The sequence below is a fragment of the Nothoprocta perdicaria genome, unplaced genomic scaffold, assembly GCF_003342845.1.
Source record: "Nothoprocta perdicaria isolate Ctin4 unplaced genomic scaffold, notPer1 scaffold_128, whole genome shotgun sequence".
Classification (NCBI taxonomy): domain Eukaryota; kingdom Metazoa; phylum Chordata; class Aves; order Tinamiformes; family Tinamidae; genus Nothoprocta; species Nothoprocta perdicaria.
The window spans coordinates 1,079,498-1,151,586 of NW_020454405.1; the positions used below are offsets into that span (position 1 = coordinate 1,079,498).

Genomic DNA, 72,089 nt, shown 5'->3' on the forward strand with positions numbered 1-72,089 from the left:
TTACAACAATGAAGGGAATAAAGCAAATGCAGAGAACAAAGTACTCAGAGTGAGTGGTGAGTTCAGGGTCTGGTTGAATGCAGAGGTGCCTTTCTCTGAAAGGAAGAGCCCGGTGTTAGACCAGGAATTCACCCGAGTGCAGCTACGTAGCCTGCACAGAGATCCTGTCAAAGGCCCATAACCTGCCGAGGGGAGAGCATACAATGGCTTGAAATAAACGTCTAAATTCATGGTTCCTTTGAGCAGTAAGTATTCCASTTGGAAATGTGCAGTGCAAAATCCTGATTTTCAGCTTGTTTTGAAAAGAAACGAATTTTCAGGTAATGTGAATGCTGGTTTATATGGTGTTGCTGCTGCTTGGTTTTGCTTTGATTTAAAATTACAGAAGCAGAAGTAAAAATATTGGATATCTCTTACATATCAATAAAATGCACGAATTACAAATAAAAAAGTGCCTAAAACAACAAACTCAGAAATATTCACACAAATRTTCTTCTTTAAACAAACTAGCTCCCTGAACTATATATATGTATATATGTATAGACTTAGAGGAGAATAACAGCAGAAAACAATGAACCTTCATTCCCTTTAGAAACCAAAGTGGATAAATAGGTTTAGTCATCTCTGTCCCAAGAGAGCCTCATAGCATGCATTTTTTTCAATGTAAAGTGCAAAGAATTGCATTGCATTTTGAATTCCATTTTAAAACTAATTAAAGGCCTGATTGTGTCACTCTCTCTGTGTTGGAATGTACTTCCATATGTACTCCGCTTAAGGCATGTGCACAAGGAGAACTGCTAGAGCACTTAACTTCATTAACTGTGATTTTATATGCTTTGCTGGATCTGGGCCTAAATGTATAGAGCTTATTACTGATCTGGGCCTAAATGYATAGAGCTTATTACTAATCTTGCAAGTGAATGACAAAAATAATGTCATCTATACAATTAATGAAATGATTTACTCCAAATGTAGGTCACTGAATCTCAAAGTAGGAAGATTCCTGTACATTTAATTTAAACGTTAAGGTTTTAAGTCAGATATATAGAGGATTGCAGATATTGTTTACGAAGTCAATCAGAATTCCAACTACTATAAAGGGTTCGGGTTAAGTAATGGGGATATTTAAAATCTGTTTTGATCCTTGTTCCTGTGCATGCTATATTTATGTCWATTATTTTATTTTAAGCTATTATATTCGTCATAGTTATTTGCTAAGTATTCTTGATCACAAGAAGAGAGCTAAAGAGTAAGGGACAATTCAGATCCGGTAAGGTTTCCCAGCTTCAAATATTCACCAATCATGCTGTAAAAAATTCTCTTAGCTAAGTATCTCATGCCCCCGTGTGGTACACCTGAGGGAATGCAGAACAGATCCTTTAGAGCTGCTTGGTTTTACTTGCATACAGTTTATCTACACCGCTGTGTGCCCAAGGAAAGAATGATCACCAWACTGCATAATGGCCAAGCTTAGATACTCTACCACTTAACTAGAATGTACACCAGAATGTGTACATTTAACTCGAATGCAGAAAATGTTGTAGGCTGCACAAAAGCACAGCAAAAATATCTTGGGTGAAATTGCAGTACACACTGGCACAGTGTTTAGAAGGACACTAGCTAAAATTTGCCTGTTAATGTCCATCYTTCTTATGCTTTTGGATACAATGTAAGCAAGTGTATCCAATTTAGGATCTAAATCAGCTGATTTATCTTGAAGGAGATGGGGACAGTTTTTGAGATTTTTTTTTTCATAAACAAATGTCCAATCTTTGGTGTTTTGGCAAATCACAGATTCATCAACATAGACTTCTTAGTGTATTTATTCACAATCCAGACTGAAGAATAAGGCAGACTTATTATGATACTTCAAATCCAGCATCATGTCAATGAAAATAAAACAAACAAACAAAAATATCCTGCAACTAATCCTATGATTCTGCAATGGTAATTTTCTGGATCAAAAGTGGAGATAATTTAGTGTCCATRATACAAGTCCATTCCTAAAATCTGTGTTCATCTAAAACCACAGTCCTGCAGACAAGTCTATTATACACTCATTAGCCTGCATGCAGAGAGAGGGCTTCAGTTCCTCTCAGCATCAGACAAACATTTTGCCCTCTAATTAGAGCACTGAAATTTGTACTTAAGGACCCAAGCAGGGACAATGTGAGTTTTTTTAAAAAAATGCCAAGGTCAGTTGCATTGACAGAGACCAAAAGCCTCTGGACATGGCCCACCTCTCCTCTCAACCCCTTTTCACCCTCCTAAGCAGCTCCCCGTCGTTGCTGCCAGGTTGGTTTGCCTCTTCTCTCAGTGCTTAGGGCACAGCAGGTGGACAGGCTGACTGAGGTTTGCGTGAGATGCGACTTATTTATTTGCATTAAATAATTGGCATGATTACCTGTGGAGCAGAATACAGCTATGATGCTACAGCAGCCTAGAGCATGGCACTGAAATTAGCTACCTACCGTGCTCTTCCCCCTGTTGCTGTGATTACCTCCCTGCCACGCTCACAACTAATCAAATTAACTGTTATGTCCATCTGCTCTGAACCCAAATCCCTGGGACTGCTTTAGAGTGGGATCAAGCCCAAGACCTATTTCTTGCTCAGGCCTGGCGTYTGCCTTCGTTGCACCACGCTGACCTCCCCTCGGCTTCCCATTAAGGTGACATCCCTTACAAGAGACTGGTGAGATGAACCTTAATTGAGAAATTAATATACAGCAGGGGGCAAGAAAGAGAAAAGAAAATATGTGGAAAGGGGAAGCATACAGCTGTTTGTCACACAGTGATGTGAAATTGGTAGTCATTATGSCCTCCTGCGTCTGGACAATTAGTTACTAAATTAAACAGTCTTTAAGGAGACAAAGAGGGGCAGCCAAAGCAGCTTCCTCCCTCTATCCACCTCCTCTGACAGCTTGATCCTAAAGAATCACTTTAATTTTTTTCTAGAAGAGCAAACGTGAGAGGAGAGGCAACTATACGATACAGCTAGGTGACTGTTATCAGTATCTCTTGTGATGTACTGTAGTAAATAGGAAAATAAATAGCTCACTACTGTAAAAAATTACAGGGCTGTAAATCCACCGGGGGATTGTGGTGATATCGTAAACTACAGAGGCAAAGCTCAAGTGGCCTTATACAGTCACCACGATCCAGTGAAGGAATTATAGCCCTATAACTCAAAATTTACTTAGTTCTTACACTTTATAAAGTAAGGATCTGAGCTTGGATGAACGCCCTGCAGAGACTCTCCAGGTTTGCCATTTATTTCCTCCAGCCCTTTCTGCTTCTGCCTCTTTCCCTCTCTGCCTTCACAAGCGTCACACAAAGCTCTCCTTGCTCCCAGCATTTCCATTAGCATGGAAAAATTGCCATTATTGCCTGGCTTTGCCAGCAGGATGTAAGACTCCTTGATTTCATCTCTAAGAGAATCTGTGCAAGATTCAGGGAACCAAGTGGCAAATGAACTGACTTGGCATTTGTGATAAGGATTCTGATGGACAGCACGGTATTAAAACTTTCTCCAGCACATGGTTATCAGATGTCCAAGCCAATACATCAAGAATTACAATTTGTCTCTTTCAGGCCATTGCCAGCCCAATCCTAGAAACGTTGGGCAATTCTGGTAACATCACACAGGATCAATAATGTTCTTTACTCACAAATTTGAGGCAATCTGTACAACGGTTTTTAAATCTTCTCTTCCAAAACAAGATTGAGGACCCACATATCTKTTTTACACTATGTGGGAGCCAAACCATCAAAGCAACCAAATACCCTCTAACTCCAGGCATGTGAGTAATCCTATTTATTTGCATTTATTTAACTTTAAAATGGCCTGTGGTGTCCTGTGAGTCAGGTGGTAGATTTGTGCTCTCAGCAATTTTTATGTATTTTTTGGGGGTCATTTCAGCTAGCCTGAGATATCACCGAGGAGCTGCAGGACAACCTCTGTGAACAACCTAGAGGTGAGATGGAGACTTCTTGGCCTTGCAGTCAGGGTGGYGAATGGCTGTACCTTATGAGGAAAGCCAAGGCTCCCCGCTGTGGATGACGGAGCCAGCGCAGTGGCCGTGCTGCTCCACACTCCCTGCCATTCCTCCGCAACATGAAGAGATGGCACGGGCCTCGTGGCTGAGGTGGAACGATGATGCCGTCACCTCCTCCACTGCGACGTGCCAAGTTCAGCGCTTCCTGGGGAAATGCTACTTACCCTGCCAGGGTACTGCCTAATATCACTGTCGTCAAACAGCAAGGGTGAAAGAACAGATTTTTCTCTCCTCTTTTCTCTTTAACAAGCTACATTAAAAAAACAAAAACAAAAACAAAAAAAACTTTATTTCAAGTAAGCTGGAGCAGCAGATGTCAGGGAGTTGTTTTCATGTTCTTTCTCATTTTCTTTCTCCCTTCAGGAAATGTAACTTTTGCTTTATTTTTTTCTCTCTCTTGTACTGTCTACTTATTTCTCCTAAAGTGAAAATCAGACCCTGCAGCCCACAACTCAGCTAATAAATAGACTAATCTTCACATTCCTTGGTGTTTTATAAAAGACACAGGAGAGCTATTAAACAAGCAGAGGATGTCTAGAAAAAAATCACTGGAAAAAGGRAAGAACACAGAAACAAAGTCAGCAATATCTGTAAGTAACACAGTTTCCAAACAGAAAAGTGGAAGGGGTCCATGGAACRATGGAAGTATTAAAAGTCCCTTGGTTAATGGTTAGCTTGAATAAAAGCTACTAATGATTTTCTAAAGTCCTGAAAGAGTCTTCAGGACATAATTTATTTTTTTTCCTCATATATTTTCCATTGCTGCCTGTGGACCCTTGATTTAATCAGATTTTGCTTTCATCCCTTGTAAGACTTTATGAAGTCTTTCTTGATTTGCAGCCAACTGAAGCACTTTTAATAATGTATGGTAAAAAGGTTTAATTTTTAATGGACAAGAATAGGTTAGAGCTGCTACACATAGTAGTAGACTTGTAAGTACAGTATTACACTCTACAGAGTTGTTAGTAACAAAGAAGAATGTATTTATAGCCCAAATGTTATTGAAAAGATGTTTATTTTATTACTAACATGAATGTATAATTGAGGAGCCTGTCTAACCTGGAATTATTGGCCAGACCTTGTTTACCAAGAGGATTAAGTTGTTTTCAGGCTGTTGCCATAATAACTCAAGCTTCTTATTGTTTTCTGTCTCTCATGCTGTTCCACTGCTCCAAATCTCAAGAAAAATAAAAACAAAATGTGAAGTTACACATTTATATCCTGGATTTAGCAAATCGAGGGGGAAAGTATTTTCTGACACCGGCGACTGATTTATAAGGGCTACCCTTCAAATAAGATTATTTGTAGCTTGATGTTTGTGCACATTTTTCCTTTGTTTATAAGCACCAACCTAACAGGAAAGCTCAGAGACACATCTAGATGAAAAACTTGCTTTAAAATCAAAAGTCTGATTCGGAAAGTCGGGAAGGGCAGTTCCACAGGGGTTGTTTTTCCTTAGCAAGCTACAGTACATCAAGAAAGGGCTTTCATAGTAAATTCCTCTATTCTCCCRCCCAATCCCAAAGAACTGCTAGGCCTCATTAACAAGGACAGAAATKATCGCCATGCCCAACAATAATGGTACAGATTTAGAGGCTTTATACCTGTGGTGCTTCAGTGGAGTCGCTGCTTTTTGAATGAAATGAGGCAAATCTGTTCCTCTGTGCACGCGTACCTGTCAGTCACACCTAACAACTATCAAATCCAGAAGCCAAGATCAGTGGAAATTTGGCAGCAGGAGAGAGGTGTCAGTGAAATTGTATCTCATGATAACAACCAAAGCAAGAGAGGACAGTCATGCAACTCACACAGGAATTCCACAGTAAGGTTAAGCCTTCCTGCACCTCAGAGAAGCCACGTTAGCATCTACTTTTCAGCCAGAAAGTCACGGGACACCACATTTCATCAGAGTCTTTGCTCACTGAACTAGTTATTGGCAGGAGAGGAACATCAGGCCTGCAGATGCACACACCACCAGGACACTGCCTGCAACGGAGGGGTAACTGTCTGCTTTTAGACCTGTATGCACCCCAGGCCGACAAATGCAAGCTGGTTTGTGTCCCAGAGCTCAGGCACATCACAGCAAACCCAGCACAACCCCTTGAGTGACATAAGAATGGGTGGAAATATACGGGATTGTTTGCCAATGAAAAAAAAAAAAGTATATATTTTTAAATCCTCTTATTTCAAAATGAGCCATCAAATAGGTTTTATAACACATAATGGCAAAATGAATGCATTATGAATGATTTATCATTCTGGAAATGCTTATTGGTGACATGAGTCTTATAAAATGCAATTTTCACACAATATGCTGTTAATAATGGATAAGGATTTATCAGTATATTATTATATGAAACAGAAGGAGCAATATTAAAACTTGTTCTTTCACCGGAATCAAATAACTTATTATGCATTGACTTGCTTATGAAATTGAGCTACTCATGCCATTGCTACTAATTACATTTTAATGTCCWTTTTTAAAGGCAGATATACATCAAGCCACTGCAGTAGCTCATTGCAGATCAGATGGAATGCTTTCCCTCAGCCCACCTACACCACGTGGAGAGAAAATAAAAGAAGAAGGGGAAAAAAAAAGAAGGAAAAAAGAACTACCTTGTGCTAATTTATAGCATGCACCTGTAGGGACTCTTAAAAGTGTCCCTGCCTGGGAGGGCTGTTCACACTCAATGGGAAGACTCATTCCTATGTATTTCTTCAGGAATTTTCTGAGCAGTAATGGTCAAGTCCTCTGAATAGTTTGGCTGATGAGTGATATAAGACAGCAGGACAAAACAAGTCTGKGACAAGGGGCTAGGAACTCAAAAGCTGTTTCCAACAGTGCTTAGATCCTCCCACATACATTAATCGGGCATTCTGTGGATTGAGCAATCTAAGAGGACACAGCCCTCTGCTCCAACACTGTTTGTTGCCACCATTCTGCTAACGCCCAGCTTAATGCGTCTCCCTTCCTTAAATCAAACACTTCAAAAGACTCCTCTTCTGCCTCAGTTCCAAGACAGCAGCTTATGCTGCTATGGAAGGTGGTCTAAGCTTTTGCAGCTGACTTTGCAGTCACGGTGATGAGGGGGATCCATTCTGATACTTGAGCTCCGGATGTGACAAGCCCCACATTAGGAAACACAATGAGCAATTGTGGTAATMTCTTGACTCATAGTTTCCAAAGATTTCCTGCTGTAGCACCACCACAGGCAGGGCTGAAGAGACAACAACAAGCACAGACCCTCTGCAACTCTCTGACAGTCTGGCATACAGCATATCTGAAAACTTCATGATAGCATTAAAAAAATCAACATATATAGGAGACAATAGACAGAAGGCAAACTTAATATCAGGAAAGTCTGGTACAGCTTACAGCAAGACATTTTCTGTCCTATCTTGGGAAAAGAGAATCTGTACTTGTGCCATATAATGCAAGAGTTTTCTGGAAATTGCCAATTGCCTTTAACAGAGAGCAAACACCTCCATCGAGTTGACTGGAAGACCACTGAGCAAGAGAGGCTCACAGTCCAGCAGCAATGTAACTGGAAAGCCCAATGGTAAATGACCACACATTAGAAAGATATTAGCACATGAATTGCATTCATTATCTTCTTTATGGTAATCATAAAAAAAATACATTTGGAAAAATCCATCTGTTCCCACAGATGGAAGGCCATGACATGATGTTCCAGCGAGCCCCAATTCAAAGACTTTGGTGAAAACAGACAACTCCTGCCCCAACTTGCCAGGGCTCCACGAGGACACAGGGCTTCACTCCAAGGGGACACCTCCTTCTGTGGTTTTCTCAATTGACACCTTGCTTTAACCCACTCTTTTCTAAAGAACTAGATCCAGATTTGCAAAAACTTTTGGTATCCAAAAAACTTTGTGACCCCAACAAGTCTTATTTTGAGGGGAAAAAAGTCCTCCATTCTAAGACCAGGGCTATTCCCAGGACACTCAGGACAGATACTGGTTTCCTTCTTCCTACACACATCCTAGTGCAGCCATTCCTAGTGAGTCAATATGGATCTGCACAGCTTTTTTCATATGATTTCCCTCCCCACYCAGCACATCCCCCTGTGAAACAACGTCATGCAAAAAGGGCTCAGAGGATGAAAAGGGAAGCATTGCCTGTTCAGACTGTGCTGGGTTGTGCTTAGTTTTCCATCATTCTTTTTTTTCTGTCGTTTTTTGAAGAAGTCCCAGTTCTTTGAATGCAGCCTTTTCAGTTGTGAGAGCCATTAGGATTACACAAAGCAAAGAAATGAAGAAGAAATATGTAAATAATGCCTACAAGAATATGAGAAAGCTGCACCCAAAAGTCAGTGCTTGATTAAAACTCATCCTTTTCACACAGAGGCTCCTAATTAGGTTACTAACAGCATTCCTGTCTGTTTTAATAATGTAATGGTCTCTTGTCACATACAACAAATGGACAGAGTCTTTCACATCTTCTCTACCGGGAAAAATCTACGGAAAAATCTACCTGAAACTTTTCCCTTTCTGCTTCCAGCTCTGTTCCAGTGGGATTTCCGATTTCTTCTGGGAGGGTGTGAAACCTCTCCCCTCAAATACAGTCAGGCAGATTCACCCCCATGCCATCTGGTCTGAATGTCCTGCTGTCCTTATCTCCAGGACGGAGGTGGGGTTTCACCCAACTCATCCCTAAGAGTTGTGAGAGCTTGCGGGAGAAAACCCATCACCCCTCCAAGGCGGGCACACCGTCCACGTGCAAGGAAAATGGGGAATGACTGCAGGTGGGATGGCGCTGGAACCAGGCTAAAAGATGAATATTTCACAAGACTTACCAACCACATCAGGCACAGAGGCTACCTAGCCCGCTGTTTATCACCGTCTCACAGCAGCCTGCCAGGAGCTCCACGAGGAAAGAAAAGGTCCCTAACTGGCATCATGCAACACATCCCCAGTCCCTCCCCTCACCTGGTCCCTTTAGGGAAGTCCCTCTCCAGCTGCTTACCCATATCATCTTCCAGAAGACACCCTGATACACTGTGCTCCTACCCTACAGAATCCCCCTAGTAATTGGAAGTGTTGGAGGAGAAAGAGCCCATTTGTCCATGGGGAACAGGGACATGGCAATCCAAAGGAGAAGAAGGAAGTGCTGCTCCTGGTGCTACTAGATAAGGAATAAACTGTGGGAGAGAAAGGAAAAGTCATTATTCCCCCCTAGGCAGATAATTATTTAAAATTCCTTTTTTTTTTTTTTTTTTTTTTTCTCTTTCAGGTAAACAGTCCATATTATCTGGGCTGCCTAAAGCATAAAATATGTCCTCTTGGGACACCTTGGTTGGTGCTGTGATGGAGTGGACATCTTACATGCCTAGTGCTGAACTGCAAAATTACCTGTCTCAAGTCCATGTTTCCAGTAGGGGTATTTACCATGAATACTCTTGTACTTACGCAGCTGACTTTAAATACTCATATATTAATTTTAGGCAACCTTTCTAAGAATTTAAGAATAATAAATGGAAGAACAAAACAATACGCCTTTTTTAATGACATCCCAGCTCTCCAGTCTAACTAGCATCTGATTCCATATGTCCTCTAAGGGCACATTCGTGACATGAGTCACCTTCCAGAGCAGAACACACACAGCTTGTCCCTTGCATGAAGCAAGGTGGCAGATGCCTTCTTTAAAACTGTCATTAGGAATGTGACCTTAAGGATATCTAACCAGCATGACCTTTTGAAACTTATAAAAACTTTAATATGGGCATGTTTTAAAAGTATAATTCAGTCTGAGTACAAATTAATATGTACATTAATAGTTCTCATAGATGCATAATGTCTTTCAGGACTTGATCAACAACTTCAGTAGGCAGCACTTGATTTCAATGTGGCAAATGTCCCTAGCTGCAGGTATTGAAGAAATAAACATCACAAGGTCCAAAAAGAATAGTTACAGGAAGAAAGTTTCCTTTCACAGTCTTTTTGAAGGGGCTGATACAAAAAGCACAAAACAAGGTGTTTTGTGTCCATGTAATAACAGAACATTGTGACTGCTGCAAATCCCCACTGTGATGGCTCTCAAACCTGGCTAATTAAGAGATGTTTCATTACAGGAAAATATTTGCAAAGTCAGTGTGTCCCTAACAAGAAGCTATGTCGGTTAAAAGTGTTCACAAAAGAAATTCCCAACATTGTTCAAATATATTCAAATTACTTCCCTAATTAACATTAAGAATAGAGCTTTGGAGACTGATGTCACAGGAAACAAAATCTCTTTTTGTTTTCTGATCATATAAAATGATGGTAGTTTCCTTTTCTCTACAGATTGTGAACTCTTGAAGTAAGCTTAATTTGAGAAAAAAAAAAATGAAAGTCTTTTTAATCAAGAAATTTATTCTATTTGCTTTAGCTACAGTGGTCTTCATAACATCAAACAGCATGTGCCTCGCTGAACTGATGAAGTCTAGTCTGCAGAGCAGAGAAGACTACGATGACAGATACTATGAGGTAAGATTTGTATTATTATTATGACTTTAGCTGGAAGAACTGTGGGTCGGATGCTGTGTGCTGTGAAGTTTTTGGCGAAGGTTCCCCTAACCTCATTGCACAGGACTGGATGTTACCACACCAACAGTATGAAAAAGACTTGTTGAGACAGTTTTCCAGAGATTTATTTGCTCTGACACACAAACTATATAAATCAATTCAGGTTTCAATTTTCTTGCAGTACAGCTTTGCGATCAGGCTGCGACTTTTCCTGGTAGGTTCCTTATTTTCACAGTGGGGCCACAATTAACATTCCTGCCAGGCATTTTATACGCATAATATAAAAAATACATTATTAATCCAAAATTAATAAAGGCATGCTTGTAATGCTCAAAGAATAACGATAAACAGGGAACATGATAAATCTAATGTAGTTAATGGTCTTAAAATTCTACCCTGGAAATTGACTATAAAAATATCTTTGCAGGGTTCCACATTTATTATGTCTCAATAGATGACAAATAAAATCYGTACAGTTCATCTGTAACATTTTCTTTTCTTGTCTGCCCTGCACATACCCCCTGGGAAAAGAGAACCAACCTCTCTTTTTGTCTCAGGCATCACTGCTGGTGTAATAAAGATTCTTCAAGCCAAACTATAGCTGTAATTACGCCAGTGAAACTCCCCAGTCCTCCTACCTTACTCTTTCATATACATTGGAGGGAATGTGCAGGTGAAAGGCTGAGTTATTTACCATTTCACTTACGGARTATGAATTAGAATGGTTCATATCCTTCCTCTCCCCATAGACGGGGAAGCTTTCAGGATATCACCAAGCTGGGGAAATGAACTGAAATTAGCGGTATTGGCACTTATGTCTTTAACTGAAATCAAAAATCATATTTTTACATGTTTGCTTTTAAGGCTGAAAAAACGTTTGTCACAAAACAAAGAAGGTGTGCCTTTCAGTATGCCCAGGGAACACTACTGCATTGGATAGTGTCATTTTGATATACATATTTTTCAGGCAAAAGCTGCGCTTTACATCATGAGACAGGTAATATGCCAGGCTCAGTCCTACTCTATAGTCCAGCCTGGCCATAGGAGGGCAGATTTTGTGCTGGTTGCCTCTGACCTCCCAGGGGCTCATAAGGCAGCCTATGTGCTAGTGAAGCAGTGAAATGACTCATAACTCAGGACAACCTCTGTGCCGTAAGGCTGGAACAGGCTTGAAGTGGATTTGGCCTGAATGAATCCCTCTCATTTCCCTGCCTCTTAGCCCAGCAGTATGTTGGGTCAAGAGCATCCATCCAGGCTTAGGAAGAAAGAGGCTACCCCTCCAGGTGCCTCATCCTCCCCACCCCTGCTCATCCACATCACAGGAACGAGAACTCAGGTCTATATCAAGCCATTAAATATCACCCTTCCCCTCTAAAGAGCTTCAGTTGGCAACAGTAAAAAATGTGGACCTGACAATGACTCGTATCCACACTTACCTCATGGCCCTGYTACCTACACCTATGTCTGGGAATATTTCCAAATGACCTCATTTGGACAGCTGCAGAAGCTGATCCATAGACAGATGCTCTCGAGGTCAGTGAAGAGAGAAAGTCTGCAGGACAATGTCTCTGTGTGAAGTAATCCACACTAGGGRAGAGCTTAGCAAATATAGGTACTAAAAACATTAGATAACAGAAAAAGGTACTAAAAATATTAGATAACAGAAAAGTGTTCCCCACTATCTTTTTAAGGAGATATGAAAATGAATACCTTAAGTGACTGGCCTGTAGCTGGAATAACACTCTATTAAAATTATGTCATCAATTTTTACTTTTCTTTTAGATTATAGATAATATCCTGGAAGAAARGCAGAGAAGTCTCAATTCTGAAGAAAAGAAAGACTGGGGATCAAGAAACATTGTTAAAATGAATGCTCCTGCAGTAAACAAGATGCCAAATTCAGTTGCTAATTTACCTCTTAGATTTGGAAGAAATGACCCWGAAGAAAGAAGCATTAAGCCCATTGCTAATTTTCCTCTGAGATTTGGGAGAGCTTTTGGAGAGAGTCTACCTAGACATGCCCCAGATTTATCATACAGGTTTGGGAGAGCCCCGTTTGTTAGAGGTTCCATTCAATCGCTTCTAAATTTGCCACAGAGATTTGGGAAGTCACTGTCTGTCAATCTGTCTCAAGATGTACAGGAATCTGAGCCAGGTAATGCTATGTAAGTGTTGATGTATTCAATTGTAAATTAAATAGCAGTTTAGCAATGATCAAATACAACAAACTTTCCTCCCRAGATATTCCCTGAGCAGGAATCAAATTTATCAAAAGAAAGCTTCAGAGCTAACAATATTAAAAAGCATCGTCACAAGTGCTAGTTGAGAATCTCTTTATGAAATATTTTCTAATGAGAAGATGCCAAATGGTCAAAGCTGGAAAAGTTTATATGACAAGATTAGGTTTAACACTACTTTTTGAGATCAGGTTTCATTTTGATAAGTTTAAAGCTTCAGGAGAAATTTTTAGAATCATTAATAGATAACATTTCTGTGTTTTAAAGTGACCAACACAAAATGCTATAAATGATTTTTCATTTTCTAAATCTATGCTAATTACATTAAATGGCAGAATTTAAAACTGAATTGCAGCATTCTGAAATGATCAGAAAAACTTTCTTTTTTCTCAGACTAACCTATTTGTTTCAGACTGTAATACGGAGGGTTTTTTGCAATTCTGAATTTTCATTCCAAGTTAAGATGAGTCAGTTCAGTCACTTTCAGGTGCCAGCACCAACTTTGCATCTGACACGTGCATAAAGCATAGTTTTGAATAAGGCAAGATAAGTTATATTTTGGAAGACAACATTTCTTTCTGATTTAGTTTGATTTATTTTATTTCCCGGTCACTGTCTCATTTGATAATAACACTTTTTATTCTGTGATATTTTCTGTTATTTTAGAGATATGAATTTTAACAACTAAGTTAAAATTGGAAGCGAATGATGAAGACTGAAATCGAAACACTTGGAAAAAATGCAGTCTATACTCAATTCTAAAGATCACGGGAAGGAAACATATGAGAATTTAAATGCAGACTTATCTTCATATCATGAATRACATTGCATTTATTCTGTACAAACCCTTAATGTGTAAAGCAATGATAGTTATAGTGATTGTTGTACTAGTTTACTTCAGTGACAGTAATATATAAATTCTAATTACATCTTGTAAGCTGATGTCCTGTTGATTGTAAAAACTATTTTCAGAAGAAAAGAGAAAATAGCTGTATTACTGAAGAATGCAATGTAATACTTCTTTTAAGCAAAATTAAAGAAGTAGAGCATAYGTAAGGAGCAATGGTATGAATGAAGAGAATCTCACTGTCTGAATAACAAAATGAAGCAGGACTGAAACCATCGGTACCTTTGTGTCACATGTAGCTGGAAAAAAATAAAATAAAATGTAGAGAAAGCATTTTTTTCTGTTTTTATGAGTCTTCTGGATATAAATCTGCAGGCAGACTAGTCAGGAATTTTTCAGAAATAAAAACTAGTTTCTTGGACCCCCTCAGAGGAATAACATCTAACGAAAGTCATTTTATAATGCAACTATCCTGATGTTTTACGTCTGAAATAATGTCCTCTTTAATGTCCTAATGCCCTGCGGGCATCCTGATCCTTCTGTTAATGTGAATGGCATTACAGCCACACAGTAAGGGCTGCAAATGAACCAGCATTTTCATTCTGTATTTCTTATGAAAACTGGTGTCTTTTAAGTAGGATCGTTTGTGCCTACATTTCTTCCAAAATTCAATTGCCAGTAGGTTTTGAATAGAAGCTGAAGTTTTCACTGCCTAAGGGAAGTCAAGCCTGGTGGGCTGCAGGAGCCAGGGACGGCTGCAGCGCCTGCTGGGGTCCCTTCATCCTTGGTCCAGCCAGCAGGGAGGTTGTGTGTCCCCAACACACACACACACACACACACACACACACACTATAGAGTGTATATATATATTATAAATATATATATATAGGGAAACACACACACACACACACACTATGGAGTCAAAGCTGACTACAGGTAACAAGGCAACATCTTCACAGGCACCACACACACAGAAGACTCTCATAAGCACCAACCACATAACGGCCAGATCCTGGTCTTACTTGCTGGTTCTCAGATGATCCAGTAGCTGGTTCTCAGATTCCCAGTCCTTCCAGCTCATAGTCCTCAGACCTACGGAGTCCTTTGACGGGAGGTCTCTGTCTCTGGTTGCTGGCACTCAGGTTGCTCTACCACTGGACCAGCTTGGTTAGTCTGGTTCGAGATTGGCTACTGGATCATGCAGTGACACACGCACAGAGAACAGAGAGTTCACTCACATAGGAAAATAGCCAGGAGTTTACCATGAAGACAGGACAGGCTGTGATGATCAGGCACAGGCACACTGACAGCTGCTTGTCTGCATGCAGTTTAGTCCTCTAATCCCTCTCCTTTCCATTTTCCCATGCTTGTTCCTCCCTCATGCACCTTGCTCCCTCCCTTTTGGCTAAATATCCCAAAATAAGTTTAGCACTTTCCCCAAATCCCCTTAAAACATCCCATTGTAAGTTACAGAATCCCACAGGCTTCATCAGATAAGTAAATTTACTCTTTCTCATGATAGCCATGATCATCAGTTACGAAGTTCTGGCTGATGCTCTAGGCTTTCAGTGGCCCATCAATCACTGATTTTGGAGTCCTGTGTTTTATGCTTGTCTTGTACTCTCCTGTTCCTCAGGATCTGGGCTTCTGAGTGTTGTCTTTAATGCTGGATAACCAATACCCAGATATCCTTACAATCCATGTATCCTTAGAGGAACCTGAAGAAATCCACAATCAAATCAATCCTTTAGCAGTTAAGCTCATGGGTGTGACAGAGACTGCATCGCCATTAATTGCCAGTCCTCTACTCCTCTACAGAATTAATGAGGGCACCAGAAACAGCCCTATTCAATGTAAGACTGATGAATTTAACTCTAGGCAAAGCAGTGTGACTCTACAGTCCTGAAAATATTGAGTCTCTCTATTCACTCAGACTCAAAATGTCAGAGAGATAGGCAGATCTTAAACAAATTAAGTTTTTCAAGAGACTGTACCTTTTAAAAGTGAGAGTCCTAAATCAATCTTTGAGCTTTTCGCAGAGTCTCTGTGCTGGTACCTAAAACCTAATATACCAGCTTTGCCCCGACACAGCACTGTCTTTGTATTCACAGGAACTTATCTGTCAGGTGGAAAGAATTAGACCCTGTGAACACCACCAGAGCCTGAAAGTTGCAGACAAAGAATGACTTTACCTGGAGAAATACAGGATCATTTCACTCTTTGCAGCACGACACTTAGGAATCATAGCACATCAGGTCCATGCTGAAGGATTCTGGTCAACAAATTGTCCACCTGAGGTAGAGTCCAGGCTTTGGCCTATGCAGTGAAAGTTTTACTGCTGCCCACCACCAGAAGAGGATGCCATTCTTTCTGTAACCAGGAAAACTGCGGGATATTTTAGTGATTTATAGTCAAATGAATAACAGAAGGAACTTTTATGAACTTCGAGTTGTGTCCTGGTCCGGCACGCCTCACTGTACATCATGTGAATGGACAGCTAACAAGATTTGTGGGAATCCCTGAGCAGCCATAGGAACTTTTTTTTCAGGGACATATCACCTTGCAACAGGGCAAGGGAACACACCAATTGCCATTACTGATGGCTGCTGTGGGAGGAAAGCAGAAGCCTGAACACTGGCCCAGCGGCACGTACGATTAGGTTGCAGTCTTACTGCAAGCTCCACCACATGCACACAGGACAGGACTGCTGATTTATTTTCCCTCAGCAGAGGAAGGGCTAGGCAAGACGTACATAAAGGAGCAATTGTGCTATGCTGTGCAAAATTTCTGTTTGCTTTGAGAGTATGTGAGCCAAGAAAACAATCACTGGATAGTGCAACAGGAAGAGAAGGGACACAACAGGCAACATACATTGCTATAGCTGTTACTCACCAGATTATTTATCATCCCTACACAGATATTATTCATGAGTAGTGAAAAAGCAAGGAAAGGGCTAGAGTAAATCAAGTGACAGACAATCAAGGCTCACTGGCATGAATTCTAGTAGGGTTCAGGAGCTCCCAGCCCTCCCCGCCATACACATAATATTTATGTCTATCATTAAAGCCTCCATGCAAAAACAACACCAASCTTATTTTAAATTCTGACTTAAGCTCATAAAGAGGACAGCTGACAATCTGCTGATTAATTTAAAAGTGTGAAGGCTCATCATGTAGTTGATTGCAAYGTACCACAGAAATTCAAAAGAATATAAAGAGACAGTGTTGTTTTACCTTCAGAAAGCGCCATAGACTTGGGCTTTTGAAAATTCCTATTGCTGTGTCAATTTTCCTTTGCAGAGGCAGGAGATCAACCTCTCTCAGTTCCAAATATGGAGGGAGCCATACTGAGCTGGACAGTGAACTCAGAATATTTCTGTGTTCATATGAAGAACCTGGCATGCAGGTGCACAACAAGCATCTGCTGACCTGACTGCAGTCGCTTGGCCATAGTCCTGCTTTCCTCAACCCCCAACCAAAACATCCTGTCACTTCTCTAGTTCCAGCATTACCCATCATGAAACTGCATGTGTGGAAACTAAAACCTGAATCTATCAAAATCTTAATGATTTGGATCAAAATCTTAATGATTTGCTGCGTCAGCTAGCATATGAGCACTAGTGCCACTGTAAAGAAAGCAGAAGGCCAGCACAGGTGAGCACGGGTAATCTTTCAATCTTAGATTTGTTTAAACTGCTTTTGCAACCATCCTCTTTATTTTCTTCAAAAGATGGCAACTGAGCTAGCTTTGGTCCAAGTGCTTAGAAAATGTGAGAGCAATAGGACTTTTGAACCCTGAASAACACGCTTGAAACACTGCCGCCTCCTGAAGAGCACCCAGTAGCAAGAGTTGGAAACGGCAGCCTGAAATTGCCGGCAGAGCTGCGTAGCCAGCACTTCTCAGGTGGGCACAGAACCGACCGACCGACAGGGGGAAAGTAAAGAGGGATAAAATAAGGACCTGTATAGAGGAGGAGGACAGAAAATGATTATACCTTATTTTTGACAACACTAAGGGTATCGAAAGAAAGTACAAGTGAGACGTTTAACGCTAAACTAAAGGGAATGCTTTTTTATACGAAACACTAACGATGGAGCTCACTGCCATGGGATGCTGTGGAGATGATACATAGCAACTCAGCTCACAAAACAGCTGCACAAGTTCCTGAGAGAAAGGGCTATTAAGCACAACAGTGCAGACGCACTCTCTGCTTCAGAGAGTCTCTAACCCCAGTGTGCCAGAAGTTGGGAAGGTAGCCTGGAGAAATATCACCCAGCACAGAAAAGCTGTTGTTCTATTCTTCCAGTACCTGCTACGGGCCTCTGCCAGAACTGGGGTGCTTGTCTCAAAGGAACTTGTCTGAGCAAGAAAGACCATTTTCATGTTTAGAGGYAGTCTGAGATCTGCTGGAAGGAGCTTTCTCTTGAGCTGGAAACCCAACTTACCAATATTGTATCTTGTTCTGATGAAATCAGCCATRCTTTTTGGCAGGCTCTGGGCTTAAATTCTTTCTTTCAAGAGCCACCGTTAGGCAAGGTTCTGGGTCTCCTAAGCATTCTTGCCCTGTCTGGGTTTTGTACATCTGCCTTCTGCAACACCCAGATTTTAAATCACACACAGTGTGATAGAAAAATATTGAAAGATGGAGATATTGATTGCTATGGCAGAGTGATCCTTCCTGTAAAATAAATATAAGAGGAGCCGTTACAAAAAATAGTCGAAGCGGCATTTGACTTGAGATTCTGAATTTCAGTTGTCCTCTTGGTTTGAGAAGCATACAAGTAAATTCCGTTTCAAGTGGTAAGCAATGGTTTGGTCAAGAGAAAGTTGGTTTAATTGGCATTCCCATTATAATTTGTGCATATACAGGTAACTAGTAAGAGATGAGCAATAGTTCAAAAACAGAAGCAACTATTAGCCATATTCTAGTTTTGAGAATAAAATGCAATAAGAAAATCAGACAGTCACCCAGGCAAATGGAATACATACATTAAATCTCATGCTTTTATACTGCAAGAGATTTTTACAGTTTAGTGAAAGGGAAAGCAGAAGTGGAATAGGAGAAGGGAACTACTAGGCCCTCTGCTTCTAAGGCGGTGTCTAGAGGAAGAACACAGCCACCTAGCAGAGAAACCTAGGGACAGTCACTGAAAGAGACTGAAACAAATCATATATAATATAAAGCTGATTAAATTGAAGGGAATGGAGGAAGAAAGCTATGCACATATAAATGGAGGTTGAGACATGGCAGGACCAGTCAAGGGGCATTTTAAAGAATGACAGCAAAGAGACATTTCTCAAAACCCTGCTTGGATTTTGACCCTTAGTTCCCAAAGCCACCCTGCCTCAATGACAGCATGTTGCATCAATTAGCATCACACTACTTCGATTCAAAGTATACAAAGGTTATCTTGCATCTCAGAGGAACTTCAGACTAAATATTCCAGCTGAAAACAAATAGATTTAAAATTTGTGGAAATGCTGAACAGAGCCAGAAAGGTCTGATGAGCTCCATGTGTTCTCATTCACAGAAGGGCTCAGCTGGCCCCTCTGCTTGAATCTGTGAGGGAGAACAGAGATGAACTTTGCAAATCAGCTTATTCTGTGAGCTGCTCAATTCTCCGGGTATTCATAATACATCTGTACCATAAGGCAATAAAAATGTTTAGAATTAACTGTGTTATATGACTAATACGAATAACTGTATTTGTAAGAGAGCTGAGACAAACTTTCTCTGAACTTTGCTGTTAGAGAGGCTCAAAGAACAAATAACAACATATGCTGGAGGTGTCGAACTCATCTTTGAATGCAGCTACATTTTTAACCAAATACCTACTTTCCCTTTATAGACCATCATCGATTCTGAGAGCTGCAAATTTGCCCTCTCTGAAGAGACATTTTAAATGAAATGGTGCATCCTAATTCAGTAATGGATTTTCACTGGCAGCTAGGAAAGAGAAGRTATCAGTTTAATTTAGAAATTTCATGCCTGTGAAAAGATTAAATACCTGTGAAGCTACASCAGGGTACCTATAAAGTTGTTATACTGGGATCACATATGGCTTATGAAGGYTTGAAATGGGGAAGTGTGAACACAGGTGATTCTGAACTGCTCTTGGGTTARAAATGTCACTTTTGTGTGGGAAAAAAATAAGGGGAATAGAAAGCAGCAAACCGTTGGAAGAATGTACCTCCTGCACTAGTTAAGCAGCTACCCTGTGCTTCTCAATGCCCCAGGTTTCACGACATTTCCTAACAAATAAATACTTGCCCAGATTTATACCGCACATGAATTTATGAATCTCCAGGGGCAGCCCGGAGGATTGCAGGGCCCACCCCCGCCTGAACTTTACAACCAGCAATAAATTTGTTCTGAGTCTTACGCAGCTCTTGTGCTGAGCACAGATGGTGCCCGTGTTGGCGCTGGCGCAAGGCCCCAGTGCCCACGGACCTACCTACCCCAGAAGCCAGAAGGCTGAGGACATGGYAGCTGGGTCTGACTGGGAGCACACGAGAAATTAATGACTATTTCTGTTTTTTAACACATAACAACAAACTATTCTTGTGTTGTTGATATTAGCTTGCAGGTGAATCTATGATATTCCTATTTTGTACACTGTTCTCTGAAACAGCCATGACATTACATGTATGCATACRTATCTGCTACAAAATTGCCTGTTCAGATCCCCATCAGCCAAAAAGCATTAGAGCTGCTACCGGGTATGTATATACACATATTCCATCTCTATACACTTGATCTTAAGATGACAAGCAGTGGYAAATCACTTTCACCTTAACTAAAATTATACATCCCTCCATAATCCTGTATTTGATGGCATTATTCSCTTATACTGATTGATGGACATGACATTGAAACTTTGAGAGAAATTTTTATTAATAAACTAAAGAATCACTGAAGAATTGAAGCTGCTGTGTGCAATTACGCAAAGCAATTATGCAATGTCTTGCATAAGGACAGAACTAAAATTACGTTAATGGCTAAAAAATAAAATAAAGTATCTTTATCTGTTTCCTCTAATATGTAAATCACATCTTATTTAGGATTATATGTTAAAACTAAGAAAATGTTATGTAATTAATTTGACAATCTGATTTGACAGTCAATTTGACAGTCAAATGCCCTACTCAAATGAAAGACAGACACAAAAATAATGTATACAGAGAAAGTGGCTTCAGGATATGATTTTTTTTCCCTAAAGCAAACGAAGGCATTTGTAATTACAGAAACACAATTCAAGTTATTCGAAATTCAAATAATCTGTAAAACTGCAAAACTGATGTGTGGCCGCAAGAGGGCAGAAAAGATATTCATTTAAAAGCATGTTTCTGTGGGAGAGTAACTCTGATTTCAAAGAAAAAATACTCTTTCAAAAGTGTGCTTTGGATTGCCGTAAGAGGCTACTGAAGGAGTTAGGGGAATATCTCACCCKGCCTTGTGAGAGAAACTACAGAACAAAAATGCTCTTTCAAACACACCAACTGACACCAATTTGACTCAAATAAAAACAAATTGAGAGAAAGRTCAGCAGAAGAAAGCAAAACAGATCAAAATCTATCACTACGTCTGTCAAACACAAACAGACTGAAACCTCCAGGAAGCCAACTAACCAGCAGCCAAATCCTGGTAATGAGTGCAGCTATCGCAAYGGATGGTGCGGAACGCCCCCCACAAAACATAAGCAAAAGACTCTGACCCCTGAGAACAGGCGCAGCAGCTCCTGGAGGTCCTGCTGCTGTGCTGCCTGTCTTACTGAGATATCTGATGCTCATCCAGTGTGTGAGGAATTGAATTGACACCCAAACTACTTCACTGAGTTCTTCTCAGACCCATTCAAACACGGTCATTTTTTTGTAGAGACCTCACCTAGAAGTCAGCTACTTCTCCCTCACATCCCAGTTCCCAAGTTGCCTTCATGCACCATGGAGCCATGTGTCTGACATCACTGGCTATCATATTCTACATATGATCTCTAAAGATACTTATCTTTGCCCTCTTGCTGTGTTGTCACCAACTACAAGACAGGCCAAAGTACATTCTCGCTGGACTACGTTGACCCAGAAGGTAGGCTTAGTTCCTAGTTTTGTTCCATTCATTTTCCTGTTTACTAYTGATCTTGGAAGAAGCCACTCCCCAAACATTTCTCTCCACTCCAGAGTAGTATTTCTCTGGGGTTGAGAAAACACAATATTGGAAAGCCTATCACATTTAGAAATTATTTTTTACTTCGGTAAAATTCCCCAGGACATCAAATTGAGTCAGAGTAATTTCTCTTACTGTAAGRTCTTCTTAGCTTAGAGTGGGATAATTCATTCTCTTAGCGGAGGATTTCAGAAAGCCACGGGATTGAAATGGGAAAAATGGCAATTCCCTCTTTGGAGTATGTCATTGGAAATTTGTGATTTCCTTTGGGGCTGGACTTTGTGAGTGATTTCTCCAGAGACAGGAAGGATTTCAGACTTTGTTCCCGCAACGCGGCTTATCACTTCATCATCTCTTTCCTAGAGTTTTCCTCAGCTCGCCATTACTAGCCCTCTAAGGCCTCAGCAGTAGCCTTGCTAAGCTGTATCCTCACTGCTTGCGGGAAGCAGTAGCACCAGTTTCCCAGGAAACAGAACTAGAAGGAGAGCGGAGGTTCCTTTTGCACRTGGGATTGTGCCAGAAGAGCCGAGTCTCATGAGGATGCCTTGACCCTTGTTTAGGATCTCCTCCTAAAGGTAGTAGTCAAGGGCCAGGCAATTACCTGTGGTTCCCATCCCGGTCCCCTGGAAGTGCTGGGCAAGGAATTGCATGTGTGGATCTGGAGGCAGCCTTTAGGATTCAGCAGAGGGTTTGGAGAAGAGCAGCTGCAGGGACAGTGTAGTTAGACCTCCCTGGATCGGGGGATATGGACCGTGATGGAGTGATGGGTCAGCCGGCAGGTGGGCCTAGGGGGATTCAGAGCTRCACGCACTGAGATTCTGACCTGGCCGCTAGGGACTGTGACTGAAATGCCAGAGCGTGAGGAAGCAAAACGGGTGGTGTGGATCCCTGCCTCGGGAGCACGGAGGATGTGGAGCACTCCTGTGGGGCCACAAGGGACAGCCTGAGTACAGCAGGACCCGCCTGCACAGCAGACATGGGCAAGAAAGCCACCAGCTTGCCCCCACACACCTGAGCCCCAGAGCAGAGCCTGCCTGTACAGATASGGACAGCGCGAGGGGGTTCTACAAAGCGAGGGCTCTAAGGCCCATCTTTCACCTTTCCTCACAAGCTGTTGCGAGCACGAGCCTGCGTCACCAGCGCCAAAACACRGCTTCCCTCAGGTGAAAGGAGGAAGAAAGCACAAAGGTGGAAGGAAAGAGAAATCATGGCAATTAAGAGAAAAATATGGGAACTGTTGAGAGAATGTCCCTTCCAGAGTGAGACTTGAGCTTAAAGCTGAATCCAAATGATCAAAAGATGCTTTCTAAGAGCAGCTTGAAACTTGCTCCTGCTATTCCTTGAAAGTTTTTTTTTTCCTAGCTCTTGTATACAAAAAACACAAAGCAAAAATGCCACTATCTCTATATAGTATCTTTTTCTTTTCATCTTATTCTGTAATCTGATACAAATTATTGGTAGCAGTAGTAAAAGCAAGCATTGTTTCTATACTCAACCAGAGCCAGGCAAAAAAAAAAAAAATATATATATATATATATATGTGTGTGTGTGTGTGTATATATATATATATGTATATATATATGTATGTATATGTTTCCTCCTCATGATGCACTGGYGGAACCTCTGATTATTTGATATTTCATCCCTATATTATCCCCCAGAAGCTCAAATATGAAACTCGACGACACTGCATGACTTGGCCCATTACTATAAGGAAATGGAGGGAACTGATGTTCTGTCAAGGACCTATGAGTCTAATGAGGTACTAACACCACTTCAAATTCCTTCACGTCCAACTGTCTCACAAGACAGGTAAGACTTGAACTTGTAGAGAAAAATAAGTTTGTTAAAAGTATTTGGTATTCATTTGCTATTGCTAGAAGTGTTTTCTAACAATYACATTTTTTCTAGCCTGGCAGAAATTTTGTAACATTTTCTTTCTTCCTCAACCACATGCAGTAGTCTGTCAGTTCCCTGGGAAATATATTAATTACAGTTGAAAAGCTCAGTAGTGATATATGATATATTATAAATTTAGTGCTCAAAATCTCCCAAACAATTTTCAAAAAGAACAGAAAGAACATGTATACTGTATTTCCTCCTTTGGAAAAAATGAGCACATTCCAAAAAATGCTAACAACTTTAGCCATCTTTTTCTTTGACCTACTCCTGTTTTGAAACTTTTTATTTTTCCTGGATTATTGGTTGACCTAGAATTGCTGAGACAGACTATAAATAAAAATTTAAAATGTCATGAAGCCTGCATTTGCGTCAGYAGTCAACGATGTATAGTTAGAAAGTTTCATAATCCATATATTTTATTATATTTTACTGAAGCTATTATACTAATAGCTATAGGGCAGGATATCACTGAATTCCTCTAGTCTTAATAGYTGTGGAAAGCTGAACCTCCTTCTTGCTCAAGACTTACAACAAATAATTTTGGGGCTTAAACTTCTATTTTTTACATACAAGCAGACTTGAGTTAGTCTCAGGTCCTCCACTGTTCTTTGACATSAGATTTTATCTCTGTTGTTAGGAAACTAAACTGTAAATTCAAATCTTACTTAGAGCCCTCTGTTTAACTACTGTACATTCATGGAAACTAGGCTCTGTGGAGTTTTGGAGATGTGTTTTAGTTAAAGGCAAATTACCAAGCATAATRCGTAAATAATAAGTAAAGGTGAATTTTAATATAAATACATGATACAAAAGTATGTGAATTTTAATGACTTCTCACATACAGGAGAGACTAGAATATTCAACAGATCCTTAAGTATTATGAATTTAATACTGAGTTCTGTTCTCTCCATAAGAGAAGACCAATGCATCACATTCCTTTTAAATCACTGGTACTGCATTTCATACAAAGAAAAGGGAAAATATTATAAAATGCTACATCAGACTGTAATTGCAAAAATAAATGACTTGCCTTTTTACCATTTCATGGACTGCTATGAAGAGAGCTTCCTATAATTGATCTGTTTACAGAGTGTTCAAACTTGAGTTGTTACATTTTAAATAAAAGATTTCACCAAATTTCACCAGGCTGCATAAAAAAATAACCTCTATCATTTCAAAATCTCCATACATATTTCATTTGGGTTTTGCAAAGTCATTCTTCAAATGGGTCTCAACAACCAGCAAAGCATCTTTCAGTTGACAAGTAATTAGGCCCAATAATGAAACGCAGATAAGAACAAGCATGGCTAGGTCATAAAACATCTTTTCTCCATGGAAAGGAAAATATCAATTGCAATATAGACAGTGAGATACATTTTCTGATAAAGTAAACAAACACTTCAGTGAACTCACCTGTTTATAGCTCAAAATAAGGTTTATAGTAATAAAATAAGGTAATATGTTTTAGAATATCATGCATGTTCTTTTCTTAAATGGTACTTTTTTTTTGTCTAGCCATGTGTTTACAAGCAGATTAAATGAATGGAACATTGTCTCAGTTGTCTGACAGCTCAGACAAGTTGTCTCAGTTATTTAAAATACTGCATGACATTTATTACCTTATCATCTTGGACGAGATTATTTGTTATCAGCATTACCACTGATAAACCATACCCTGAAAAAATGAAGCACGTTTGGGTGTTTGTTTCCACCTGCAGGCCAGGTGCTCTAGGCATTTCCCTCAGTAATCAAATGACCATTTTCAGTATTGATATCAGAAGCACTTGGTAGCAAATTCAGTCATGTGATACTGAATCTGTGAGTTAGAGGAACACAGGGCAGGGAAAGCTCTTTGTATAGGAAAAGCTGGAAATAATCCTGGCAGAGTAAAGGTTGCCTGGCATTTCTGATATTTCTATGGCAAATTGTCTACCTCAAGACACCATATGTAGTTATTGGTAAAAATTAATTAAAAAAAGGTTCAGCTGCTTCAAAAAAAAAAGAGTAAATATATATATACATGTTTATTCTGTCTACTAATTCATTGAACAACTCACAAATCATCATGCCCCAAAGAAAAATGTACCAAAGCTGGCAAACAGTTTTGCAAAGGTAATGCTACATTCTGTATTTCACATGCATATAGCAAGTTTCTAATTTATCTKAGTATGTTCATATTTCATATTATCTCAGTATGTTCATAATTCTGCCCTTCAAGGTGACTCCTACATATCAAATCAGACTAATTCTCTAAGGCTTATACTTATGAAAACTGAATGTAGAAGATGCCATTTTTAGAAACTGGTACAGGCACCCAGTGCTGAGCACTGACTGATATTCCCTGAATCCCAAATCAGGATGTTACATAGTGACTAGGGCTACATTAGCAAGTAATGTGGACTGCTGGAGAAGATCTGCAGAGTGAAATAGTGGTTGCTGACAATCTGAGGTGCAGATAAAATGCATTTCAGACGTCTTTAACTTCAGTTTACCTCTAGCATGACTGTTGGGACTGAATGCCCATCTGTCGCTGCAGGGCCCTCCTGCTGCATCCGCAGTGCACCTCTTCCAGGTTATTTAATCCAGGAGGAATCCAGTTCATCTGCTCCATGACCAAAGCACTGCAGGTGGCAGAGACCGCTGGGAGATTCATGTCAAAAGTGCATTCCTGATCCAGTTAAAGCACCAGTGTAAATGCATCCTATGTGAACTCATGCAGGGTCAGCTCCTACCTACTCCTCTCAAAATTCAGTCTCCACAGACTTTATGGAAGCTCTTGGATATTCCTAAGCTGCATTAGCTTCATGTGCTGATCAAATCAGATACCGGATCCCTTTACAAGTTCACGTTCTCTGATGCTGCATTCACTTGGTTTGAGGCTCCCCGACTGAGACAAAGTTGAAAGCAAAAATGTAACTTTACTTAAATAAAGGGACCATTAGAAGATTCGCAAATTCATGTGATACCAGAATGTTAGCATATTTTTCTGCTCTTTATTTGAACAGGAGTCCAATGCTAGAAGTTGACTGTCAGAATTCAAAGTAAATCTAGAAACATGGAAATTAGAAATGGAAAGTCTTTATCCAGTTACTGACTATAACCCCGAGACAGTGAAAGATTACTCGCTATATAGTCTTTAACACTCTTTCCTCTCCAGCCTTCCTTTAGTATTCTCTGGGCAGAGACTTTTTCTTTTTTTCCTTTTTTTCTTTTTTTTTTTTCTGCGTCCTTGAGATCTTTAATATCACTGGATCGATATTAGCTATAAATGTTTCTTTGTGAAACAGGGCCTGGAAGCATTTTAAGCTTAGCAAAGCCCTGTTTGGCCTGAATGGCTGATGAGACCCTGCTACTTTTCTGCACAATGTTTGTCTATTCTGTCCAAGGCAAAGTGGTTGTTCTGCAGCTAAGTAATCTGTAGACAGGAGYCAACAGGAATGATTTATTAATGTTTCCAGCGGGAGCCAGCTAAAGGAATACAAATACCACCGTCATGCAGGTGATGGGCATCAGTCTTCCTACTTTAGAAAGGAGAATCAAGGCTTTAACCAGGACTTTCTCAAGACGGAGATGCTTGGGTTCTTCAGCAACTTAAAGACAGCAAAGCTCTCCGATAGTCCACAGTGCCCCGGGGGTTTAGTGTGGTTCATCTTACATTAACTTTCGTGCCGTGGCAAAAAGMAAGAGTACTGGGCAGCAGCAGAGTGAAAAACAGTATAAGAACAAGTAACAAACTAGCTGCTCAGATGCATCTCCATTGCCAAGAAAGTACAAAGAGCAAAACGGGGTGCAGCGCTGTGCCTGCCTTGTGGATCAGGATTTCTCATGGAGATTTTCTTAGTGTCTGTTTGGGTACTTGATACAGTTGAGTTTGRGTGATTCTTCTTTGAGCTAAATGTACTCTGAGATTTTTATTGCACTTATCTGTTCCCAAAAGACTTATAAATACTTGTGACCAAGACCAGGATTGTAATAAATGGAGATACGGTGAATTAGTTTATTTCTTGTCACAGTTTAGGAAATGTGGATTCAGAGATGTTATTTTGCCTTCATAGGAAAACAAGATCAAGTCATAGGGGAATCTTGTATTGGAAAAACATCGTAAAACTGAATCCAGTTAGGACCTGCAGAGTGGCACTTTTTCTGGATAGCTTAATCCAGATATCCTATTACTCATTCCCCAAAGTGTGAGTTACCCTTTAAAGGTGTTCCTTGATAAGGTTTTCAGAAAATACTGGACAGTCAAGTCATGGTTAAATCACCTTTTTGGATTTTATTTCTTTTAATAAAGGTTGGCTAGGCAGATTTTCTGTCACCCAAAAGAACACATTTTAGCACTTCTTCTAATGCACGTTCATCATGATGGCTTTACTCTGAAAGAAAGCTGGGTAGCTCACAGCCAAGAAAAACAAGTTCTCATTGTTGAAAAGGTTTCACATAACTATCACTCTTACTGCTACTAAAGGGCATTTTGGGGGTTCTTTCTTTCAGATATGAGAAGTTCAGAGACTCCCTTCAGTGGTGCAGGCTTCCCTGGGGAACAGAGGGGACGCACTGGGGACCTGCCCTGCTTGTACTGCCAGAGGGACACGAGGCAAAGGACCAGCCTCCCGGGGCACTCATTAAAGGCCATCAACATTACGGCAGTGCTGTAAACCCCTGGCCGAGGTAGGAAGAACAAATACCTTATACAGTCAAAATGTTTAAATGAAGGGTGTTTAAACAGGAATAGCAATAAGCAGCAAGCAGGTGAGAGTGCGATGCAGACTGAGCCATGCAAATATCTGCATTCTAGAAATGGGACACTTTAAGCTACTGCCCTTTTGCATGATGCTCTAAGTATTAATGTGGGAATATACTGATACCCATAAACCTCTGCAGTGYTTTGCTGAATCTCCTGAAATTCCAAATTTCCACATTTCAGTTCCTTTTTGTCCAAAATGTGGTAATAATTTACTCTGTTGGCTGTTATCCCAGACATCCTCATGACCTTAAAAATGTCACTAATGGCATGATTTACACTAGYGCTCAGCACGGAGAAATCCCATAAGCATAAGCATGGAAAGGAGGTGATCATTTTTTTCAGAAAGCTGCTTTTAAAGAAGGGATCAGGCTGAAGCAGAGACAAAAAGCTCTGGGAGTCCGGGCTCCATATCCTTGCTCCTTACCACACAAATTCCTCCTCTAGAACTGACCATTCCAGATTCCTCAATGCTCTGTGTCAGAAGATAAAGCYTTGACTGAAGACAACCACTCAATTGCACTTGGTCAGTCAGACCTGCCTCATCAGCGAATTTCTCCGTATGCCCGGCCCTGCACCTACCACCRCTGGCTAAAGTCAACTGAGTCTACAGCATGGCTGCTCTTCCCAGCCTTGCCCTATCCAGGCCCTGTCCTTGACCCCATGACAGGACAACAATCCTGACACTCATACAGAGAAATTTCCCTTGAGATGACAACAGTTCCTAAGGGTTTTGGGTCCAGTGAGCTCCTGGAACTTGGATTTCACTTGGGACATGGAGTGCCTGCTAGCTTAGTGCAGGCACTAAAAATCAAGATATCTAGCACCATACCCACAGAGTCATGATTCCCACTCTTCCCTAGCAGGGCAAACCCAAGCCCAGTGCTTTATTCCTTGTAAACAAACACCTTGCACTAGACACTGGGCCCTGATACTACACTTCTACTTCCCCCGCAGTATCTGTGGTGCTAAACTGGCGTCTACTCTTCATTTTCCTGTTCCTCACCTTAACCTCAACCATAGCAGTCCCTGCTTGGCCAGCTAATCAGGATGACTGCTGCAGCTCTTAAGGAAAAATATAGACAAGTGCTTAGGCCGAGCCTTAAGGCTTCAGCTCATCACCCTATTGGGCAAAACTCAAATTCTGGCTCTAACCCTAATGGAGAGTCCCCGCTGGAAGATCTAACACCTGGCTCTTGCTTCAGGTAGCTCTTCAGCCTAACTTGGTAACCCACTTGAAAAATCCAACCATAAGTTTGCTCATTGATCTGTATGATCTTAAAGTCTGCTCCTGTCATAAATTCTCACATAATTCCTGCAAACCTGAGACCTAACGATACCAATCCCTCAGTGAGCAACCTAGCCCTAACAAAGTCTGTCTAGACCTATAAAAATATCTGTAGAGATCAGTGTTTAAAGACAACACCTGAGTTTGCACTCTAGCAGCTGAAGCCCTCCTATGCTGTGAGACAGATATGCAGCACGTCTTCACTTCTTCCTCCAAGGGTTCAAAATACGTTAAGCTTGAGTCTCCTCACAGTTCCCAAACTTCTTAGTCATCCTGTTAGCTTTTTTTTTTTTTTTTTTTTTTTTTGGTCAATGTCAAATTTATGTTGTTGAGACAATGAGGAAGGTTTCAGGTCACCGTCATTCACTTACAGGAGGGCATTGAAGGCAGAGCATGTGCTGCTTAGTGCTAACCTGGATAAGTTCAAGGATAGCCATCACCTCTGCAGGCTTCCCTAGAGGACAAAAAGGGAATATTCAAGAGAGTCATGGTCACACCAAAAGTTAAAACACAATTCAAAGACTGGAAACTACTTTCCCGTCCTTGTTCTGCATTTTGTGATCACGAATCAGCCACTCTGTAAAATGAGGCAGATGGGACTTCTCTCCCAGGAGTGTGACAAGGTGCTGTGATGCCACAGTGATAGGATCAGAGCAAGAATGCATAATGAGCTCAAAACAAGACTTTTCTCTGCTCTTGTCTTCTTTCTTGAATATGCAATTCCTTCCCTTATTTGTTACCTAGGCACACTAGCACAGAGACCCTGATCCACCCACATGAATCACCATTTGATGAGAARAAGAGGTCAGGAATGAAGGCTGCCCTTTCCCACAATACGGAGCATGACTAAGCGTCAGTGTCACGCTGCCCATGTGGCTCCTGCCCTCCCGCTGCTGGCACACTTCAGGCTCAGTATGTAGGCGGGGAAATGAGGCAAGGGAACTAAATCCCCTCTCCTAGAGAACCAGCTTGGCAATCAGAAGGGGGAAGAGGCTTGCAAGCCAGTTTACGATTCTGTATTGGTGTCACCCTCTYGTTGAGTGTCCTCACAGCAAAGTGATGCTGCAGGAGCCTTGTCCAGAGCATGCCAAGTAGTCAACAGTCCTGCTGAGGTCACCTCTGGTGCAAAACAAGCAGTGAGCTCCACACTGAGTTCCTGAATTACTCAAGTTACCTTCCAGACAAGCAACAAAGCTACAGTGCCCCCAAGGATGCTGCCTTTGCAGGTCTCAGTGAAGCCAACCAGAGATAGAGGCTAGAAATTAATTAGGAACTTGCTGTAGTRTGAACGATTATGGAGGGGAAAGCTGAAGTGAGCAAGATGCAAATGAAAGATTTTCATGGCTGCACCTCTGATAGCACAGGCACAAATTACAGCAGGAGAGATATGAGAAGCCCAAATAAGTATGCTTATAATGCAACTTGCAAATAAAACCCCAGCAAATATCCACAGTGAAAAATAATTTATTTTTACMAAGCAAATATTGCTTGCTCATGAGCACTTCACAAAAAATTGTTGAAAAAACAAATCCTACAGTTAGGGTTGATTTAAATATAGCCTTCTAGCAAATAAGGTACTATTAGATTATGTTAATATTGGTATTTTATATACATCTGTAGGACTTGAGGCTGTGGAAATATTATGCACAGGGCAAATACTGGCATTCCTCACTCTGTGACTTGCACACAAAASAGAAGCAGCGGGGATGTGTATGCTTGTGCTTCACTTCTCCAAACTACCTCACCAGATGTCTATGAAATTTTATGGCAAGGAAGCAGAAAATATTTTTTTTCAGCACACTTCTATATAACCAGTATGTGGCTTTTATACCTGCTGGTATATTTGCTCCGGGTATAAAATAAGGCACATCCAAAGGGCTGGGGTTTTTTTAACACGAGACACTATGAGCTGGCAGAGCCGGTTTTCAGAGGAAACTGAGGCAAAGCTCAGGGCTCCCCAGGAGATGTGATGTGCCCAGAGCAGTGGGAGGAGAACCCGGGAGCAGCAGCGGGACTCGGGTCACCAGGGTCACCTCGAGCTGGCCCGGACATTCCCAAAGAAACTATTGGTGTTTGAGGTCAGCACCRTCCACAGTCCAGCCCTGTGTGACTTACACTGTGAACCTGAGAACAGATTGGAAGTATCCAAGAATTTTGCTATGGTGGGTTATCTGAGAAATCAAGACAGAAACATGGTATCTGTCTTATTACAATTACTTAGCTTTATTATAAGTGTATTTAGCGTCTACTTKCTAAATGTAGGTTTTTCTCTTTGTGCAGAGGCCTTCCCATTGAACAATACTACTATGTGACCCAGCTGAAGAAAAGTGATGTGCGCATGAACGATGAGCTGTAAGTTTCAATTGCATTAACCAGATGGTGCATTTAGAGAATAAAACATTCCATGCTAATCGTATTACRCACATACAATATGAAATGCACATATGATATGAAAGGTGAAGGGACATGTTGTGTAAAAAGAGGCTAGCTACAAACACACTTGGGAAGGAGGCTCAGAATAGGGCTCCRTGCCCCTTCACTTTAGTATTTTTCCACAAGGGTCTATGAATCTGTTTTGCAGGTTCTGTATTTATCCATTCTCCATACATATGTAATATATATATACTTTGTGTACATATAATACACAAATACACTAGGTGTGTATGTGTGTATATAGATATAGGTATAAAAAACACTCAAAAATGTGGGCCTTTTGCAAATTAGGACCCAAATTAGAAGTAACTGAAGTAGCCATGATGCCACGTGCATATCAGTTGTGGTGCTAGTRTCCATATATACAGAAGTACCACACATACATCAGTCTGTGTTGCTGGTATATACATATAGAAACATATATATAAAATTTTATATATATATATATATAWAAATATTTTAAGAGGAATCTTGACAAGAATTGTTTTCCTCAGTGCTACTCTTTAAGAGAAACCACACTGGGTGAATTTGGATTTTGCTGGATTGCTGCAATCCAAATTTTTGCCACGTGATGGCACCAGCAAAGCATTTAATCTCCTATTATAACCTAATTCTATGTTTTAGGTAATGAAAACCTTAAAAAGCAGAAAATGAACAATTTACACCTCTCAGATTAGACTTATATTGGTTATATATCAAAGTATAGTTGGAGAGATTATTTTAGAAACCTAGGAATAATTCTGCAATGATTTTGCTGGGTTTTATCTATAGGATTGTGAGGMTGGTGCGTGACTGCCAGTAGTTTCCCTTTAGCTCTTCCCGTGTGAGGTACCTGATCCCTGATAATCYGTGTTATCTCAGACACTCCACAAAAGCAGGGAACAGTTTGGTCCTCTGAAGTTAAGTAAGCATCCTGTTATGTGACACTCATATTGGTAACCCTGAGACAAAAGCTGAAGCACGAGGAGACTGTCAAATAGAAGGGAAAACCACCTTCTCCACAGGGTGGGAGGCCTGCTGTGTTCCCAGGAATTTCTAGGCTAGGGCAACCTCCAGAGGATCATGGTTAAAGCTGCTTTGGGCCCCATCTGCTTCCTAGAAAGCACATTCCTCATGGCAGTCACTCACCTGAATGAGTTATCCATATACAGGGACCATGGCACCTTTCTGGGAATTGGCTTCGTTAAGAGGAAGTTCCAGAGAGTGCTGCGTCCTTGTGATAGCTCTATAAGGAAGAAGGATGTTTTATACAAGGGTAGATCAAACTCTGCTCCAGAACATACTGAAGAGGATATGACTTTAGACTCTGAATGTCTGACCAATTGCACATTGATTTATTTTATCAGTTTTGCATTCCCATCTTAACCTGAAGCATGATGGCTCTCTAAAACATTTTATGGTCTGCTTTATATGAGGTTGAGCAATTTCTTTCCTATTAGCTTGCGTTTTCGTATTATCTTTTAAAAACTTTTAAGTTGAAGGAAAGGAAATATATATATATAAACAAACCTGCCACGCTGATAGTTGAAGATCGTTCATAGCAATTATTCGCTCTGCTGTCAGGGACCTCCAGATGGTGACAGCCATACTGAACCCTTCCGGTAAAATACCCACTGAGTGCTGCTTCATGGGCCTCCTTGGAARCTATTATCACTCTCTTTATTTACCTCGGAGCCTGTGAGGCTTCCTTTAAGGCCTCCATTAGTCTTTTATGGGAAATGAATTACCAGGCATTTGCAATAACTCTATACTCTCCATGGGTTAATTCTATCTTAAGTATGCACACCACATAYATTTGCCTCATACACACCTACTTCTGTAAGTGCATTAGCAGTGGGCCAAATCTTCCCTGCCACTCAAAAGTCCTAAAKAGAGAAACACAACCCCCTCTTTCCACCCAAAGGAAGGTGTAAAGCGCCCTCCAAAGCGCATTTGATCCAAAGGGATCAAGCAAGGCCACAACAAGCCTGAAAGGCCTTTGCTGCCATTTGGAGGAGCTCACATTAACCAGCTCACATTAACCATCTCCTTCCACACACACTCCATAGTTCCACATCAAGCTACACTGTTTGTAGCTCTCCTTGCAAAGGCAAGTCATCCCAAGGAACTTCTGGGTGGTTTAAGTGACAGAGCAGATGAATAAATAGTGTTGTTTTCTGTGTAGGTTTTAATCTTTTCTCCAGCTTACCATATGACATAGCATTGCCCTTCCTCTGGCTTTCCCCCAGCTCCCTCATCCCTGGCTCCCTGACCTGCGGCTCCCTGACCAGGCAGGTTAGGTTTTAAGGTTAGGCAAGATAAGTGATTTCTTCCTTTTGCAGGAATCAAGGGCAGCAAAGAAAGCCAATTTACAGACGCGAAACATGTTTTATTCTCCAATAGCAACTTTCTTCCTGTTGAAGTTGGCAAGAGCAATAAATCTTGTTTTCTTAATAATTTTCAGAGTACATGGGCAACTAAAAGAGAAAAAAAAAAAAAAAACAATGAAAAGTTTCTTGGCCTAATCTCGAGGAGCTGGAGGCCGCGCAGCTCCGTGCACCACACCCAGAGCTGGGCTGTGTGGAGGCACCTCCCCTGGGCCTGGCAGCASCCAGCCTGGGGGCAGCTGCCGCCCTGAAGAGGGTCCCACACATTTAGCGTGTCTTTTATTGGCATTTCGGAGCTGCTCAGGCTTTGCACCCACTGGTTTGCACTACACCAAGAGGAGGGACACAGAACTACTGCAGGCTAGTACAACCTGAGCTCCCAAACCCCCTCCAGACCACAGTAGTCATGGAAGTGTACGCTTCTGCTATTGACCACTGCCTTCAATGCAGGTATTACAATGAAAAGTGCTCCATAAAGGTACATAACTAATTCTCTCATGCTCCAGCACAAAGGAGACTGATTCTCCTTATACTGGCATGTTTTTATCAGGAATACATGCACTGCAGAATGCACAGGGAATGCATTCCAATGCCATGTGAGTAAGAGGAGAATAAACACTAGGCATTTTTCTTCAATCTTTCATCTACAGCCCCAGACAATTTCTGCTCTAACTGCAGAAATGGGAAACCAATTCAAAGTATACTCTTAAAATATATTCTTAAAAAAATATATACTCTTAAAGATTGCTTTTCTCTAAGTGTGGCTACTTTGGTACGGGCTTTCATTTTTCAAGACAGCCACCACCTGAGCCTGAGCTCCAGGTCATTACAAACAGAACAGCATGTAAATAGGTGTCAGAACCTGATGCTCGATATTTTTATAGCATCACATATCAACAGGAAAAAAAGATCTCTTGTTCAGCTCAGTAGAGCCATGAGGTATTTTTCTGCATTGTAGTCTGAGATATGACTCCCTACAGTGATCGCACTAAGAAGTCCCACCACTTCACTTGTGATAAAATACATTTTGCAGTGAAACATGTTACTTTTGCATGATGTATTAGGGTTTGAACAAAACTGAGCTTACATATGTAACTCATTAAAACACCGGTGACAGTGTGGAAATGGATGAGACCAGGCCAGCATCGAAGCTTTTTGAGAATGGGGCAATGGTTCCTCGCTGTCCTTGTACAACCTCTGCTTTTATGGAGTCCAATGACAGAGCGGCCAAGCAGCAGCTCTGAGCCACAGAAGGCCTGAGCACAGGTTGGGYGTCACTCCTTGGCCACGGCTATGCCAGCCAACCCAGCCAGCCCAGATAACCCCGTTCCCCCAGGGAATCCCATTCCTCCAGGGACAGCCGAGGCTGAAATTATCGACAGAGTCCCTGTGCAGCCCAAACACATCCCACACAGCTCTGTCCTCAAACTCAGCAGTGGAAACCCGGAGAAGTTACCACCTTCTCCTGCTTGGGAAGGAATCTTGGGCATCTCTCGCCTCACTAAGAAATGTTAGGGCTCTAGGCCATACGGAGGCCAAGATATAGTCTCCATATATCCATATATGCCTTGTACAATTAGAAACATTCATATAACCAAGAAATAATAGAGGACAATAATAACAATAATAATAACAGATTATTATGATGCAAACTTTCCCATCTATACGATGCAAAGGGACTTTCAAGCAATACCTAGCAATTTAGTCTTCACCAAACACATGAGATTTYGGAGCTCCTCATAAACCACTTAATTTCTATATCAGATCATACAATTATCATTCAAACATTTTTTTCTCTTTTTTTCCTCATACTGTAAAGAACCACTACAGCAAATTGTATTTTTTTAACTCTTAGACATTTTTCTGGCTTGATGTAATTGCCAAGAGATTCTTAGCTAGCCTCATTTATGATTTTTTTTTTTTTGTCCTTTAGAGTTCATGTACTCCTTTGATTGCTTTCTTAAAATGTATTTGAATCAACATCAAATAAGTCTCCAGATAGAAAATAAAAAAAAAAAATTAGAAGCATGGAATGAATTAATACTTTCTGTATGACTAGGATGATATATTTTGTTTTATATTACTGATAAAAAAGATTTCTTTTTTAAGTAGTGCATGCAGTTGTTTATTACCAGAGAGCACATTACACAGAAATGGAAGAGGGAAAATGTATTTTCAGAAAGTTTTCCTTGCATCACTGGTTCCAGGAGCCTTTTCAGCCTTGGCACTTGGCAAAATAGAGCATTTCTCTCTGAATGAGCGGCATCAGTAAGGATATGGTGTGCACTGCTTACACATTGATTTGTTTCTAATGTAAATTGATGGCATTGCTTCAGATTAAGTGTGGGAGGTGCAAACGTACATGGGATTTCCAATGACTTTATMTTTTTCTTCTCTACTCTAGGCTTCATAAGCCGCCAGGCAGTTTGGCTAGGTAAGTACCGTTCACTTATACTGTACCGTGTCTTTATGAACTACAAAAGGGAGGTGTTTTCCCTTAGAGCCTCTGCACTGGCGGGAGGTTCCTGGCCCATAAGCAGCAGCAGAGTTACTAAACTCTCCGTGCTGCCCGGGTTAGTGTCAGCAGTGCCCAACGCACCCATCCTACGGGCTGAGCGAGTTTCCCGGCTCACCTGGGTAAAACTTATCTACATGACAGGACCTGGAGCATTTGGGAGCGCAGATAGGGCATACAGCAGATTAATGGGACAGAAGCCTAGTAAAAGTGCAGGTTGGAGAGACACGTTGTTACCTCGTGATGCACACAGGAGTTGGAGGTGCTTTTGGTTTTGCTTTCTACAGCAGTTGGAGGAAGGCATTGGCTCTCAGTAAGTTGCTACACACAGTCATGGAAAATTTAGAAGGATCAAGATGGGGTGGGTGCTATTCCCTATCACTGGAATAACCTACCGTTTCATTTTCATTTTGGAAGGTCTTTGCCATTTCAGTATATTAATTATTGAATGATTTCATCAAGAAAAAAGCAAAAGTGGAAAGCACAGCCACAGCAATGTGGACACTCCCCATGAAATACCAGTTCTCAGCATCCCATAAAGCTCCATTTTGGCTTTACTCTCCTTCCTCACAGAAATAAATGTCTTTTCAGGGGCAAATTTTTGATTTAGCAATTGTTATTAACTGGAGCTGTGCAAGAATAAGAAATCCACATTTCCCTTTCCTTAAGCCACATAAAAGTAAACATGAGTAGCTATGACCCATTACGTACAAAAGCCACAGTTCTTTCCTTGCTAAGGAACAACACAGCCAATAAATCTGCAAGTCCTCATTTGCCCTTTGGCTCTCATTTGCCTTTGGCTACTCATTTGAGTATCTGTAAGCAAGCACCATTTATATTTGACTATCTTGCAGTGATAAAAGGTTGGCAGCCACCAGAGTGATTGAAGTTAGATGCTGATCTAGCAGGACAGTTAATTATTCTATTTTTACATGAAGAGCAACCAATGCTCTGATGCAATGACATTAAATCCCCATATGAATATTAATGTGCACTGCTTTGGAGTTTCGTTCAACTGAGCCCCAGATTTGTTTAAAATAATTCGATCTGAAGGGTCAAAGTTTGTTTCTGCCATGGAGGACATGGTGTGTGCCAGAGCAAAGCACACCCAGCATGACTCACACCTAGAGATACTACAGCCTTCTGTAGAGCACGGGAATTGCGCAGCGGTGCGTGCGGCCTCCGCGCCTGCTGCTGCTCTCTGCCGCAGCCCTTCGTGCCGCTCCGCAGGTAGTGTCARTGTTCCTTTGAAATTCATCTGACTGCACCTGCTATCCTTTTTTGATCCTTTCTAAACCACAAATCGGCTTTTCTCAAGGCTGCAGACTGTTTCTGTTTTGATGGATTTTCTCCACCAGTTATTTTTCCCGTTCTCTTCTTCATACTGTTCCTCATGACAATCTTGGTTTACTTCTCCCTTCATTTCTCTCAACTCCAGTGTCTACAGGAAATACTTTTCCTTGGAAGTCCTGGAGCAATTTATTGCTGCACAGAGCCTCTCTCCACAGAGCCTCCCAATTCCTTTATTCCTTTAAAGCCAGAGGAAATCCCTGAATATGATGATATCCAGTACAGTTTGTGATAGACTCCTCAGAAAAGTGTTKTTCTGCAAGCTGTCTTCACATGTAACTGTGGCTACTGGGATGATTGTGAAGATAGAAACCAACATCTTTACTTGCATCTGAGGTTTGATACTGAGGCATCCTTTCTTGAGTCTGACTTGGATCCATCTTAAAACTTCAAAAAGAAATTTGGAATTCAACATATACCACATTTCACYAGAGTCTGGCCAAGAGACAGTAGCCTATGGGGTGCCAGGGATGCAGGTGACCAGTTCTCAAAGCTGCAAAACACACACAGTGACTCTCTTCTATGTAGTGAAAGAGGTAGGTCATTCATGGATAAGCAGGCAGAGATCATTGGGAATTCCTTGCTGGGTGCCAGCAAAAGGACCGAGGAACTAAGGTTTTTCTGCTGGTCTTGTTGTGGTTCCTGCAGAGTGTAAGCTTAAATGCTCAATTTCTGTCAAATGTAAAATAATGACATTTTTGKTTTTTTTCTGCCCTTTGTGAAACCCCAACAAACCAAGACCACTGTGGCTGCCCTTTCCCACCTCCCACCCCTACCAGACGCACATCTCAAGGTATGCCATGTTTCCAAACTTCCGATCTCCTGAGGATCCATACACTGGTGTTGAGGCAAGCCATCGTCGGCCTCTGCATCCCAATATCCCTGCCAAGGCTTTTGATGTGGTTGTTCTGAGGAAGATCAAAGGTAAGAGAGTATTTGGATGGTTTGGTGCTTATTCTTGATACTTAGTTAGAAACATTACTGAAGTCTCTCCTTTAAAATGAAACAAAACCAGAAATTAAGCATTATGAGAGGTCAAGCTAAGCACATGGATTTAAACTGGAGCTTTCCAGCTGCAAACTGCGTCCTCAGTGTAGGGGGATACCTGGGCCCTGAGAATCCTGATTTAATCCCTATCTCATGTGAGCACCTTGCAGCGCTTCGGGAGCCAATGGAGCCACTAGGCTGGCTGTTATTTCCTTTAAAAGTCAAGGTGCATCATTCAGCCTGATGTCTCTGGTCAGGCAAATAACTCTTCATAGTCCTGAGGAGCAGCAAGGAAAAGAAAAAAAATGCATTTGAGGAACCAAAAACTTGCAGTTCAAAGATTTATGGCTGACATAAATCCACTGAGGATAACAGAAGTACCTTGTAATGGGATCTGAATGATTACAAATATTTAATCACTACACAAATGGTAGAACAAGCTCCAGAGTGACAAAACAACCCTGTTTAGCCCTCATGAAGCTGAGATGAAGCCTGAGACATTCATTATATTCAGATTACCATATAAACCATCACTGAAGTATTTGTTTTTAACTCTAGCAAGGTGACTTTTTTTTGCTAGAAAATTAATGCAGAATAAAGCAGTATTCAACACTGAGTTTCAGCATACCCTAGAGTCATCACTCCCATTTAATGCCATTTGGCTCTGAGAATGGCAGGAAAAGAGCATGAGGGTCTTGGTCTTGGTCCGTTTTTCCCGAGACGCAGTCATCTGTGTTGTGTTTTCGCAAGGTATTTATTTTGGAAGACCCTGCAGGTCACCTGCATGAACCGATGAGCACCTTGAAACAGCTCTTGACGGCTGTTTCCCCCACAGGCTTCTTAGGTGTTTGGGACAGGAGGAAGCAGGAGCTCGCTTCACAGCACCAGGGCTCAGGGTGCAAGAAGATGTCAGCCAGCACCTCAGTTTGTCATGGCAGTGCTTGCCAGGCAGGGACTTGACAATAACTATGTATATTAAAAAAAAAAAAAGGAAAAAAAAAAAAAGCATATGCTGCTGTGAATAAGAAGCTTTCAGTACAGTAAAAGCTGATAATGTCAAGCAGGATGTCAGTCTGCATTAGTTAGCTGTCATTCCCAGCCATCACCACAGTGCTGTACAGTAATGGGTTTAGTTGTGTAAATGAGCAGTTTTCCATCCATCAGAAACCCAAATCCACGGAATATGCTAGAAGTAGTAATTTTTAGTTGCTTTCACTGATTATTGTTTAATACAAGTAACAGACATCACACATGGAGTTGGGCTTGCAAAGCCATTCTTGCACGACACGAGGATCACTGGAGGCCATGATCTATTCCCAGCAAAGCTTATCAAGTTGAGAATTAATAGCTTAAGGGGCACCTACAGCTGACAATTAGAAAGTACCTGAGCTTCATTTGCTATCCCCTCCATATGGTTTGACTTCCTCTGAGACCAGGATACTCACAGGCTCTGTGACTGAGGTGAGAAATCTCTTGTTAAGTCCAGACAACCCAGATCACATCCAGGTAATTTTCCCATCAGAAGGGTATGTTTAAAAATGTYGTGCCTTTCTAAATTTTACCCTACCGAGTTCAGGATACCCATTATGTAGTTAATCCTGGCAGCATCACTGTGAGGTATATAGAGTAACTGAGGTAGAAAAGCTGAAGAAAAAAAGCTGTGACAGAGCTTGGATTATAAATGAAGCTCTTTGTAGTATGCTCCGCAGTCTCATTTTTTAGACACCTACAGGTGCCCAATTACTCCCCAAAAGGTGACTTTACAGGCACAGAGCCACCTTCACAATCAATCAAACCTTATTAATCTGTGTTGTTGTTGTTTGTAAAAAAACATGCACACAAAATGCAACAAGAATTCCTAGCCTCTGTTTGGATCAATCCAGATCCCCTGCCGTGAGTCATGGCAAGTGACCCTCTGTAGAATCAAGAGTGTTCAGGGATTCAGCCCTCGGCCGCTTGTCACTGCCTCTCTGCCCCAGACAACTGACCCTGCAGATCCGCTGCTGGAGATACTTGCCTGAGAGCTTCCAGAAAGGCAGTGCACTTAACTTCAGATGATTAAATGAGTGACCTGGGCTAACCCTGCTGATTTAGTGCCCCAAGAGTGCTGAAGATCTCTGCCTGCAGGTCCGTGAGGTCAGGCTCCCACAGCAGCAAGGATACAATCAGCAGCTCACAGAAGTTGCCTCTTCCACCAACACAACTGCCCACATAGTGAGCATAAGTCTACAGCTTAAAACGCAGATCCTCCTGTCATTCTAATCAATAGTGTTGCATTGGAATATGTTAAATATTTCTGCTGCAGGTAATCCGTATAGGCACGAGATCGTCAGTATTCCCTCTGACTCCGAGAAGGAGGCTCTGCATTGGCCAGGACAGMACACGTACTTTCATGTATGTGGTTTGTAGGGCAGAGCAAAAGCCACTCCTTTTGTTGTTATCTTAATCAAACCTGACTGTCTTTCACGGGGGGGGGGGGCAATTTTACACCCCAAAGTACTATATTGTGCCAAACATTTGCAATTCAGGAGTTAAGATTTCACACAAAGAGCAAAGGACTTACGAGAGCACAATATCCACCTCCATGTTATATAAACAAGACCAGAAGCTAACAAGCAGTCCTGTGATGAAGGTCTTTTAATTTAAAGACTAACTGTGTCTTCTAGGACCTAGCTAAGTAGCTGTGGAGATAAGAAACAACATAAGAAAACAGCAAAAATGGCCACTGACCATATCCAGGACAGGGGCTCCTCCCTTCAGAAGTCCAGATGAGGCTTGCTGTGTTTCACAGACATGGGCTTAGGCAGCAGCAGGTCTGTGCCCATCTTYGACTCTCCGCAAGTCCTGCCATCCTACAGCCAGGCTGGTCTCTCTCTTTCCGTGTCTTGAAGGAAATGCACCTTACGTACCTGAGGTGTGGAAGGGCTGGGCCAGTCTGTCCATAAAGCAGAAATGTAGATGTGTTGATGAATGGCCACGTTGCTACTCTTCTTCAGCTTGGTTAAAAACCAATTCACATCCCAAAGGGATCTAGCCTACAGTCTGATGTCAGATCAAAGTAATGAAAACTGCAGGGAAAGCCAGAGATAAAGACACAGATACTGCCTTTTTTAGACACAGCCTGACAGATGTGTGATGGAACTAAATGGCAGTTGTTAGTATGACTGCAAAAGGAAGAATACATACTGGGCAATGTTCTGCCTAGCTGCTGTTAAGGAGAACTTTATTCCAAATTATTTTTATTGTGTTCAACCTTCCAGTGGGTAGCATGAAGTATTTAAAATATTTTTCCACCACAATTTTATTAATCTTTTCTAAACAGATAATTTCTAGAGGGTTTATTTCAAAACTTTAAAGCAATATTTTTATCCAAAACACGTTTAGTTTACACTTTACGTATTTCTTTTTATCCCCCAGGTTCCTAAGTTTGCTGAGCAAAAGGGTCAAAGATACTATCCCAAACCACCAAAGACAGTAGCTCCTAATTCCACTTTTGAAGAGCTAGGACACAACCTCTCTCCCAGAACAGCCAATATGCTACGAAACTGTGAAAGGGCTCAGTGGATCACAACATATAGTCGAGACTTCACTGGTAGGCATTTTTYGTTAAAATAATTTACCGGAGGTAACAGTGAAAGACCACATAATATCAGCACATAGTGCTCTCTAGAAAATTCATTTTTAGTCCTTTAGGAATAAAGATTACAAAAGCTGTAAGTTAGCTGAGATTTGCCTCTGCGTGACTGACCATTCTCATAGGAAGAATGTGTGACAATAAAATATGTCTCCATTAAGGCAGAGGTCCTATGAATCCCCTTAACCTGGATGACTATGACATGAAGGCACTTGACAGATTACTGCGAGAACTAGAAAACGTGGAACTTGTAAGTACTGCAGTTACTGCGAATTTGATGCTTCTGCCACAAGTATGACTAGAAGGACACTCGCAGACACAGCTAGCAGAATTGAGCTTTCTCTCTGGTAATACAGAAGCGCAGCTTGGTCTAAAACAGACAGAAGTTCAGCATAGCAGATCAATCCTGACACAGCTCATTGACAGATTTTTTTGTAATGCATTAGTGACTTGTTCCAAGTCTGGCAGGAGGTTATTGTGATTATCTGCTTCTTTTTAATCTTATCTTTTAAAGTTGCCACCAACAAATGACAGCAATTAAAGGGCAATTTGCCTTGTAAAGTATGAGTAATCATTTCCATAAAGCGATTTGTCAGCTGCGGAGACTGAAACATTGGGCAAACGTTGAGCTGGTGTGACCAGCCTCATCCCAGCCATCACCTTGCTGTCTTCAGGGCACATTGCCTCATTTCATAAAAGCTCTGGTACCACAGCAAGCTGTGACCACCTTATCAAGCGTGGCACCGTGTATCTTCAATCCATCCTCCTCTATTCACATGAGCGGTTTGCTGTTTTCCCTTAAGGGTGCATYAGTAACATGCAGTTACTTAAAGACAACGCTTTCTGTTTTAATGCCCAGCTGCTCTGAGGAACATAAAACTTCATGCTTATTGTCTTCAGCTATTCTGATGCTMAGTGTGGGCTGTAGAAAACTGAAAACATATTCTTTTTCTTAAACACCACAGGTGCAAGTAAAGCCTTACCTCCTATATAAGCACAGCAAAGCCAGCCGAGCTGCTTTTTGCACCTGGATCACTGCTTATGTCTCAAGCCTTTTCAGCGACACCTGTGCCTTGTCATGCACAGTATATAGACAAATTTAATTGACTGTAACTGAATAAACAATTCTGCACATAAAGCAGGAGTGGATTCCACTCAGCCTTCCACAGCACTGCTGGCTTAGCAGCACACAGGTTCAGGCTTCTTTGCCTCTAATGCCCTCAGGTTGGATTGCAAAATAAACAAGATGCGGGGCAGCTAAGTAACAGTTCTCGTAGTTATACACCAGAAAACTCCTCGATGAAAAGTAGCAAAACTGTCCTGCTTTTTCTTTCTACTGGTCTTTTTTTAAAAAAGTAATGGAATTCCTTTAAAGGGGTATTTGCAGATTTTTTTTATAATTGAAACTCCGTATCTGAAGTGGAAAAGCTGCCTGACTTTCTGTCCCGTGTRGTGAAGGAGCAAATGTTTTACTTTATGCTAATGGACACTAAAGAACACTTTCAACAGCTCACCCTGTTTCCTCCTGGAAAAGAAAATCCAAAGCAGCAGCTTATTTTAATTCAAAACAAACCAGCCTTATTGCCCTCTAGCTTCCAAAGCATGACTGGAAAAGGCCTACCCTGGGCCATGCTGTTTTATCTGAGCAGTATCATCCCATTTAAAGACACATACATTTAATATAAAAAAMMCAGCAAAGTAACCTCCTGACTGACAGTTCTTTGGCTGTAGCTCTGACTTACTTTGTTTGGGTCCTTCGTAGTACAATGTTGCTTTGACTCTGTGCTGTTATCCACAGCATTAACCCCCAAAATGATTAAGACAGGATAACAGTACTCAAGCAGTGAATCCAACTGTGACTGAGGAGCTAACAGGCCACAGGCCAGTGAGCCCCCTTAGTTCCACTTGCTACAGTACAGAAATTTCAATATACAGTAATGCAAGTCATCTTGTGTACTGTCACACAGCGTAAGGGATCACAAAATGGAAGGCAGATGTGTTCAGAAGAAAGGAGCAGGTGGCACGGGGCATTTCTACCCATTTGTAGCTTGCACCTAGAGATGGGCTGAGTATTTTGTCTTTTTCAAAGCATAAAGATTAAATCTAAAGTCCATACACATATCCTGGCTATACAAATATATATTGGACACTGTGGGCTATGTGTGGGCTGCCCGCCTTTGCCAGCATCTATTTTGTGTGCTGTCAGAGAGAAGCAGGGCCCAGGAGTGCCCTGGTGCAACACTTGTCCCAAGTTCCCAGGTGTGCTGCTTCCTTCCTTTTCCACAACGTGCAGTACTAAGGGTAGATCCATGTCACTAGTTGCAGACAATGGTTGCACCAATCCCTGCTAAAGCAGGGGTCTCCGATGAGAGTGTTAATTTTGTTCCTTCCCCCATCAGAAAGAAACATTTCTGCCTTGCCCTTCCCAAGTGAGGCCTCTCCAGGGACGCACCGCACGTTTACTCCAAGGTCAACGGCCCCATGCATCAGCTGTGCAGGAACCGCACGCCTCCCACGGCCACGTGCCTCCACCTTTACACGCTGTCCATCCCATTTTGCCCAGCTACTCAGACACAGCGCTGAGGAAATTAAATGCAACCGCCAGTCCGCAGTGCAAAGTGACAGAAAACACAGCTCAGCAATGGGATGTGAGCCAAGGGCAGGCTCATCTGTCTCAGGTATGTTACCAGAGGGACGGCTACGTGGATGCCAGGCCCGCAGCCAATACATTTCGCAAAGTCACTGACACGCAGCAAACAGAAGAATTGTACAAGAGGCAACTTATAGGAAGGCCTGAACTTGAATCTGGATGTTCCCTTTCCTATAAAGATTTGAAGCCTTGCCATCTGGGACAATATAGAGAATACATAGTATGGAACRACCCAGATGACTATCTACATGTGCCCAGTCTACCACTGGCTGTGAAGAGCGAGAGAAGTGCAACTTCCATGCGTGAGCTTTGGCATCAGGAAGCGAGCCAGCCTCCCTGGACGTCAGAGGCCTGCACACGAAGCGCGGCGCTGCCCCAACGCATCCCCAGCTACGAGGCTCCTCAGCAGCCGACCGCGTTGCTGCAGCTGCAGGATTCCTTCTCCAAGTCRGCAGCACACAAACGTTTTCATGATTCTATTAAAGGAGAGACAAAAGACCTCAGAGATAATGCTGCTGAGGGAAGGAGACACAAATTCTATGGTTTCAATTCTTTTTATTTCTACAACTGACGCATTGCTTTGGTCTTGAAGAATAGATTAATAAATAAAAAGTACTTCAGTACAACTTGTATATCCTTTCCTGGAGAACAAAGATAAATTCAAATTGGAGCAGGTAAAAAGAAGAGCAGCCTGGGATATGTGCAGCCTATTTGAAAAGCCGGGACAAGAGCATCTTATCTTGGTTGGCTTAAAGGCTGTGGAATTATGATGTTCTTGAGAAACACATCAGTGGAACAAACACTGGGGAAGGAATTAGTTTATTAAGAGCCAAATGAGTTCAAGAATGAGCACTACAGACTGAAACCTGGTGTAGGTTGCATGGGTTTTAGCATTCCCTGCAGGACTTCAAAAGAGCTTTAGAATGAAGCAGCTAAGCTGTAGAAAACATGCAATTTGTTATTGGCAGTTAGCTTGAGAGGGCTGCAAGTGCCAATATAGTAGCTAAGGATGAGAAGTGGGTACCAATACAGTAGCTAAGGATGAGAAATGGGAATTAAGTTGGTGGTTACAAAAATAGTTAAGAAAACCAAGAGATAACAACAGAACAGCTCTGCTGCTGTGTTGTGCTTCCTAAAGTCAGATTCCCAAATAGTGTGAAAAGAAATCACCAAATACAATACTTTTAAACATCCGAAATCATGTCTGCAAAGCCACTTGAAGGCAGGAAAGCCACTAAGGAAAAATCAGTGCGTTAACAATGGCTTTGCCCAAAGAACACAAAGAATACGTTTAAATTGCTATTTTCAGTGTGCCAAATGATCAACATAACTAATATTGGTTTAATTAGTATCTTAAGAAACTAGAAGTTAAATAGGGATTAGAGGCAGAAACATGACATGGCCATTTATTCTTTCTTGGCTGGCTATTTGAATGAAGCTGGTTAATTGAATTAGCTGGTTTCAGCTAATTTCAGCTTAGAAACTTACTTAGATCTTTCTTACTTAAGATACTTACTTACTTACTTAGATCTTAGTCTTTCTTACTTAGATTGTTACTTGAATTCAAATGTTTCCCAGAGAAGACCTGAGAGGGGAGCAAACCAACGCTGCAGCTCTGACASTTTCTTCACTGCACGTCTCCTAAGATGTCCACTAAGAGATCACCATTTTCCCCTCTCCTTCCAAGCAATTTTCCACAGTTCAAGAGGCTGCCAGGATCACAGTCACATCACACATACGACTTAAACAGAACTGCCCTTCTAACAAGTCATTATCCACTGCATTTCCTGGAAGAGATTCTAGCAAAGAATCACTGCAGAAACCCAAACGACTGATCATTTTACATGTGAGATCTTCAGAAGTCTCGCTGGGAGACAGGGCCCCAACAGAGCACTGTGGGACAGGAGTCAGAGATTTTGTATCCCCTTTGGAGAGGGTTCTCACCCTCAGATCTCACCGTAACCCATCATATCCTTATTTTAAAATAAGCCTAGWTTTCTGCTCAAATTGTAGTTATAAAAGTTTGGAAAAGAATAACAAGTTTTAAAATCAGGAGACTGAACACACCTCAAGAAAGATACATGAYGGCTGACTTTGACATTTCGCAAAAACAAAAGACTATTATTTAGCAATAAGCATGTAATACAGTCACTAAAGAAAAGTTCTATCTTTTACATCCTGTATCTGTAAGTTCCATTAAGAAAAAAAATCTAGAACATTTTGTTTGATCAAATTATTCAGATAAAGCAAGGAACTCAGGAAGTATATTTTAATYTACCTGTTCAGTATTCTGTTTGGGGTACAATTAAGGCAGACAACTTAGTAACATTTAAAAAGAAGTAGAGACAAATCTTAGCAGCCTAAGAACAAATTTGCAATCCTAGTAGTTTGGATAAATGCTGTCAGTGCTATGATATGAGCTCATCATGGGCAGTTTTGTGAGACTGTGAAGCATCTAGCATGGCCACAGTGGGACAGAGCAGTGAGCCMCCCATCTGTTCCAAGACCTGCTGCATTCCTCGAGGCATATTGCAAAATGGGCAGTGAGTACACCTGGGATGTTAAAACCTGGTTCTAAAGCTTCCTCTAAAGCTACTGGGTGATTACTTGGTTACCAGTGTCTCAAAAACTCAGTACAACAGGTAGCAGAAGTACAAGAGGAAGGTCCCTTCACGGAGGAATCCCATCTCTCCACTGGTGAGAATACCCTGCGGGTACTTCTGTGGCAGGATTGCAGTTTGGGAGAAGCAGAAGTTAAGATGCCTATTTATACAGATTCAGTTACACACATACTATCTAGCTCACCATAAAGTATATGAACTATAAAGTATATGAACTATATAAACTATAAACTATAAACTATATAAACTATAAACTATATAAACTATATAAACTATATAAACTATAAACTATATAAACTATATAAACTATATAAACTATAAACTATATAAACTATAAAGTATATGAACTATATATTGTAAGCAAAATAGTTTTATGATAGTAAGTTTGTACTCACGAAGTGAGTTTATAGTCAATGCATATAGGGTAATTTTTGTAGTTTAATATCGTATTATGCGTATACCTTGTGATGAAGTGTAACTGGACAAGCTCATCTGTTGGATGCTGGAGACATCAGCAGCACAAAAAACCTGTATTTTACGTATCAGAGAGGATAACTGGCTGAATAGTCTTTTAAACTGCCASCAAAAGGTTGGCATCGGAAGAACCGTCAGTGCTTTCACTCCATCCTTCTCCTTGACTCTCCACAGAGGCACTGCAGGCGGAGCAGCCGCCCAGCTCTGCAGACCACGGCAGCGCTGGCGCAGCACGAGAGGGCACGAGACGCCACCCCTGCTCAAATGYATGGCCTCTGCTTCTGGGACACTCTTCCCTTCCGAGAAAAGATGCCATTTTTTAATGTCACTAGTCCGGGAAAAATCGTTCACCTGTTGTGACCTTCTGCCTTTTGGCCACTTTGGACTTTATTGCACGGGATTTCCCAAGAGCTCTTCATCCTCTTTGTAAAGGACAGAGAGATGATGGTGGTCACATCCGAAGCTCAACATTCAAATCCTCTTTTCAACACTTGTCATTTATTGGTGCCGGTGTTTTTTCTCGGTCTACACAACACTTTCCAGCTTGCCAGGAAGGTATCCGGGGCACCTTCCTCTTTTGTGCCTCTCTCTGTGACTTCAGGGTCACTTAAGTGATACACCTGCTTTATTTAAAACTAAAATGCGTTAGTATYCTACATGAGATCTACGATCCAGGTGTGTTTTTGCCTCCACTTCAGTTCTTTATGGTGGCACCACCCGTAATGCTTTTACCTTCCTTAAGTTTGCGGTATTTTATCAACCTTTGCTAACTGCTACATTTCCTTCACTTTATTCTCCAGTTTCTTAAACACCCCTTTCAGATCCAAGAGCCTTAAAGCAGGGGCGGAGAACGCTAACAGGAGGAACGCGGCGCCCTCCCAGCACCCTTCCCCTCGGAAGGTGCCAGAAGGGGGGGGGCACCACCGGGGGCGCGCGGCAACGGCCGTTAGCGCCGCGCTGGGGGCGGGGCGCYCCGTGACGTCACGGACCGGGCACCGCCTCCACTGGGCCGCGTGCGACCTTTGCTTCGCGTTCCYATGTGCGCATGCGCACGCCGCCCTCCCTGAGCACGTGCCCCCTGACGCATGGCGTCACGTCCGACGTAGTTCCGCGAGGAGGCGTGGGGGAGGGGAAAGGCACCCGGCGGCACCTCGCCACAACCTAACCTCTTAGCCGCCGGCGTCGTGACGTCATTTTGGCGGGTGGACGCGTGAGCCAACCAGAGGCCCGGAGCGCGGCCGCTGATTTGCTGCGCGCGGGGAGGGGGCGGGCCAGTGCCGGCGCGGTTTGGTTGCGGCGACACCGGCCTACATAGGGCGGTGCGCGGCGTGTCCTTGGGCTCACCCGGCGGGACGGTGAGAGAGCGGCCGGGACGCGGTGACCGCTGTGCGCGCAGCGAGCGAGCGAGCGAGCGAGCGAGCGAGCGGGGCGGGCGGGCACGGGCACGCAGGTGCGGGTGGAGCGGCCGGCGGGCGAGGGAGCGCCGGCCCCGCACCGGGGCCCGGCCGCACCGTTAGGCCCGGGGCGCCGGGCAGGGCCTGGGCCCCCGCCTGGGCTCCCCGCGGCCGCGAGAGGCGCGAGAGGCCGGGGCGGCCTAACGGGCCCGCGGGGTGGGGGGTCACCGCGTGGCCTCGTGTCCCGAGGTGCCCCGGGCAGGGGGTGACAGGGCCCGGCCCAGAGCCGAATCCTGGGATAGAAACCCGGGGGAGCCTCTGGATTGAGGGGCTGACCTAACCCCCCCCCCCCCGTGAACCCCCGTGGGCCCTTTGAAGGTGCTGTGGAGTGGTTGACCTTGGCTGGTGACACTAACCACCGTGGTGGTTCTTGGTCTAGTGGTGAAAATGGGAGACATTGAGAAGGGCAAGAAGATCTTTGTGCAGAAGTGCTCCCAGTGCCATACGGTTGAAAAGGGAGGCAAGCACAAGACCGGACCCAACCTGCATGGCCTCTTCGGACGTAAAACTGGACAAGCCGAGGGCTTTTCCTACACAGATGCTAATAAGAATAAAGGTAAACTTGAAAGCTCTCTTTTGAGTCRTTTGGGACAAATGTGAGTTTCCAGTGGTAGTTCTGGAAGCCCTCACTTCAAGAGTCTGCCTCTAAAAGTAAAGTGGACGACATAGAGGACAGGAGAGTAAATGTGGGATGGAGGATTTTGTTTGTTGTTCTTCAAGGTCACTGTTGTTTTTCTTTCCTGCCCAGGTATCACCTGGGGAGAGGATACTCTGATGGAGTACTTGGAAAACCCGAAGAAGTACATCCCAGGAACAAAGATGATTTTTGCGGGTATTAAGAAGAAGTCGGAGAGAGTAGACTTAATAGCATATCTCAAAGATGCCACTTCTAAGTAAAAGTTCTGCTGCCTTATTTATTTCACAAAGGAGATTGCAGTGGAAATGTCTGTGATGGTTTTTAAACTTTCTATTTTTACATGTACTGTGTCTAACCTTAAAACCTGTCCCACTCACCACATGACACTTTCAGTGGGTGGTTGAAGTACATGCTTGTTTGGCAGCCATAACTTATGGAAACCGTATGTAATTGGGTAAACTGCGATGAATAAAATGTTAATCATGGAATTAAATGGAGAAAAAAAAACACATTTTCTGCCTTTTCATTGTAAAATGTATCAAGCAAATCACTGTCAACTGCATAATAGTTTTGGCAGCCCAGCTATCCAAGATTTAAAAAGTAGGGTGCATTTTGTCAGCTTCCACACACATAATTTCTTACATTGCCTGCAAGATAACAAACAAGATCATATTTTTCTAATTCTGCTGAAAGCGATGTGTGGTTGTATATATTCATCTGGCTAAAGCTTGGGATGATAATGCGAGTTCATCTGATTTACTGAGTATTGCTTGTGAAGTGGCAGTGGTACCAAACCACCCTTTTACCTAGGGGAAGGATGTTCCCTGTTTACCCAGGCTTTGGCAGCTACATGTGCCACTAAGGATGAGACTRTGTCAGAAATAGCTAAAGGTTTTGAAACCCTGTGTTCAAGAACTTTTCAAAAAATAGCTGCTCGTAGCTTAGTAAATGGAACAAGAACCTGCATTCTGCTGGGAAGATATCACTCAGCTTGCTCTTCAGCACTTACTAAATCTTGTTCCTGAAGAGCTAATCTAACATGTCAAATGTTAGTACAAGCAAGTTCTGCTGATGGGAAGTAGGAGTGAATGCACTGGTAAACTGAAAGGAAACAGTCTTCCTCTTTGCCTGTCCATAGCTAATGTCATTAATGCCAAAGGTTCTGTTTCGCACAGTGTAAAACAGTATTWTTAAAATTTTAACTGCATCTCTTCAAGCTAAAGGAATTGTTAAGCTGAATGTATTTAATATGTATCATCAGCAAGGCACAAAAACTGACCACTAAATTAAAGAATTAAAAAAATCTTATTTGATGCATGTGTCTGAAATTAAATGAAAAACAAGGGGAGTGTAGAGGAAAGCTGCRTGTTTGGCTTGTGGCTTTGTTATCAGTGAGCAGAAGTAAAAGCTCAGCATGAAAAAAGTTCTAGAGTTCTAATTTGTTCTAGAACTAGAAAAGGGGGGTTCTTCCATCAGTGTCTTTAATTCTATTTCTGCTCTGCTTCCCAGGTTGGGCGGGGGGAACAACTTAAAGCTGCTTGGAAGCTGAAGAATTGAAGGAGCTTGTGTTGGGCAATATCTTAATCAGAGTAGAAAGGCACGTTCAGTGTTTGAAATCTTCTTTGGAGATCTTTAAAACCCGCTTGGACGCAGCCCTGTGCCACGTGCTCTAGCTGACCCTGCGTGTGCAGAGGGGTTGGACTAGATGACCTCTGAGGTCCCTTCCAACCTTAAGCATTCTATGATTCTATGAAATGCAAAGGGCTTGCTTGGAATTATCAAATGAATTAAGATTACTAGCAGGTTTTCTTAAGGTTGTCCTTTGTGTTTTGTGTTGCCTTTTCTAAATTAAATGTGGAGGCAACTGTTTTATTTTGCAGCTGGAAGGGCAGACACAAAACTAACCACCTACTCTTTACTAAAACCTTGTAAGAGACACCTTCGGGCTATGGCAGTTAATTGTTCCAGTTTTCAAGTAGTGTTTATCGTGCTACCCTTGCGGCTACGCAGAACTTGTCGGCCCTTGTTCTGCTGTAATGGTGGTAGAAGCTGTRACTTGACCTGTTAGCTCTGGAGCCTTTGTGATGACTGAGATTCTTAAGAGGGGATCAAATGGAGAGAATTATGACAAGACTCATAGCTTTCAAGTTGTTATTTTTGTTTATTTTAGGTGAGGAGGGAAAGGGCTCTAGAAAAGAGTATTTAGGAGTAAGGTAAGTTGGTTTTAGGCTTTGATTCTGCACAGGCAGGCAGCTTTAAAAGAAAGTGTTAGGAAAAGAGTTGCTTCAAGAGAAAGCAAGGTCATCCTCGTCCAAAGTAAGTAATATACTTGGTTTATTTTGATTTATATTGTCTATTTCTCAGAGAGTTATGTACAAAAGCATCTATGTACTGTTGAGGATGGAGAAAACTGATCTTTAGGCTGGAGGTGCATACTTCTYTGCCTTTTGGGGAAGAGGTTCTTCTAATGTGAGTAATAGCCTTGAAAAAAATCATCTATTTATGCATACTTAAGTCTAAACAGCAAAGGGTTACGAGATTTGCCGTAGTAAAAAGTTACTATGGGTCAAGTGTGTTATTTCAGTATTTCTASTTAGCAGATGAGCAGTGTAAGAATACTGAAATGTAAGGGTAGATAAGTTGCACAGTTGTGTGAACACAAGTGCCTGTTYTGGAGGGGATGATGAGTGTCCAGAGTGGGCATGGAATCAAACTGTTTGATTTCAGATTTTACAGAGCAGGAGGATGGTGGCTGACCTTTGTTTGGTAAAGCAGTAAGGACCAGGCCTTTTATACATAGGTATAAATTCATATTTTGCAACACTAGGATGCTTGCTTGTTCAAAAAAAAAATCTTAGTTGTGTAGTTATGTATCTCCTGTAGGTAAAAGGATGCAAACAGAATCTAGTTATATTTACAGAATGTTCGTGTACTATTTAYCTCTTGTGTGTATGAAATACAGTACCAGTGATTTGAAAGTGATGTGGTGCATTGTGCTTCTCTCATTGGAGAGAACAGAAATCAAACTCTAAATACTTCAGGAACTATGAGATAWTCTAGTCTCTCCTGAATATGAGGAGTCATTAAAATTCACACATTTACTTTTGTATGAAGTCTAGTCATTTGCTTTTGACTAGACTCTTTGGGGCCTGGTGTCCATGTTGCTGCATACGGGCTGAACACTCTGGAGCTGAGCTTTAAACCAGATCATTTTGAGGGTGGAACTGGCTGGAGTTAGCAGTAGGGAATGTTAATCCTGGGGAAGGATGTGGAATCTTGTCCCTACCCAGTCTTGTGATGGCTGAGTCATGATTCCAGGTGATTTTCTGCATGAGYTCATAATTCAAAGTTTGTGTAAGTACTTGCTGGGTTTATTTTATTTCTTTTTCCAGGAATGCTCTTTTTATCTGAAATGATACAGAAAAGATGATTGTCACCTTTGGCATACCTCGGGTCAGGTTGGTGCTCCCCCAGGAGACCTGAGCTGCGTGATTGTGCCCGCGTGACAGGATACAGACTCGTAACCACAGATCACCAAGAGACGCCTTTAACCACCAGCAGAACGTATGCACTGGGAAAGAGCCATTCCCTGCCTCTTTGGAACTGTCATTATGCAGAAAGAGGGCCAGAAAAAAAGCAGCGCTATCTACASCACGGTGTTCAAAACATGTACCTTGGAGCAGGGAAAAGGGCTGCTCCTTCCAARCTGTTTGTGTGTGTTATTTTGAACAGTCTTGGATAAAAATAACCTGGCAGTAGGGATCAGAAGTCATTACCCTACTGATTTTACAGCTCACCAACACAGTTGACTGCATCCTACTGGGGGCCAATGTTTGCTTCAGAATCACCTACTTTCCAGCYGCATCTTCTCATTCCCCATGTATTAAAATATGTTACTATACATATGACTGTGCTGTCCCCATCTTACCAGGCTGCAAATGCTGGGGTCATAAGCACTCAGAAGCTGTTGAACAGGAACACTGAACAGTGTCTCACCCTTTCAGTTTCCCTGCAGGAATTCTCTGTTACGAATTTTATGTTCAGTAGTGAATTCCGTTTGGTAGTGATTTGTGATGACACCTTCTTTTTAATATCTGTCTGACAGCTTTTATCTGTCCACTGTGAGCTATTATTGATCTTTTTTTCCACTTCTAAGTTTTTAATAGAGTGAACTAAAGCAGGTAAAGTTTTATGTGACTTATACCTGCACTATATCTCACAATTTTCCCTCTGTGAACTGCCACATGGGAGCTGAGGAACAATTTTGCTCACTCCCTGATGTAATGCTTCCAGACAAATAGGATAAATGTACCACACACGTGGGATTTTAGATGTTGGTGCCACCTACATCTACACTGGGAACCCAGGACTGAGGTTCTCTTGTCCACATTCTGTTGTGGGAGGCTGCCCAAGCTGAGTGCAACCAGCATCAGCAGGAAGGCAGTGAAGTAGAGGCGTCTCAGTAAGCGCAGACTGAAGACTAGCGACGAATGAGCRTGGAGGCTGCATGAGGATGTGCCTGCACGTGAGGATGGATCAGATCCCTTCATTGACAAGGAGCTTCAGCAAGACCTGCAGGTAATTAAAAGGGAAGGCTCTCAGTGGGAAGAGGAAGACTGAGTGAATAAGCACAGCCCCAGGCCAGAGTAGAGGAGAGAAGATGAAGGATCGTGAAATGCCATGGGAGGGACTCAGGAAAGCTGGTGTCATTTTGAAATGAGGACAGCTCCTTACTGTCATCTTTTCTTGTTTGTTCTTCGCAACACCTGCACCCACTCTTCTTATCTTCCCCCATTTCTGGCTACAGATGCAGTCCTCTCACCGCTTTCCAGAGCCCCTTGCTTCCTTGTGCCTGTCCTGATGGATTGCTGCTCTCTCTTTTCCAGATATGTCCCTCTGCCCCCTTGCCACTGCTGACACTTCTGCTGCTCTCACCCTCATTTTGCAGACTCCTGCCTGTGTCTCCTCAGTGTATTACCTTACATTTACCTTACATTTCCTTCTGTCAAGTAGTACTTAATACAAGCTTATAAATTTACCATCGGTCAATGCTGAATATTATCTTCTATAACATTTCTTAATCAATGAAATTTTCACATACTCTAAAAAGTTGTTCATGCTTTTGTCAAGTATTTATTTACAGGGAAGTTGTGCCTTACCTGCAAAATTCTACACATACCCTTTCTTTTCACTAATGTACACCTTAAAAATGCTGAATGTAATGGTAGCAGTACTCCAAAGATACTTAGTATTTGAGAAATGATCATTTATTTTGATCTTTGTACTGTGCCTCATAACTGCTTTTAACCTGTGAGAGCTCTTTGCCTGTGATTTGAAGATTTTCATGATATTTCCATGACATGGACCTGGAAAATGACTTACTTACTTACTTACTTACTTACTTTATTTATTTATTTATTTATTTATTTATTTATTTATTTACTTTACTACCTGAACGTACTTCTTAATTTACAAGTCTGGTAACTCTGTCAAGCTCTGTCTGCTAGGGTTTCCAGTTAATCATTTTACTTAAATACTTTTTGATTGCCTTCTGTTTCATTGTTTAAAATCTTTTTTTTCAAAATCACTGAGAAAGCGCCTTTTTAAAAAATAAAAAACAATCCCTTACACAATGACATTGTATTTAGTTATCCTATACACACCACTGTGTTGGGCTCATCTATTACTATATATTAAACCAATTGTTACAATTGTGCTTTTGATAGTGATACCTAGGAAATAGTATTTTCCTGTGAGGCTTGAAAATATGCTTCCAAAAAGCAAATCCATTGAGAAACTTCCTAACTAGCAATATTTGAGCAGTGTATTCATTGTATCGAATGAACAGGAGGGGGAGCCAATGTACTGAAAAGCTGTGTCATGAAGAAAGTCATGGCATGCAACTGAAGTCAGTTGGAATAAATCTTTGACAAACTGAAAGACAATAAAAATAGTTCACTTGTACAAAGAAGCAATTTTGCTAAAACTTCACAGCAAAAAACGTAGAGCAGAGCACATTGTTATCTATGCAAAAAAATTAGGATATTCAGATTTCTCAGCTTAATCCATGATTAACGTTTCATCAGGCTAACTCAGGTTTGAAATAACATACATTGAATTTCACCTAGTTCACATAGTAGAAGATTCAATTAGAAAACAAAATTTTCCACTTTGACTACCAAGAAAATCTCTGCCTAATTCTCCAGTGTCCACTCTGCCCTAGTTCACCCTGCAAAGCTCACCCTGGTGTCATCCACTGGTGTGTTRTGCCTGGAGCAAACGTAGGGGCTATGATATAGTTTGTCCATACAGCACTTTAGATAAGAATCTGCTGGCTGGTGTTACTACTAGTATATTTTGGTGCTACTTTTAATTCTGTGAGTAGTGCTTGATGGATTCAAATTACTTAAGAGAACCAATGCTACAAATGCTACGAAAAATTGGTATCTTACAGTGAACACTTTGAGACCCAAGGAAAATGAACCCTTGTAATGGTCAGGTGGCAGTATCCTATCCTATCCTATCCTATCCTATCCTATCCTATCCTATCCTATCCTATCCTATCCTATCCTATCCTATCCACCAACGATGTTTCCCATGAGATGTCCATGTAATTTTGGCTTTCTGTGTGGTTTCTCTGCCGGATATGGTGCCTTTGCTCCTCTTCAGCAGGCCTTTCTTTGTAAGAGTCCATGTGCAATTGCAGCTTGGAATAAGTTCTGAATGTGAGTGCCATTATATGATATAAGAGATGGCATCATCTTCGGCAGTGCCCAAAGACTTAAAGCTGCAAGGCTCACCCTTCTTAGGTCTGCTTGCATGCTGCAAGTTAAGCTGGTTTTGCAGTGTCTATGTCGGGAACACCATACTCAGAAATTAAAAATTTAGCTCCTATGTGTGTTTGCTGTCACTCTGAGTTCAAAAAATGACATTTTTCTCTGCACTGCTGTGTCAGTGGCACATATGAAACAACTCCCACGGAAAGGAGCAATCCAAAGGGAGACTTTGGAGCCGAAAGATACTTTAACATCATAAAAATCTCTCAGGGAAAGAGAGAAAGTCTCTACAAATGAGCAGGGTCACAGGGTAGAAATCAAGATGACACAAAGGATGCAAAGAGAAGGAGAAGCAAAGTGGAGATGAAAGAAGGGTATTACGGGTGAAATGTTACATATTCTAATTGCATGCTCGGCAGCTGTGAAGCTTAGCACTGTGTCCAGGCTATAGCCTAATGGGAAGATGCCAGATACCACAGCCTGAGAGGAGAGCCACTGGAAACCCAGAAGCAGGAAAAAAAAAAAAAAAAAAAAAAAAAACCTTGCCTGCCTTCAGCTGTGGATTTGGTAGCTCTGATCATGTTCAGTGAATATCCCTTTAATCAGATGCCTGTAATTTTCCTTCAGCTCTGTGAAGTCACCCAGTGGAGGCTACCTGGCTCCAGCTGTCTGTATTTTACTTCCACTTATCTGGCATTTTAGTGATATATATTTCACATTAGCAAATCAGACAGAYGAGAGACAGTGAGATGTTTGCTCAGTGCATCTATCAGATGACGTTTTGCAAGGCTGCAAGCTCTGATCCTTGTCAGTAAYGCTAGAGCCTCGTGTCCTAACTCGCACAACAGGATTGAGTTTCACTTCAGTTGATCGCATGGCTTTGCATTTTGCTTCGGCTTCCGCTCCTGCCTGACTAGCACAGGTCAGTGATCCACACAGCTCCTGCGAGGGTAATGCAGATAAAAGGGGAGCAAAGGAGGGATGCAGGAACGGTGGAAAGGGGGCACGTAGCGCTGTCAGTATGAAAAACTGTCTCTGCTTCTTAGCCAAAAGATATAAAAAGTGCTGATTGGGAGTATGGCCTAAATAATTTTTCATTGCAGATTACTTTTTTTTTTTTTTTTTTTTAACAGATACTAGTTCCCTGACCAGCTCTATGCCAGCCCATGAAATAGGTGGAAGTCTTGTCACTGGCATAGGAAGAGAAAAGGCCTGCCTGATGCTGAGCACATCCACCCCTACAGCAGCTCCTCAGCTGGCTCCAGCCAGTTGTTCTGAAGTTTCTAGACAATTAAAACTGGTGGTTTGGCTAATCAGTTTAGGAAAATTTCTGATTTTCTCYAGTAAATGATTGTCAGTTGCCTTTTTCCTTTATTATGAGATTTTGAGACAGCTATTCTTTGGAAGAGTGGTTGTGTTTATTTTTTCTTATGTCAGTCAACATTCATGGTATCTGTAATTCACTCTGCCTGTCACTCAGTCTCAGTAAGCATTCTGGAGAGAAGAATGGGGGAAAGATCCCTATTTTACTGGCAAATTCCTAGAAATTGTTGTTGTATTTTCCTAACACTCCATTTCTCAGAGACCAGGCTGTAGACAGGCAGGCAGGTATTTGCCCCAAGTTTCCATGCATAGACACAGAATCTGGGGCACACTGGTTTCTCCAAGCACCCTTGTCCCTCTCTTTTCAGGGAGGGCCAAAAGCATTCTGCTTATCCGCCGCATTTTGGTTATGCCAGTGCAGGGAGATGGAGGCGAGGGGCCTGTGATAGACAAGCTGATGGCAGAGAATTACAAAGGGCATTTTTAATACACTAGAAAGGTTTTTCTTCATGAAAGGTTTTTTTCAGCTCAGCTTCTGCTGTGCTTCAGACGTCAGGTTCTGAAAACGTCCATTGACAGGATGAGCATCAGCAGTCGGGAGGTCTGGTGGCCTGTGAACAAGAACTTTGTCTACTTCATTATGCCCTGTCAATCCAAGCAGGCTCCACAGTGAGGCCTGAAGTCCTCTAATGTTCAGATCCAGCTGGATGAATGCTCTGGCGGCCATTCCACAAACAGCAAAAAACACAAGATGTTTTGTTATTTTAAAACATCCAGGGTCATGTATGGAAAGTAGCCACCTAAGGAAGAAAGGCACAGTAAAACTGAGCTGCCAGGTTTCATCTATAAGGGAGAGTGGAAAGCTTGGAGACAAGATTGTAGGGAGGGCCTTAGTGACACGCATGTCATAGCACTGGCTCAAAACCTAACGAATGTCTCCATCTGTCTTGTTCATGATTCTGGAAGGGAATCCTTGGAGGCTTGTCTAGCTGGGTTGCCTGCAGGGCCTCACGCTGCCATTTTGTGCACCAGCCCCGAGACTGCACAGCTCAGCTCCCAGGACAGGGCTGTGTGATGTGCTCACAAGGCAAAAGGAGGGTCAAGTCACACAGCAAAGTCTTTCCCCTTGCCTGCGGTGAGCTGAGGTAGTTCCCTCCCAGATCTTCACACCACAGCCCAGAGACAGCTCTGTCACCAACTGTGTACCCACAACAACCTGGTTCCTGGCAGGTGTTGGTGGTGTTTCCACTAGGGCTGTGACGCTCTCCTATGAGGCCAGGGTTCTGGGAAGCCTTTCCCATACCAAAAAGAAGAAACATTCTCCTGTGCTGTCAAGCTACCTTTTTAAGTAAGACCTATTAGTTATTACTATTTAAATCCATCTATCCCAGGAAATGTGTATTTCAGTAGGTAGAATGAGCCTAAGTTTATACACTCCTGCATCTGTCTCTGCAAGTGTTTCCTTTCAAGTGGTACAGTGGGGTTATTTGATTAATGAAGGATAAGTTTTCCCTGCTCACAGGATGGTATCCTGAAAACTGTAAAACTGAACACAGATTTTTCTAGCTGTGGGAGAATATTACACCTTTACTACTTTAACTAAAATTTGCAAATGGATGAAATTTTCCTCTCTTGCCAAGCTTTGTAGCAATTGTATAGTGCTAAATCAATTTGTATGTATTTCATAGACTTTGATTAGTTGAAAAATGCTAGGATTTTTTTATTTTGTGCTAGTAGATGTATGAAACTGTCAGTCTGCCAGGGTATATATAACCACAGAAAATGCAAGTGTAAGTAAATCTAGGGATTGTGTAGAAAGTGTGTCAAAAGTGCAGACTTAACTGCCTGTTTCCTGCCAGTCTCATTAAATCCAAGGTGTTAAAACATTTCAGATGTCAACTAGAAATTAACATGACCATATATTTCAAGCATGGCTTCCGAAAGTTAGGCTTCTCTACTCAAACTTCCTTGGCAAGGATTCTGTGGGTATTAACCTTCACATCGGCTTTGGTTCCTTCTTATCATGAACAAAATGAGAGAACCTTTCTAGTCAGGATACTTGGATGTAGATCATTGTATTAAAGTATCTTAATTCAGACTTGTGAAGTTGGGGTGTATATCGTGTTTGAAACTTTTGGTTTTAGTTTGAAAGTTTGGGCTTTACTTTTTTCACTTGTGATGGGTTCTGTCTTTTATGTCCTTTTCCAAAYTATTTCTTTTCAGTTTTAAAGCTGGACTTAAGTTTAGACACCAATCCTGGCATTCTTGGTGTGAATTCTGTGTTACAGAAGACATGGGAATGGCAGCCAAATACGTACAAATAAACACTGCCATTCCCTTGAATACCATAGAGAAAGAAAAGTCAATTTAGTGACTGACACAACTTCAGTCATAAAGGTATCCTATACTTAGAATCACAGACTCATGTCCCGAAAGAATCAACTCTTCATCTTTCATTCACCCTGGTTTAAACAGTCCATTCAGAAAGAGCTTGGCTACATTGAATAGATCCTGTCTCTTTCTGAAAAATTTATGGTTTATTGTAATATATCTCTGGCCAAAGTCTTGTTTTGGTATTGTCCTGCTGTTTACTCATTCACTGATCTCTCAAATACAGCCATATTCCACTTCTGCTGATAGAGATATCTAGAGATTAAAGTCTGCACAATATGAGGCTGAGCTACCATGAATGGACTTTTTTAATTAGTGACCCTAATAGTTCAAAACTGATAAATAGGTTGTTGAATAAAGATACCTAGCTCAGAGTTCTGTTTTCAGCATCCCTGTTTTGGCAGCTTCATTAATATTATTCATATGCATTTTCTTGACCAGTTCCTGAAGCTCAGGAGAAAAATAATCAGCTTTTGTGGGATTTAGATGTTACAGTGCTCCTCTGATTCTAAGCACTCGAGTAATAAATGCTTCGATAATCACCTCCAATGCACAGCATTACTATTTTTCCAAAGATATGGCTGCTATTAAGTTTAATAGCTAGACTGCAACTTAGGAGAAGCGATGAAAATCAGAAATGATAGCACCACAAGTATAAACTGAAATCCAGAAAGCTGTGGTTCTTGCTCCAAGAAAAACATTGAAGTGCATTAGCAGGCTATGACTTCATTAACAGCATTAGAAGTTAGCACTTACAGGAAGGCAAGCYCTACTTTGGCAAATATGCCCATGAGTGATAATAACTTTTCAGATATTTCAGCTAACACACATAAGATAGGCAGTTCAGGACAGCGGGTCTAAAAGCATTTAAGATTACAGCAGTGGTCTCTAGAATAATATGACAAATTGTTGTTGCACTTTTTTTTTTCCATTTAACAAAGTATTTTGCAGACTGTTTTGTGTTTTCTAATGTTCATATGTAATTAAAATTGCAGGCATGAGCATAAATGTCAGAGCTAAATATGTTCCCACATATCATTTTTAAAAAGCTATTCTCYGCATCTTGTCCTCATTTTCTTTGCAGTAGAAAAGGAAACATATTCTAAATTTTGCTGCCTCATAGCTTTCATAGTTTTGCTCAGGGCTGACTCATTTGGGGAACTGGTCACCACTTATCTAGCTTCATTCTGTTTCTTCTCTATTCTCGCCTCTCTATATGAAACCTAGCTAATTAGCCTTGCCCTTTCCTGCATTACCATCTGGATTTGGTGAAGGTCCCTTATTCCTGTCAAGTCAGCAATGAGTCTTCTCCTCCAAGGTGGGTTTTACTGCTAATGCCACACTGAGGCTTGGTTTTGCACCACTGTCTGTTAGCACCATTACTGTTTCCTGAGCTAGAAAAACAAGAGTCTGGATAACAGTTCTTAGCTGTTTTGACAATTGATTTTTTTCTGCAGTTCTGCCATTGTTACATGAGTAGGTGCTATAATTTTTACTTAAGACGGCATCATTTTATGTTGCAGAAAGTTGGGATCAATTCCAATTAGGCTTCTTCAATTATCTTTTACTTACAGAAAAGAAAAAAGGAATGAAAGTGGACAAGCAAAAAGAATACTCTTATGTCTCAGGGGGTATCTTGTTTACAGTTGTAATGCTTGATTCTCTCCTCTTTTACAGTAAGGCAAATGAGGCACGACTACATAGCTGTATGGGTATAAAAGCAGGAGGGAGAGAGAAAAGAATTAGGGGCTAAGAAAGACAAAATCAGGAGTATCTAGTTCACTTTTGAGTGGTGATATGAATGGGGAAGATGTCAGGTAAGACATTCGGCAGAAAGGAAGGAGCTTGGAGCATCCAGGGGGTCTGCAGAGCAGGAGAGCGATGCCAGGGGTCCTGCCACGTCCCTGGGAGCTTCCTGCACTGTGTCTGGGGAGTGGACTTCTCTGCCGGGCAACTGGGGAAGTCCAGCCAGCCCCAGCTGCTCCCACTGTGTCGTGGTGGAAATCACAGCTCCTTCCTTCCGTAATGCAGCAAGAAAGCTGGAATGTAAATAATGTCGAGAGCAAGTCTGCTCTGCAGCTGGTTACAGTGAAGAGGAAAGGAGAGCAACACAAGATCCTGAAGTCCTCGGGGAAGAGGAGGCTGCTACATCAGCTCACAGCAGGAACTGAAAATCCACCTTGTTGCTCACACCTATTTTCCCCCCATGTTTTCAAGAGTAATGGTCATTAAACACTAGCACACACTTGCTGAAGTGCTCATGTTCCTTTCCCCAGTAATTACAGAGTGTCCCACAGGGCTGAAGAATTGCCCATGCTGCGTAAGGAAGTTGCCTGTGTCACCCATCACCAGAGGTTACAGATCTCTGGCATGGCTGCCAGTTACTGAGCATGGGCTTTGGCACCTGTAACCAGAGCTACCAAGAAAAGCCAAGTTTGATTTTGTTTGTTTGGGTTTTTTTTTTTTTGCTTTTTTTTTGTTTTTTTTTTCCTCCTCATTGGCAGAAAAATCTGTTACATAATTCACAGAATTCACAGTCACTGGCAAGAYCATGAGGAGGAAATAAACTTGAAATTATGGAGGTGGCATCAGGAATGCTTCATGGAGAAAGGCACAGGCACTCTGAAGGAAAGAGGTGAAAATTCAAGTGAGGAAAAACTAAGCAAAAAATGGAGGTCAGGAAGGGCTGAAAAGGAGACTTAGAGTCTTGGTGGGGTGGAAAGGAGGCCCCCATGGCTCCCATTCCCAAGAAGAAAAGAAGAAAAGAAGAAGAGATAGTGAAGGATAAAGAAAGCTGATGAAGCGATCACAAGGAAATTGGAGAAGAGGCAGATGACTTTGTCCCCCCTGTAAATAATTTCATAAGTCATGAGGAAATTGAGTTTAGGAAAGAAGAGGGAAAAGCAAGCAAAAGTTGAAAGGACTGAAGAATTTCCATGATAAATGAAATGAAAGTGAAAAAAAAGGAAAAAAAAAAGAAAATTCATTTGGACATAAAGGGATGATGCTGAAGAAATGGAAAGGAAGAGTCACAGCAGGACTCTTATTGGTTCTGTTTTATTGACTGCTTGTCCCACCCAGCATTCTGCTCTGTGACCAAATGAGTAATTACTTGGGAATTTCCTTCCCTAGATTTTGCTGCTTTGAATACAGGCTGTATTAGGCTCATTTGTTTCATTCTGAAAAGCTGACAGATCTTCCAACTCAAATTGCTGAAAGTCCACAACAATCTGAAAAAAAATAATCTTTCAGCAAAAAGCAATATTACAATAGCAAAGCACTGTGCCTCCACAGGCAACAGCTGCAGGAATGGGGCCTAATTTCCACTGTGATGAGCTCTTCAGCTAAGTGTATTTACATGCTTATGGCCTCATCCTGTGAATTAAAAGAGAGAAAACAGCTGAGAAATACAGAGAAGTTTCATCTTACATATTACGCAATTACTTCATCAATAATTTGAGCACATTAAGTGGAGAAATATAGGTACATAAGGAAACAATTCAAATATTCAGATGAAGCTATACTTCCAAAAATACTGAGCAAATTATGTTCCATTTTATATGGTTTTGAGCTTTGCGTCTTATTTATTTGTACCAATGTAAATCCTTKAATTTGTTCTACGTGTAGAAGAAAGAGAACCCATGATCCCATTTTCTTCATTGGAATTTCAGAGCAAAGAATCTCTCTGATAGCACCAAATACCTGGTTGAACTTATCTGCAAATTTATAAAATGCTAGAAATGCTCAGAAGCATCTTTCAGTTGTTAGTGAAAATTCGCAGTCTTATATTGTCTTGTTTAAAATTGCTTTGGAAATACAAAGTGGGCAAAATTAGAACAGAAACTATATTTGAATTCCTTTTAATAGTTTTGGGCTCCAGCTCAACAATAATCAAACTGCTCCTTATATGTAAAAAATAGAAAGTTTATAGGCTCTGACAGTAAGTAAAAGCCTAGGAGCTTCTGAGACACAGGGTTAATTTCAACTAGAAATTACATTTTAAAGAAGATCGTGTACCTCAGAGGGCAGGTTACTGCTGGATTTTTGATGACTACACTATTTTCTGATCAGCTCTTTCTATTTCCCGGATTTGTGCTTAAAAAGTAGTTCTTCTGTTTAAAAGATTGTTTCAGCAGCCCTGTAAAAATTCCTATAGGAAAAAATGTCTCCGTACTCCAAGGTAAAAACAGAAAAAAAAAGGAGCTTCTATTCTTTTGCCCTAGGTTTGCTTGGCTTTTGTCCACTCTGAGCATTAGGTATGGCTGTGGGAATACCTACGGTATGGGATAAGGATTTCCTAGCTCATGCTGGACTGGCCTTGCTATTCAGGAGGTAGGAGCTGCCTTAGCAGAACACAGCAGGAGAGCCACGTTCTCCTGCTGAGAAACGAGCTCAGAGAGCCATTTAGCTCGAGGTGGGGCCTCATGGTCAGGTACCACATCCTGGCACAGAGATGCGGGCGAGATTTCTGAGCAGYGCCTGCTCCCCAGCCTGCCTTTCCCGGATGATTCATAAGAGGAGCTCACACATCAGTGATTCACGCTCAGCGGCCCCAGCAGCGTGGTGCTTCCTGAGGGATGTGGCAAGGCTGAGAGACCTTTGTATCCTTGGCTTCTCAATCCGGGTATTGATCGGGGTATTGATTTTTTTCTCCCTCTGGCTGGAGCGGAGCTGGATGCTGCTCTGTGCAGGGACCTGGTGCACACTGGTGTGCGGGGAAGCACCAGGGGACTTTCTGCAGTCATCACAGCCAACGCTTCCCACGGCATCTTGYGCCGTGCTATCGATTTTGCTCTGTCTCCTTGCATTAGGCTGAGTTAAGACCCAGGTCTTCTGAAAGCTGYGTTAGGAAAATGCCAGCAGAAGTTCCACTGCAATGGCATATATTGTTCAGAAAGCTAATGGGATTAGCTAGGCCTAATGGAGTAGGGCACTGTATAATCTTTCCTTCCCGCTGCTGGAAATCTTTTGTTATGCCAGGCCCTAGCTGTCCTGAGAGAGAAGGACTGTAGTGCCAAATTTCATATTAAGTGCAGGCAGTTATATAAATCAGCATCAATGCTTAGCTTATTAGAACAGCAGGCAAATACAAGACATCTAAATGAGCAATATTGTGTATTTAACTATGCATGAGATATAATTCAAACAGCTAAAGGTCCGTGTGTTGGATGCGCTAACTGTGGCTTCAGTGATGAAGAGGTTTACTGGGAAACATTCACTTTCCTTTAGACAAACAAGAAGAAATCCTTTTGGACTATGATATGGCAAGGTAGGCAGTGCAGAAATAAACTTCAAAATCTAATTTAACACTGAGCAGTAGCTTGCAGATCACAGACTGTACAATTTTTCTTGAGAGGTAAATCACTTTGCTCTGCACAACAGCGATTAATGTTCAGAAAAAGGAGTATAATGGGCAATTTCAAAAGAGGGTTACATCTTCATCTCCATGTCTCGTAAGCACATGGTCAAGAATGCACATACTTCTGCGTAACCTTCAACGATTTTCTCTGCAGAACCTACAGCAAATGTTCCAGACAGTTGCTTCTTAAAGGATGATCAGAATATAATGAGATGAAAACAGCCATGATGTATTTTTGAAGTTGTTTGCTGCAAGATTGTGATCCAGATTCCCCCCTACTTTGGGTTGTTCTGCACTGTACTTGGGGCAGGATGCCCTTGAAAAGAGCACACCTTATACTGTGTTGGTGGACTACACTGCTAGGTGTCTTAAGCAGCAAAAGTTAAACTCTGTTCTCTTTTTTTTTAAGGCAGAAAAACATAAGGAAGAAGTCTGTAAATAATATACTTTGTAAAGTCTGTGTTAAGACCATGTTTGGCAAATAATGCATGCCAAGAAATCAGGCTGGCTCCTGATAATAAATCTCAAATCAGACCTTAGTGTTGGATAAAATAAATGAGAGGATTAGCCATTCTGGCTAGCACCCCTTTAGGTCTGCAATTTGATATTGATGCTGAAAGACCAAGCTAGAACTCATAATCTAGTTTTACAAACATGATCCTTACTTTKATCTTTTCCTGAAATGCTGTGTGGCACTGTGGGCTCACATCTGCTTTTTCCTGAAGACCAGCATTTATCATCTTATTTATACCAAGAAAAAGAAAGGCTCGTAGAAGGCATTATCATGTCCATTGGCTTTAGCTAATACTGGGGACTTACTGTTCTTTCCCCAAAGCAGTAACCTGACCTCTTCGTATCCTCCTTCTCTTTCTTCTCCTGCCTCTACCTGTCCTTGAGCAGCCAAGGCCGCACACCGCCGTCACRCCTGGATTAGAAGGCTGTGCAGCAAAGCGGCTGAACGCTGATGCTGGCTTGCCAGGTTTTGCGGGCAGTGGATTTAACCTCGCTGCAAGGGTGCAGGGAATGCTGCCGCAGCACAAACTCCTTCTGCATCTGCTCYGTTTTCCCTGTCTCCCCTCTATGGTGTGCAATTTGTTTTGCCTTCACAGGAACAGAGCTGACTTCTGGGCAGCAGCCCAGGAAATGACCATGTGTCTGTGAACTACACTCCTAAGTGTCCTAAGCAGCAGAAGTCAAACTCTGACTTCCAGAGACTTCCAGAGATTGTTTTCCTATGTGCTTCAGGTCCTGGATAAGTGGACTAATCTGAATTCACTACTGCTCGACCAGACATATTCACACTGATACAGAGGAAATCAAGATTGTCTTCTGCCACTCTTAAACACAGTTTTCTACCTGACCTTTCTCGTGCCTGGTGACCTGATTCTGGTACGTCCAGACTGGAAAGAAGTTCCCTATCCAATATAATTAKATTTGTTCTGGAGCATTGGCATCTTAAAAGAGAGCTAAGACCCAGAGCAACCCTCACAACTTGCCAGCCATCCATGTGTAGCTCAAGAGCTGTACCATGTATTGGAAAAATCAATAGACATTGCGTTGCCCTACCTGCAACCAACTTCTTCTTCAGCCCAAATTGTCTCACTGAGCAGACAAGAGTAACGGGACTCAGTGCCCCAAAACATATTTAATTATTTATTGTTGTTCACAGAGACAATTGCATTAGCCCTGCTCATTCACCTGGCTTATTTCTTCCCCCGAAATTAGCCCAGTGCTGGCCACAGGAGTGTCTTTACCTCAGAGGCCATTGTATAATGACATGASAGAACGATTAAGACTCTTCTGTACTTCTGTGGTGGAGGAGGCCAGCACAGCAGAGCTGCAGAGCCTGAGGCCTAATTCTTCAACATGAGTGAAGCTAAGATGGAAATGTCTCCCACACACTTCAGGTCATGCAGAAATCGCAAAAGAGAAAACATTTGCTGCAAGTGATAGTGCAAGTAGACCACAAACACTCCAAAGTGTATATGAGTGCTCACTATAAGTTAAAAAAAAATATGTTAAAAGATTCAGAGTACGGCATAACTTCTGCAATTTCTATAGCGCTGCTCTGTAACAGTGCATCAAGTCTAATTTCTTGGCCAGACACCAAAACCTTTCAAAGGACAAAGAGAACTAAATTGCTAGGGCATGAGGCAGAGTCATGAAAAACCTTATGGTCAAGCAGACGTTGCCTGTTACAGGAAGCCACGCACAAACAGCCCCCCCAAATAAAGAGGGAATGGAGGGAACCAAGAGTGAAGCAGGCGTGCGAGTGTCAGAAATGATCTCCAGACACTCCCAGCTGTCTGTGTCCCTGGGAGCTGGAACAGGACTGACATTTTCCTCCTTTAATTACGTCAATTTTAATTTGCTGGCTGTTCCTAAGGAAGCCGTTACACGGGAACAGCTGCTGGAGCTGTGTAAAATTAACATGAGCCGTGTCCAGGYGCTAGCAGATGGGTGCTGCTCTGCCCCAGCTGATGTACTCGGTGCTAACATCCCTTCTTGAAGCCAAGAGCAGAAGGCTGAGAGCTGGATGTGCCCCCGGGATCAACATGTCCTCAGGTTTATCTTCTTAGGCCTTGGCACAAATGGGCTTACAGGAGCAAGTCAGAAGGAGTGTAATTCTCCTCCTCTGTAAGTACCACAGGGCATTCTGGATCATGAAATACACAGACATGAAGTGCCCATGGCAGGCAGGCACTGCTTTCTCCTCCAAAATGCCACTGTAACTTCCTCACAACCAACTTCAGCTACCTAYGGATGAGATACTCCCAGAAAACCCCAACTATCTGCTGCACAATTTCTTGGACTAAGGCAAACCTTCCTGAACAGAAAATTCTACCTTAAGTAAAACCCAAGATGATTTCAGTGTGAACCAAAGTGTTCCACTCTTGTCTGCAAGCTATTTGTCCAGGGCGGCTACCTCCAGGCTTCTGTGTTGAAATTTTTCTCTCAGGTTGAGTTTGGTTGGTGCTTTTGYCCTTGTTTTACCTGTTTGCTGAAGGATATTATGTTGTCTCCAGTGTTCCCGATGTAATGCTTGGGTGTAATTTGCCCAGGATTTATTTCGTCCCTCCACTTTGAATGCTATCTCAAATTAAGGCTATCTCAAATATTAAGGCTGTGTTTAATGAGGAAAAGCAGCAACCTTATAGTGAGTCAAGTAGGTGTATGAAGTCATTTGGCATACCTTAACAAGGGAGAAACCTGCCAGTTGAATATTACATGCAGCAAAATGCTTTTAAATCAATTGAAGGCAGTCCTTCCCCAAGGACTAAATCTCTAAGGAGGATTAAGGACCTCTTTAGTCACATTAGGACCACCTTAAGCCTAAATGAGCATTCTTCTGGGGTTTTGATACATAATGATTTCCCATGGCCAGTCGAGTTGGCTTAACTAAGTGTCCCATTGCAGACAAAAAAGCAAGTGTCCTTTGTTTTGCACTTTTGCAGTGTGCTACACTGAAGGACTGCTTTGTCACTCCTGCCACCACGCATGTCGGAAATCCTCTTTCCTTCTCTAAGTCCCTGACTCATCCCTCTTGTCAACTCTTTATTCTCTTTGCAAAGTTTTGCAGTCTGCAAGTTATATAAGGAAACAAACTGCACTCAACTGTACTGGCAAGCAGGCTCTTTATTACATTTATATTTTGTGTCCAGTGCTTGAAAACAGTTTTGCCAGAATCTTTTAACTTTCTAAAAGGCCTAGCTCRTTGTCTTGACTTATGAAGATGATTTCATGCCTTGAAATTGCTGTATATGCAATTTTATATTTTTGTATATGCAATTTTCCTCTCTCATTGAACATCTTTATTTAGAGTGGATTTTTTTTTCTGAAATTATTTAGATGATGCTACAATTAGCATATTTCATATAGAACTGGTAAGGCAATATACTCTCTCATTGTAATTAGAATGAAAAGTAACACATCTGAAAATAAATTTGCAAGAATGAGGTATTTTTGTGCAACAATATAAGACAAGTGGGTGGATGTGAATGTGCAAATAGAGCCAGGATTCTGAGTGTTATGAATTGGCTTGTCTCCATTATCTTGCTATAGCTCCAATAGCTTGAACTCCTCTCCCATTTGGTGATAAGCTGTAAAATTATAAATGTATACAGGATAAGGAGAAAGCACATCCTTCCAAGTTGTTCTTTCATTGGAATTCTGGTAACAGGACAACTTTAGGAAAAAAAAAAAAAAAGTGATCTAAGCTGATTTTCCTTTCATTGCAATCATTTACAGTTGCCTCAAGGTAACCATCCAGGACAGCAAGATCTTTATGATATGCCAAATTACTGGCATATCCTAGAGGTAAATAAAAAGCTTTAACACCACTACTCTGATCTGAATGATAAGGAAATATGATTCAGATTGGCACTTTATGTAATTTTTTGCCATTGACTACTGGAGAGAGAGGAATGTTGAAAATTTCCTTGGATTTTTTTTTTTTTTTTGTCTTCTTGCTAACATATTTGCTTCTTTTCCTGTGTTAAGTTCTGGATTATCACTTTATAAAAATGCCAGCATTTCTTCTGAAGAATCAAGATACATGTTCCAAATGCAAGGTGCTGTTGGAAGTTGTAACTTCATCCTGCTTTTTATCGCTCCCTTCATATCACAGTTCTCCTAYGTTACAATTTCTCTTTATAGTTTCTCACAGGCAGGCTTCTAGTTTGTGTAAATTGGTCAGGCTCCACTGGCATCTTGTAGGAGATTGCAGACAGAGTTCAGTAAATACCAGGCCATTAAAATCTGTTTCAACCATCGGTTCACTGGTGTTAAGAGGAGGAAAGCAAGTCCTTGTGACATTGCCTCAAAGTGAAGTACAGAAAAGTGTCCTGAAGCAAGAGCTCATGTACTCACTTGCTGCCATTTAAGGAAATCACATCATTAAATTCACTTATTTATTCTGACTCTTGCCTGAGATTTTTGTCTCTTTTCTTTTCTTGTGTGTCAAAATATGTTATGACAGTTCCCATAGAGGGATCTCATCACAGCTGTGCTGTATTTATTAGTCAGAGGTCTGATAAAATAAGGCCTTTTTTCCTTACAGCTCTTCAAATACATTCTTCCTCTTATTCTTTTATTTGATGTTTTTGGATGGCAGTAGCTCTTCAAATGCCTTTACACAGCATATGAATCTCATGAATTTAACAAAATGGAGTTAATGGAGTTAACAAAGAAAAAGCTATATTTTACTGTATCTCATTTTTCAGACGAATTTACAATGCTAAATACTTCTGTTATTGAGTGGAAAACAAACTGATTCCTTTTTTTTTTTTAGATTTTGGTAAAAGGCTAAGAACACTCTCACCCACATTTTTGCATGGGAAATATTAAAAATATGAATCATCTTTGTT

General features: G+C 41.7%; 3 protein-coding genes across 3 annotated transcripts; all 3 read left to right on the forward strand.

The window, feature by feature from the left end:
* Positions 1-10,379: 10,379 nt before the first annotated feature.
* Positions 10,380-13,847, forward strand: NPVF (neuropeptide VF precursor). Its single transcript, XM_026033369.1, has 3 exons — positions 10,380-10,538; positions 12,360-12,732; positions 13,481-13,847. Exons 1-3 carry the CDS (start codon positions 10,398-10,400, stop codon positions 13,486-13,488), a joined length of 522 nt encoding a protein of 173 aa, XP_025889154.1. The 5' UTR covers positions 10,380-10,397; the 3' UTR covers positions 13,489-13,847.
* An 8,720-nt stretch (positions 13,848-22,567) lies between these two features.
* On the forward strand, positions 22,568-46,259 carry CUNH7orf31 (chromosome unknown C7orf31 homolog). Its single transcript, XM_026033357.1, has 10 exons — positions 22,568-22,601; positions 23,499-23,634; positions 28,216-28,392; positions 32,034-32,105; positions 36,957-36,986; positions 39,157-39,341; positions 41,710-41,798; positions 42,822-42,996; positions 43,200-43,288; positions 45,438-46,259. Exons 1-10 carry the CDS (start codon positions 22,568-22,570, stop codon positions 46,257-46,259), a joined length of 1,809 nt encoding a protein of 602 aa, XP_025889142.1.
* Positions 46,260-50,074: 3,815 nt separating this feature from the next.
* Positions 50,075-51,914, forward strand: LOC112942426 (cytochrome c). Its single transcript, XM_026033368.1, has 3 exons — positions 50,075-50,138; positions 50,617-50,793; positions 50,986-51,914. The coding sequence occupies exons 2-3, from the start codon at positions 50,625-50,627 to the stop codon at positions 51,132-51,134; spliced, it is 318 nt and encodes a 105-aa protein (XP_025889153.1). The 5' UTR covers positions 50,075-50,138; positions 50,617-50,624; the 3' UTR covers positions 51,135-51,914.
* Positions 51,915-72,089: the final 20,175 nt, after the last annotated feature.

What these genes read in the sequence shown, in the direction of transcription:
- LOC112942426 (XM_026033368.1), top strand. Translation starts at nt 50,625, where the DNA reads ATGGGAGACATTGAGAAGGGCAAGAAGATCTTTGTGCAGAAGTGCTCC. An exon ending in AGATGCTAATAAGAATAAAG is followed by an intron (nt 50,794 to 50,985) that starts GTAAACTTGAAA and finishes TTTCCTGCCCAG; the next exon opens with GTATCACCTGGGGAGAGGAT.